Source organism: Lathyrus oleraceus, chromosome 7, assembly GCF_024323335.1.
Source record: "Lathyrus oleraceus cultivar Zhongwan6 chromosome 7, CAAS_Psat_ZW6_1.0, whole genome shotgun sequence".
Classification (NCBI taxonomy): domain Eukaryota; kingdom Viridiplantae; phylum Streptophyta; class Magnoliopsida; order Fabales; family Fabaceae; genus Lathyrus; species Lathyrus oleraceus.
The window spans coordinates 179,288,094-179,353,154 of record NC_066585.1 but is presented as its reverse complement, the minus strand read 5'-3'; the positions used below and the strand labels follow the sequence as shown (position 1 = coordinate 179,353,154).

At 38.7% G+C, this 65,061-nt stretch overlaps 3 protein-coding genes across 3 annotated transcripts; all 3 read left to right on the top strand.

Moving 5' to 3' along the window:
- The first annotated feature begins 48,120 nt into the window (after positions 1–48,120).
- On the top strand, positions 48,121–49,343 carry LOC127102753 (secreted RxLR effector protein 161-like). The gene is made up of 2 exons (XM_051040091.1): positions 48,121–48,681; positions 49,302–49,343. Exons 1-2 carry the CDS (start codon positions 48,121–48,123, stop codon positions 49,341–49,343), a joined length of 603 nt encoding a protein of 200 aa, XP_050896048.1.
- Positions 49,344–55,456: 6,113 nt separating this feature from the next.
- LOC127106777 (uncharacterized) lies at positions 55,457–58,571 on the top strand. The gene is made up of 6 exons (XM_051044084.1): positions 55,457–55,570; positions 56,805–56,897; positions 56,976–57,119; positions 57,442–57,549; positions 57,881–57,932; positions 58,279–58,571. Exons 1-6 carry the CDS (start codon positions 55,562–55,564, stop codon positions 58,308–58,310), a joined length of 438 nt encoding a protein of 145 aa, XP_050900041.1. The 5' UTR covers positions 55,457–55,561; the 3' UTR covers positions 58,311–58,571.
- A 3,496-nt stretch (positions 58,572–62,067) lies between these two features.
- On the top strand, positions 62,068–62,619 carry LOC127102752 (uncharacterized). Its single transcript, XM_051040090.1, has one exon. The coding sequence runs from the start codon at positions 62,068–62,070 to the stop codon at positions 62,617–62,619; it is 552 nt and encodes a 183-aa protein (XP_050896047.1).
- Positions 62,620–65,061: the final 2,442 nt, after the last annotated feature.

The following is a 65,061-nucleotide window of genomic DNA, read 5'->3' as shown; positions in this document are numbered from 1 at the left end:
ATAAGCGGGGTAGTCGTACACTAGACTACAATTCAGAAATGTACCTGTCACTAGGTAGCATCTGAGTAGATGAAGGTCTAACTTGGTCGTACATTAAACCGTATCTGAGCAGAATGAGCCGTCCATTAGGCTGAATCTGCTTATAAAAGGGGTAGTCGTACACTAGACTACAATTCAGAAATGTACCTGTCACTAGGTAGCATCTGAGTAGATGAAGGTCTAACTTGGTCGTACATTAGACTGGATTTGAGCAGCATCTGATGACTTGAAGGTCTAACTTGGTCGTACATTAGACTGTATTTGGGCAGAATCTGAGGACTTGAAGGTCTAACTTGGTCGTACATTAGACTGTATTTGGGCAGAATCTGAGGACTTGAAGGTCTAACTTGGTCGTACATTAGACTGTCACTGAGCAGAATCTGAGGACTTGAGGGTCTAACTTGGTCGTACATTAGACTATCACTGAGCAGAATCTGAGGACTTGAAGGTCTAACTTGGTCGTACATTAGACTGAGAAGTGAAGGTCCAACTGGGTCGTACATTAGACCGTGTTGGAGTAGTTGAAGATCAGAATGGATCGTCCGTTCGATCGTATCTGAGTGGAAGGAGTTATATGTTGGGCTGAATCAGAATGAACCGTACGCTAGGCTATATCTGCTAGTATTTGTATAGGTTGTATTTGCAATGAATGTCTGGGATGTATTTATAGATGCCATCGTTAGGAAGATGTCAGAATGAACGTTGACACGGAGTATATCTGAAAGATGTATCTGAAGAAGAAAGTGGTCGTACGCTAGACTGCACCTCGGAATATACCGTACGCTAGGCAGTATCTGAGGGATATAGTTAAATCTTGAATGTAATAGATAAAGATGCCCGTCTGAATGGACCTTTGTTTTGACTGTGTCAGGAGGATAATTGACCTGAAAAATAAAGTTAGCTTCATGCTATGTCATGATGCATGAGATGCAAATGTTGTATGCATGCGTGTGCTGTGAAATGATGTAATAAGTGAATTATGCGTCTGGAATAAATGAGAACATTGTATACATGTGTATGTTATGAAATGATGTAATGTATATGATGCGGAATGAAAATTGTATGTAGGTATGTGATGTGAAATGATGTAATGAATGCACTATGTGTCTGAAACGTTCTTCCAGGGGACTCTACTGGGGAAATAAATCTCAGTCTTCTGGTCGGAGATATTTGTATTGATGACCCTTCCTTAGTTAGGGGTATTTGACTTTTATCTGATGGCAGAGATATTCAACAGAGCCTGGCTGGGGGTAGAAGAGATGACCCGTCTAGTGATGCCAATTTCTTCTGGGGAATAACTGGCTTAGCCGGGGAATAGAATTGGCAACAGATTCATTGGAAAGCCTGGTTAGATCTTCTCCTCGATCCTGAAGTCGTGTAGTAATTGCTATTACTATTCTAGGCATGCATTTTTGGTAAACATTGATCATATTCAAATGCATAAATCAATGGACGTTTACGCAAACAAAACAGAAAAGGTAAAACAAAAGCATCTTTTTGGAAATGAAATTGTATTGATTTTGAAAGAGGGCCTGTAAACAGGCAAATCGTGTACAAGGAGACAGAAATCCTAGTAAGAGGAAATTGCCGAGAAAACAAAGAAAAAGCTATGCAGGAAAAGTCCTATTGATTCTAATTCCACTACTGTCATTATGTCTTCAAGCATCTCATCTCCTGCTGTCGGATAGAAGTGGCTTGTTCAATCCTTGGAACTTGGTTGAAGCTGACTGAGAACGGGACATAGTCTTACGCTTTAATCCCTAATTTTGCCTGGACCGCCTTTTCAGGTTTTCAGTCCACCAGGATACCCTTTTTTGCCCAAGCCGCCTCTTCAGGTTTTCGACTTGCCGGGTGTACGTTTTTATATGTTTATCCCTAATTTTTGCCCGAACCCTTTTGGTTCGCCGGGATGCCCTTACTTTTGCCTAGGTACGTCGACCTAGCGGGTCTCTCTTATGCGTAGTATTTTTTTACTATGTCAGGGTTCACAGGATGCGGGAAATCTTCGCCGTCCATTGTAGCAAGTATCGTGGCTCCACCGGAGAATACCTTCTTAACCATAAATGGCCCTTCGCATGTGGGAGTCCATTTACCTCTGGGATCACCTTGCGGTAGAATGATACGCTTGATCACCAAGTCTCCAATTTGATATACCTGTCTCTTGGCCTTTTTGTTAAATGCCTGGATCATGCGCTTTTGATATATTTGCCTATGACAAACAGCCGCGAGTCTCTTCAATCAAATTTATCTGATCGAGTCGAGTCTGAATCCGTTCCTCTTCATCTAAGCCCGCCTCTTTCATGATTCTTAGAGAGGGAATCTGAACTTCCACTGGTAAGATGGCTTCCATTCCATAGACTAAAGAGACCGGAGTTGCCCCTGTCGAAGTGCGCACTGAAGTGCGATAACCGTGGAGAGCGAATGGTAACATCTCATGCCAGTCTTTGTACGTTACTGTCATCTTTTGTATGATCTTCTTGATACTCTTATTAGCAGCCTCCACGGCACCGTTCATCTTTGGCCGGTACGGAGAAGAGTTATGGTGTTTTATTTTGAACCGCGTGCAGAGTTCAGTAATCATCTTGTTGTTCAAATTAGTACCATTGTCAGTGATAACTCTTTCAGGAGACAGCAGGTTTCTCAAATAGATATTTGATAGAATCCATCTTAGAAGTCAATAAAGTGGTATGATTCAACATATACTGTCTTAGTCGGCGAGCAGACCAAGCCAAAGCGCAGCAAGCTTTCTCGAGCTGTGAGTATCTTGTTTCACAGTCGGTACCTTTTGCTAAGGCAGTATATGGCATGCTCTTTTTGACCAGACTCGTCATGTTGCCCCAACACACACCTCATTGAATTTTCTAACACGGTCAAATACATGATTAGAGGTCTTCCTTCAACTGGTAGTATCAGAATTGGAGGTTCTCGGAGATACTTCTTGATTTTGTCAAAAGCTTCTTGGCATTCATCATTCCATACCATCTCTTGATTTTTTCTCAGTAATTTGAAGATGGGTTTGCAGATAGCAGTCAAGTGTGGAATGAATCGGGCAATGTAATTCGAGTGCCCCAAGAAACCTTTGACTTCTTTCTTGTTTATTTCAGTACCCAGATTTACAATTTCAATTGATTCCTCATGCGGCTGTATAGTCTTTTCTTCTCGCAGTAACAGTCTGGCAAGTTCTCCAGGTACTTCACAATCTTCCTCACTTCCATCCTCGGCTTGGTAGATCGGATTTTCAAAGTCATAATGAACAGTAGTAGAACTATTGTCAACAGGATCCAGAGTGGGTATGGATCTGCAATTCATTACGTGAGTGTGTGTAAGAAAACATAGCTCGTTTGAAAGATGACAGAAAAGATAAAGAGCGCAATATTTGAATGCAAAAAGTCCATTGATTTATTGAATATGAATATGCTTATGAAAATGACAAACCCTTAAAATTAGCTATTATGCCCCGGGTATAGACACAATGCTTTTGAAATACTAAAATAGCAATAACAATTACTCCCGACTAAAGGAAATCGGGATAGTGTCTTCAGCCTTCCAATTATTGAGTCCGTCACCAATTGTTGGGTAGACCCAGCTATCCAGGTCGCAATCGCTGTCAGCATCCTCTATAGCATTAAGAGTTTTGTCATGATTAGGCAGAGGAGCAGTGATGACCTTAGGAGTCTCAGGCGGATCCAATTCAAATTCTCCGGCGTCGATCATATCCTGAATTTTATTCTTCAATGACCAACAATCGTTCGTATTATGCCCGGGGCTATCGGAGTGATACGCACACCTGGCGTCGGGATTATAACTAGGAGAAGTAGTGTTGGGTTTTGCAGGAGGATCTCTGAGGGTGATCAAATTTGCTTTTAGCATACCCTGCAGTGCTTGTGCTAAAGTCATATTGATCTTCGTAAACTGCCTTCTTCCCGGGTTGATGTGCCTCACAGATTTCTTGTCTTTTTTCTTCTCGAGCAAGAGAGCCTTCAGTTCTTCCTGCCCCTTGGATAAGTTCGAGATCATCTCCTGGAGTTGAGCATTCTGAGTATGGAGATCCTTGACAGTTTGTTCGAGGTCCATTTTTCTGTTTGCATGAAAACCGTGAGAACATTGATCCCTTTAGAACACCTGTTGTGCAATGTTATGCTATGCAATGTATGAAATGTTTTCAAGGACTTTTGGAATTTAACTTTGCATAAACTACCAAAAAAGGAAACTTTTTTTTTTTTTTAATTTTTTTTTTTTTTTTTTTTTTTACAAAATAGAGCAAAGTTAAATCCCTAAGTCCTCGAAATGGTTAGTTCAATGCCATGATGTTATGATGATGTTATGATGTTATGATGTTAAGTAAATAACAAGCACAAGCAAGTCACACAACCATCATTCCTAAGTTTTAAGGCTTGCATGAGTTCCATAGGTAAGTACCCTCCCCACTGAAGTTTGGTTGGTTCAACCTGTCCTAGAATAGTAACCGGGTTCTAGAAGGATCTCAAATCATCGACCTTTCTTTAAGTCCACATCAGTGCAACACCAAGTGGTTGACCAAAGCTTCCCTAAAGTCCAATCTCAAAGAGTGTAGTATCGAGTCTCAACCAACCCCAGTCGGAACCGAAGTCAGTTATCTCACTACTTTCTAATGGCTAGGATGAGTCAATTAGGGTTCTAAAGGTCTGGTTAATGCTTTGATGACACCACGCGAATGCCAAATTTTTCCTCAAGTAAACATGAGGAACATCAGGACATCCAAAGTGTCACATTAACCGTAGCCATCATTTTAACCATTCCAGTATACGCCGGATAGTCGCGATGATCTATTGCTACTTACCTAAGGTACACTAGATCCGGGTGTAGGATCTTTCACTCAAGCATAAAATACCCTCAAAAGAAGGAACAGTTTAAAACATAAATGATTTTTAAGGTGACCTCTCTTTGTAGTCCCCAGCAGAGTCGCCAGTTCTGTCATACGGTGAACTGACTTTAATGTGTTTTTTAATCGCAATATCGCGGTTAGCAAGAGTCGCCACCGACTTTTCTTTTATCCAATAAGGAAAGGTGGAAAAGAACAGAAAAGACCTTAATTTAGATTCTTAGGTTCGGGAGGTACATTATACAAAGGGAAGATGTTAGCACCCTTTGTATCCATGGTTATCCATGGGCTCTTAATTGCTCAATCATTTATGTTTTTCTTGTTTGAAAAAGTATTTGAAAAATGTGTAGCAAATGTTTTGAAAAGGAGAATTTAACTTTGTAATGATTCTTGAATGAATGTCTACAAAGTGGTTATCTCGTTTAGTTTTGAAAATAGTTTAGAAAAATATAACTCGACAATGATTCTAGTGCGAATGTATGCCAAGTGGTGATCTTCTAATGGAGGTTTTGAAAGGTGTAAGGTGTGAAAAGTAGTTTTAGGTTATGAATGAGCAATTAAGGGTTATACCTGTCCGAGGTCTTTCTGGGCATTTCCTATCCTTATGAGGGTAAAACTGTCCTTACTATTGAGAAGTAAGTAGTTTTATCCTTTGGATGTAGAAGGGTCATCGAAGGGTCATTGATTGGTCATCGAAGGCAACAGTTGTGAGGATACCTTAGCATTCGAATGGACTATCATCATTTAACCGTAGGCTACACCGAAGGGTCATCGAGGGACAAAGGCGACGTTCGAGGGACTATGATGATTTAACCGAAGGGTCTTGCTAAGTGTATCCCCATATTCGCGGGACATGACCGAGGGTAACAAAGAGAGGTCTAAGATCACTTATTTAAAGGCAATGTGTTATAATTAATTAGGTAGCCATAATCAAGTAGGTAATTAGGTCCGCATTAAAGTTAATACATTAAAATTAATTAAGCCATTAGGGTGGATCTTCGCCATAAAATACATTAAAATCAATTGAGTAATTCAGAGTGAATCTCCATAAGGGTATCCCACACATAAGGCGGAATACCTGGCCAGCCGTTTCTTCGAGAATATGTAAGCCTTTACACACTTCAACACACGGGTTAGCGCATTGAGATAAAGTATAATTGAAAGTTGCACCATAACATAAACACAACAGTCATGAACTCAGGCCAAATGATGCAGAATTATAATAAATCATGATTAGGCAAACATAAGATAGAATAGAAAAGAAACAAAGCAGCCACTGTCCCGTTCGCCTCTGCTTCGCCTAGCGAAGGCTCAGCGAAGGCTCGCTACAGGCTCGCTTAGCGATGTGCTAGCGAGCGGCCACGGGTGTGGAGTTTGACAGCAGCATGACCTCCGGAAACCTGAACTTTTATGGCGTTTGATTATAGGCATAGCATGGACAGACATTCATGATATTCAAGCATATTTAAATTCGCATGTGAAATCAAATTACATATTCGAAACTTCGATCATGACGCTTTACGTATATAGAGATTACCGATTAAAAGCATAAAACAATAGTGATGCGCAAACCTGCTTGCAACTAAGCTGCTATGTTGAAGAGACTGATCGCTTTTGGTATCGAATGGAGTTGGGCGGTGGTAGCTTTGGAGCGGATGAGCTGCCTTCAGGGTTTCCTCCTTCTGAATTCTCTGGATTAGCAGGGTTTCTATACGTCCTTCTCTGTCCGTCTTGGTTCCTTTTCGTCCCCCCCTTTTGTGACTGAAGGCTTGGCTATTTATAGTGCTCTTGTTATGACCTAATGGGCTCAGAATGAAGCCCAGAAATTCTGATATTCGCAAGCTTCGCTAGGCGAAGGAGTTGCTCGCCTAGCGAGCAAGCTATTTTGGGCTTTTACTGGACCTGGTGCTTCGCTGGGGCGAGTGGCATAACGAAGTGTTCGCTAGGCGAAGGAATTGCTCGCCTAGCGAGCAGGCCAATTTGGGCCTTTTCTGGATTGGGCCACTCGTGAGCTGGGCCTTTGTTCTTTTAAGATCAGTGCCTTGCAGAATAAGTCGGAGTGCCTTGAAAAATGCCTTGAAATATTAATGGGCAAATTTTGGGGTATGACACATACTATAAATAATCCTTATATTTTCATTTCAAATCTCACCTCTTTCAAATCAATTTGCAAAATCTCTATACATTCATTTTCATCTATTTCTCATATTAAGATACTTTTGAAAAAGAATTTTCATATCATTTTCTTCAAAAGTACTCTTGAGTACTTAGAGATTATTTTGTTTTGAAATTTCATATTGAAAGAGAAGAAGATTCTAATCAATTGATTAAAGTCTTATATAATACAATTATTCATTTATTCATTCAATTACTTTGTAAAATCCTAAGTACCAAGGATTGTTTGGTTTTAGGTGTATTACTTATGATCCAGGATTGTTGGATATAAGTGTCAAGAAAAGGAAGGATTGTTTTCTTTTCTTGTGTGTTAAGTTTTCAAGAGGATTGTTCTTGATTACTTAGTTAGAGGCTTGTTTTAGGAGATCTAACATTATAGTAAATTCTCTTTCGTGTTGAAAGGGGAGTGGAGTACTCTCGATCTGTGAGGGGAACCACTATACATCGTGGTGTTCTTTACTTTCCGCACTTTACCGCTTTCAACATCATACCAATCCAGAAAAGAAAAGAACCTTATCCATCAAATCTGAATAAATTTCTAAAAATCCTAATTCACCCCCCCCCCCCCCCTCTCTTAGGCTCATTCCTAACTTACATTTGGCATCAGAGCGGGTTCTGGTAACTTGCTCCACAGATCCAGACAATGGCTTCCGCAAGCGTAAACCCGGTGTTTAAGGATGGAGGTAGTAGCAACAAACCACCTCTATTCTTTGGCGAATACTTCGATTTCTGGAAAATCTGCATGAAAGCACATTTAGAAGTACAAGGAGATGGTATCTGGGAAACTGTTGAAAATGGTCCGCATAATCCGACAAGTGTGATCAATGGTGTTGGCACCCCAAAGATCAAAAGTTCGTATGATGAAGACGATAAGAAGAAAATACTTAATGAGAAGAAGGCCATAAATATTCTTCAAAGTGCATTAAGTATGGACGAGTTCTTCCGCATATCTCAATGCAAATCTGCGAAAGAAATATGGGATACCTTGGTGGAGACTCACGAAGGAACCATTGAAGTCAAAAGATCCAGATTAAATACATTGAGTCAAGAATACGAAATATTCAGAATGCATCCCGGAGAATCTGTTGTTGCCTTACTTAAAATATTTGTTCACTTAACGAATCACTTAATCGCTCTTGGAAAGACCTTCACAAATGATGATCTCAACCTTAAAGTTCTACGATCCTTGATGAGAGAATGGCAACCTAAAGTTACGGCCATATCGGAGAAGAAAATTCTTTCTACAATGACGTCTGCATCATTATTCTGAAAACTCCAAGAACATGAACTTGCAATTGCACAACTTGAAAAGCATGAAAATCAGGAAAAGAAATCCAAAGGAATTGCTTTAAAAGTTGAATCAAAGGAAGAAAAAGATGAGGTCGCATTGGAGGAAGATGAAAACTTCATGCTCCTTGTTAAAAGGCTTGTTAAGTTCTTCGGTAAAAATGACAAACCTTTTCATACTAAAAGAAATAAACATTTCAGGAAAAGGGAGGCTTCCACTTCCACACAAGAAGTTACATGTTATGAATGTGGAAAGCAAGGTCATATAAAACCAGACTGTCCGAGACTTTCAAAGAAAGGAGGCTTTAAAGGAAAGAAGGAGTTCAAGAATAAGAAGGCATATGTTGCATGGGAAGATAATGAGATAAGTTCTTCATCCGAATCGGAAAGCGACGAATGTGCAAACTTAGCATTAATGGCTTCACACCGCTCTAACGATGAAGAAGATGAGGTTAGTAACAACTTTTCTCTTTTCGATGGTGATGCACAAGGTGTTATAAATGAAATTCTTGAAGAATGAAAAATTATGTATAAAACTATATCATCTCAAAAGAAAACAATTTTATCTTTAGAAGGAAAAATCGTGACAATTGAAAAAGATGTCAACGATGAAAAACAAAAGATGATTAGTGAAAAACAAAATTTTGTATGTAAAAACTGTGAGTCACTTTCTTTCCAAATTTTCCAATTAAAAAGAGTTCTTGAAAGATATGAAGAAGGACAAATTGGATTGGAAGGAGTCCTTAGCCAACAAAGATATTCAAATGATAAAAGTGGTCTTGGTTACTCAAAATTTTCAAAACCAAGTACAAGTAAAACCATCTTTGTTAAGGCTAAAGATCAACCAACCAAAGAGAAAGTAAACAGTCCCAAAGTTGTTCATCACTATCCTAAAAAGAAAAAATTTACTAAAAAGAAATCTTATGCTCCTAGATATAGAAGCAACTTTGAACCTACCTGTTTTTATTGCGGAATAATTGGCCATACACCAAATGCGTGCTATGTTAGAAATTTCAGCGTAACAAGTGGGCATTATGTATGGGTAAAGAAAGGCACTAATTATGAAGGACCCAAAGCAATTTGGGTACCTAACAAAACTTAAATCTATTTTGTAGGTATGCTTGAAAACCACTTCAAATCTCTGGTATCTTGACAGTGGGTGTTCCAAGCATATGACGGGAGATATAAACAAATTTTCAAATCTAGCATTGAAGGTCAAGGGTTATGTCACATATGGTGATAACAAAAAAGGAAGAAATCTTGGCATAGGCAAAGTCGGAGCACCACCTTTCACATCCATCGAAGATGTTCTTTATGTCGAAGGACTAAAGCATAATCTTCTAAGCATTAGCCAACTTTGCGACAAGGGCTTCAAAATCAAGTTCACCAAAGATGAATGCTTGATTGAAGATGAAGTCTCTCATGAGGTAAAACTCAAAGGTACAAGAATTAATAATATTTTTATGATTTCCCTTGATGATCTATCCTTGAAGGTAAAATGTCTTATGGTAAACAATAATGAGTCATGGTTATGACATAAAAGATTTGCACATATTCATATGGAACATTTGAATAAGCTTATAAAGCATGATATTGTTATTGGTTTACCCAAGATAAAATTCGTCAAAGATAGACTTTGTGATGCATGTCAGAAGGGGAAACAAACCAAATCAACTTTCACATCAAAGAATGTGGTGTCCACTACAAGGCCACTACAATTATTGCATATGGACTTATTTGGTCCATCAAGAACAAGAAGCTTCAGAGGTAATGTATATGCTCTAGTTATTGTTGATGATTTCTCTAGATACACTTGGACCTTCTTCTTAGTGTCGCATCCTGCGAAAAATCAACCGGCGGGACTCAAATAAAAACACAACACAGAGCCGCCACTGCGCGTTATTTATCCCAAAGTAGGGAAAGGAAACGCTCAGAGAAACCTGGAAAGGAAATGGTCTTGCGACCAAAGAGAAAGGGTAAGGGAGTCGGTTACGCAAGGGGAAGGTATTAGTGTAACACCCCAAATAAAGAAAAAGAATTATTTAATTAAGTTGATAATATATTTATTAATTTAATTAAATAAAATTGAATTATTGGATTATTATTATTATTAATAATAATTATTGGAAAAATATATAAGTTGGAATAAGGAAAGGGTTTCATTTTTGGAAAAGGTTTCACGTGAGAAACAGAGAAGCTGCAGAGAAGAGGAAGAAGGGCAAAGAGCCGAAAAGCACGGTTGAGGAACGGAGAAGCTAAAGCTTAGAGATTTGCCGGATTATATCAGGTAAGGGGGGTTTATCGTCGGTTAATGGGTATTATCGATTAACATGTAATGGGTAGTGATAAGCCGTCGATTGACCCTAATTGGGATTTAGAATATTGAGAAATTATGTTGAATAAGTTGTATTAAAGCTGAAATTGAATTGTGTTTGAGTGTATTGTGAATTTCTGAGCGTATAGCTTTTTACGGAAGTTGAATCGGAGGTCCGGAAGTCCTCCAACGGCGGAAAATGCGGAAACTCTGCATTCTGCCTTGTGTTAGCGCAGGAACTGCTGTTTCGTCTGCGTTAACCGGTTAACCCAGGGTGTTAACCGGTTAACACTGTTTTGAATTGAGAAAATGTTGAGTTTTGCCTGCGTTAACCGGTTAACCTATAGCGTTAACCGGTTAACACTGTTGCGTTTTGCCAGAAATGGTACTTTTGTCCTGCGTTAACCGGTTAACCTATAGCGTTAACCGGTTAACACTGTTGCAGTGTGGAAAAATAGTTGATTTTTATGTTGTAAATGCAATTGGTAGTTGGCCTATTGCAGTTAATTGTGATGAATAAAATTGTTGAGTTTATGTTGTGAAATGCCGATGCAAATATGTTGAAAAGTTGATTATAAGTTGTTTTGTTGAAAATTACTGAGTTGTAGGCTGATGAGCCAAAGTTGATTATAAGTTGTTTTGTTGAAAGAAAAGCTGTTATGTTGCTGTTGTTCTTATGTTGTTGAGTTCAAGTCGTACATGCCATAGACATTCATATGCATTAAGTCGGGGCTTTTGCTCACACCACGTTGGCCTGGATTGGCAAAAAAAATTATGGGGCTTTTGCTCACACCACGTTGGCCTGGATTGGCAAAATTTTAAGTTGAAAGTTGAAGGCTTATGCCTTGATGCCCACTAAACTGGCAATGATTTTAAGTTGGGAGTTTTACTCCAAATGGTACCACATGCATAAAGAGTCGAGTCTCATTGAGTTGCACTTTATGTTGTTATTGAGTTGTATTTACGTTGTATTTGCGTATGATAATTGAGTTGAATGTGCCGTTACCGCATGCATGATATGATTTGGGTGATTAACGTGTAGAATTACTTAACATAACATGATGATTTATAATATTTGTTATATCGGTTGAGAAACTCACCCTTACAATATTTTTCAGGTAACGAGCAGTGAGTTGAGTAGGAGCTAGTGCTTGAAGTCTAGTGTGGTTAGAGGGTCATGCTCTGATAGATGTAACATCGGGACGGGATGTTTGAATTGTCGAATAAATGTTAATTTTGATGAATTACAGATGTTGAAATATTTTATCCGCTGCGTATTGTTAAAGAAGTTTTTATGTCGAATAAAATTGAGTATGACTGCTTTTATGTTGAATTATGTGAAGAAGTTGTTATGTGACACCCTTGAGTGACAATATTTACTCTGATATGTATGATTTAATTGTTGTTGTTTTAATTAAATATTTGGGGTATTTAGAAGGGTGTTACATTAGTGGTATCAGAGCAGGTCGGTCCGTCCGGCCAGTTGTCGTGTCGTTTTGTCTAACAATTGTGTATTGTTACCAATCTAACTTTAAGTTGTGTTGCATTGATAAGTTGAAATGGCTGGAAGGAATGACGCTGCAATGGCTGCCGCAATGCAAGCAATGGCACAAGCGGTGCAGAACTTGCCAAATGCTGGTGGGGATGCTGGATCACGTAGCTTGGCGACTTTTCAGAGAGAGAATCCGCCGGTGTTTAAGGGAAAGCATGATCCAGATGCAGCCTTGGGATGGTTGAAAGAGATTGAGAGAATCTTCCGTGTTATGGATTGCACTCCAGCTCAGAAGGTTCGGTATGGTACTCATATGCTAGCAGTCGAAGCTGATGACTGGTGGCTAGAGACTCACGAGAGATTGACCGCGGCAGGTGAAGACATTACTTGGGATGTATTCCGTAGGGAATTTCTGAGGAAGTATTATCCGGAAGATGTCCGTGGTAAGAAGGAAATTGAATTCCTTGAGCTGAAGCAAGGAAACATGTCTGTCACTGATTATGCTGCGAAATTTGTGGAGTTGTCCAAATTTTATCCTCATTACACTGGTGCTGGTGCTGAATTTTCAAAGTGCATCAAGTTTGAAAATGGATTGCGCTCTGAAATTAAGAAGGCTGTTGGGTATCAGAAGATACGCATTTTCACTGAATTGGTTGATAGCTGCAGGATATTTGAAGAGGACAATAATGCTCATTACAAGATTGTCAGTGATCGCAGAGGCAAGCAACATCAAAACCGTGGCAAGCCATATGATGTTCCGACTGGAAAAGGGAGACAAAGAGCTGCTCCGGCTCAGAGAGCTAGTGGGGGAGGTGCTCCTACTGGTATAGTTTGCTTCAAGTGTGGTCAGGCTGGTCATAAGAGTAATGTATGCACTGCTGAAGTAAAGAGGTGTTTTCGCTGTGGTAAGATTGGCCATGCAATAGCAGATTGCAAGCACAAGGAAGTGATTTGTTTTAATTGCGGAGAAGAAGGGCATATTGGAAGTCAGTGTCAGAAGCCGAAGAAAGGGAATCAGTCAGGAGGCAAGGTCTTTGCTTTATCGGGTTCTGAGACTTCTGCAGATGATCGTTTGATCCGAGGTACGTGTTATATTAATGGCTTTCCCCTTGTAGCTATTATTGACACAGGTGCGACTCATTCCTTTATATCTTTGGATTGTGCTGTGAAACTTAAGCTAGAGATATCTGAGATGCTTGGAAGTATGGTGATTGATACTCCTGCGAAGGGTTCAGTGACTACTACTTCGGTGTGTTTAAATTGTCCTTTGAGTATTTTTGGTAGAGACTTTGGGATAGACCTTGTGTGTCTTCCGTTAGTGCAGATTGATGTTATCTTGGGAATGAACTGGTTGGTGTTTAACCGAGTTTCTATCAATTGTTTTGATAAGACTGTGGTCTTTCCTGAGATTGGGGAAGGAAAGAGTTTGTTTCTATCGGCAAGGCAAGTGAATGAGGCAGTAGCAGATGGGGCAGAATTGTTTATGCTGTTAGCGACTTTGGAGGCTAAAGATAAACTGGTGATTTGCGATCTAGCCGTGGTGTGCGATTTTCCTGATGTGTTTCCGGAAGAAGTGAATGAATTACCACCAGAACGCGAAGTGGAGTTCTCGATTGATTTGGTACCTGGTACTAGGCCGATATCGATGGCTCCGTACCGTATGTCTGCTGTTGAGTTAACTGAATTGAAGAGTCAGTTGGAAGATCTATTGGATAAGAAATTTATTCGTCCGAGTGTGTCCCCGTGGGGTGCACCAGTGTTGTTGGTTAAGAAGAAGGAAGGTACTATGAGGTTGTGTGTGGACTACAGGCAACTGAATAAAGTGACGATCAAGAATCGGTATCCTTTGCCGAGGATTGATGATTTGATGGATCAATTGGTTGGTGCGAGTGTGTTCAGCAAGATAGATTTGAGATCTGGGTATCATCAGATACGTGTGAAGGCTGAGGATATTCAGAAGACTGCTTTCAGGACAAGGTATGGACATTATGAGTATTCTGTAATGCCTTTTGGTGTGACTAATGCGCCTGGAGTATTTATGGAGTATATGAATAGGATTTTCCATCCGTACCTAGACAAGTTTGTTGTGGTGTTTATTGATGATATTTTGGTGTATTCGAAATCTGAAGAAGAGCATGCTGAGCATTTGAAAGTGGTTTTAGAAGTTCTACGAGAAAAGAAGTTATTTGCCAAACTGTCTAAATGTGAATTTTGGTTAGAAGAGGTGAGTTTTCTTGGTCATGTGATTTCAAGAGGTGGTGTGGCTGTTGATCCTTCTAAGATAGAAGCGGTATCTAAGTGGGAAGCTCCGAAGTCTGTTGCTGAGATTCGAAGTTTCCTTGGTTTGGCTGGTTATTATAGGAAGTTCATTGAGGGATTTTCTAAGTTGGCGTTACCATTGACGATGTTGACTAGAAAGGGGCAAGTGTTTGTTTGGGACTCAAAATGTGAAGAAGGTTTCCAAGAGTTAAAGAGAAGGTTAACTACTGCTCCTATTCTGATATTACCGAGTTCGTCGGAACCGTTTGAGGTTTTCTGTGATGCTTCATTGTTGGGTTTGGGTGGCGTGTTGATGCAGAATAAGCAGGTGATAGCTTATGCTTCAAGACAGCTGAGGGTTCATGAGAGGAACTATCCGACGCACGATTTAGAGTTGGCGGCTGTAGTGTTTGTTCTGAAGTTATGGAGACATTACTTGTACGGGTCAAGATTTGAGGTTTTCAGTGACCATAAAAGTTTAAAGTATTTGTTTGATCAGAAAGAGCTGAATATGAGGCAGAGAAGATGGTTAGAGTTTCTGAAGGATTATGACTTTGGTTTGAATTACCATCCGGGTAAAGCAAACGTAGTGGCTGATGCATTGAGTCGGAAATCATTACATATGTCTATGTTAATGGTTAAGGAATTGGATTTAATTGAGCAGTTTAGAGACTTGAGCTTGGTGTGTGAGAGTACTCACAACAGTGTTAAATTGGGAATGTTGAAGTTAACAAGTGGTATTCTGGAGGAGATCAGAGGGGGTCAGAAATCTGACATGCTTTTGGTTGATAAGTTGACTCTAGTGAATCAAGGTCGAGGTGGCGAATTCAGAATTGATGAGAATGGTATTTTGAAGTTTGGTAGTCGGGTGTGTATTCCGGATGTTACCGAGCTTAAGAAGAGTATTCTTGAAGAAGGACATCGTAGTGGGTTGAGTATTCACCCTGGAGCCACGAAGATGTATCATGATTTGAAGAAGTTATTTTGGTGGCCGGGAATGAAAAGAGAAATTGCGAGTTTTGTCTATTCTTGTTTGACTTGTCAGAAGTCAAAGATTGAGCATCAGAAGCCGTCTGGGCTAATGCAACCGTTGGCTATTCCAGAGTGGAAGTGGGATAGTATCAGTATGGATTTTGTTTCTGGTTTACCGAGGACAAGTAAGAATTTTGAAGCTATTTGGGTGATTGTTGACAGATTAACAAAGTCGGCTCATTTTATTCCGATCAGAATGGATTATCCGTTAGAGAAATTGGCTGAGTTGTATATTGAGAAGATTGTAAGTCTGCATGGTATTCCGTCGAGTATTGTTTCGGACAGAGATCCTAGATTTACATCGAAGTTCTGGGAAGGTTTGCAGAGGGCTTTGGGAACTAAGCTGAGATTGAGCTCTGCATATCACCCGCAGACTGATGGTCAGACTGAGAGGACGATTCAATCATTAGAAGATCTTTTGAGAGCTTGTGTTTTGGAAAAAGGAGGTGGTTGGGCTTGTTATTTACCTTTGATTGAGTTTACCTACAACAATAGTTTTCATTCGAGCATTGGTATGGCGCCGTTTGAAGCTTTGTATGGTAGGAGATGTCGGACACCGTTATGTTGGTATGAGTCCGGTGAGAGTGCTGTGGTTGGACCGGAAATCGTTCAACAAACTACGGAAAAGATTAAGATGATTCAGGAGAAGATGAGAATTGCTCAGAGTCGTCAGAAGAGTTATCATGATAAGAGGAGGAAATCACTTGAGTTTCAAGAGGGAGATCACGTGTTTCTTCGTGTTACTCCGATAACTGGTGTTGGTCGAGCCTTGAAGTCGAAGAAGTTGACACCGCGATTTATTGGTCCTTATCAGATTTTGGAGAGGATAGGAGAAGTAGCCTATCGTATCGCTTTACCGCCGTCACTTGCGAATTTGCATGAAGTTTTTCATGTGTCTCAGTTGAGGAGGTACGTTCATGATCCGTCGCATGTTGTCCAAGTAGATGATGTACAGGTGAGAGATAACCTGACTGTTGAAACATCACCTATGAGGATTGAGGATCGAGAGTTGAAGCAGTTGCGGGATAAAGAGATTGCCTTGGTGAAGGTAGCTTGGGGAGGACCAGCAGGTGGCAATGTGACTTGGGAACTGGAGAGTCAGATGAAGGAGTCTTATCCAGAGTTATTTGTTTGAGGTATGTTTTCGAGGACGAAAACTCTTTTAGTGGGGGAGAGTTGTAACACCCCAAATAAAGAAAAAGAATTATTTAATTAAGTTGATAATATATTTATTAATTTAATTAAATAAAATTGAATTATTGGATTATTATTATTATTAATAATAATTATTGGAAAAATATATAAGTTGGAATAAGGAAAGGGTTTCATTTTTGGAAAAGGTTTCACGTGAGAAACAGAGAAGCTGCAGAGAAGAGGAAGAAGGGCAAAGAGCCGAAAAGCACGGTTGAGGAACGGAGAAGCTAAAGCTTAGAGATTTGCCGGATTATATCAGGTAAGGGGGGTTTATCGTCGGTTAATGGGTATTATCGATTAACATGTAATGGGTAGTGATAAGCCGTCGATTGACCCTAATTGGGATTTAGAATATTGAGAAATTATGTTGAATAAGTTGTATTAAAGCTGAAATTGAATTGTGTTTGAGTGTATTGTGAATTTCTGAGCGTATAGCTTTTTACGGAAGTTGAATCGGAGGTCCGGAAGTCCTCCAACGGCGGAAAATGCGGAAACTCTGCATTCTGCCTTGTGTTAGCGCAGGAACTGCTGTTTCGTCTGCGTTAACCGGTTAACCCAGGGTGTTAACCGGTTAACACTGTTTTGAATTGAGAAAATGTTGAGTTTTGCCTGCGTTAACCGGTTAACCTATAGCGTTAACCGGTTAACACTGTTGCGTTTTGCCAGAAATGGTACTTTTGTCCTGCGTTAACCGGTTAACCTATAGCGTTAACCGGTTAACACTGTTGCAGTGTGGAAAAATAGTTGATTTTTATGTTGTAAATGCAATTGGTAGTTGGCCTATTGCAGTTAATTGTGATGAATAAAATTGTTGAGTTTATGTTGTGAAATGCCGATGCAAATATGTTGAAAAGTTGATTATAAGTTGTTTTGTTGAAAATTACTGAGTTGTAGGCTGATGAGCCAAAGTTGATTATAAGTTGTTTTGTTGAAAGAAAAGCTGTTATGTTGCTGTTGTTCTTATGTTGTTGAGTTCAAGTCGTACATGCCATAGACATTCATATGCATTAAGTCGGGGCTTTTGCTCACACCACGTTGGCCTGGATTGGCAAAAAAAATTATGGGGCTTTTGCTCACACCACGTTGGCCTGGATTGGCAAAATTTTAAGTTGAAAGTTGAAGGCTTATGCCTTGATGCCCACTAAACTGGCAATGATTTTAAGTTGGGAGTTTTACTCCAAATGGTACCACATGCATAAAGAGTCGAGTCTCATTGAGTTGCACTTTATGTTGTTATTGAGTTGTATTTACGTTGTATTTGCGTATGATAATTGAGTTGAATGTGCCGTTACCGCATGCATGATATGATTTGGGTGATTAACGTGTAGAATTACTTAACATAACATGATGATTTATAATATTTGTTATATCGGTTGAGAAACTCACCCTTACAATATTTTTCAGGTAACGAGCAGTGAGTTGAGTAGGAGCTAGTGCTTGAAGTCTAGTGTGGTTAGAGGGTCATGCTCTGATAGATGTAACATCGGGACGGGATGTTTGAATTGTCGAATAAATGTTAATTTTGATGAATTACAGATGTTGAAATATTTTATCCGCTGCGTATTGTTAAAGAAGTTTTTATGTCGAATAAAATTGAGTATGACTGCTTTTATGTTGAATTATGTGAAGAAGTTGTTATGTGACACCCTTGAGTGACAATATTTACTCTGATATGTATGATTTAATTGTTGTTGTTTTAATTAAATATTTGGGGTATTTAGAAGGGTGTTACAATTAGCACCCCTCACGTCCGTCGTACTCGACGGGATCCACGTTCTAAAATAAGAAAAGGTTGCTAAAACATCACACACACACACAGGGAACGCAGGTGGGGTTAACAGAAGGGAGCTCGATAGGACGTCGCATCCTATGCCTACATATCTTGTCTGGAACAAGAATCAGAGCCACTGTAGTTCGGCTTACGCATGCCAAACAACACAAAACGCACAAACAGATGGCAAACATGGAGCCCGACAACCACTTGATGGAATTACGTCAGCATCCAAACCAAAACACGCACAAAACGGCAAACGTGGAGCCCGACAGCCAATCACTGGGCTTACGTCGACATCCGAACCAAACACGCAATCAGATAACAAGTAAACGCACGCAAAAAAGAAAAAGGTTGCCCGGAGTGGTCTCGCACGACCACCTGCCTACATACCTCGTCTGGAACGAGGATCAGGGCGATGTAGTTCCCCTGAAAGGGACTGAATTACTAGCCAGAAACCGGGGGAAGACACACTACCAGGGAGCTGGACTCGAGCCTAGTGTTGTCATGCATCGTTACCCTAAGTTCAGTTTTCTATCCTACTCGCATAAGCAAACTACTCCTATCCAGGAAAGAAGTAAGCATACAAGCACACAAAATAATTCACGCATACATCAAATGAGAACAAGCATCTCAAACAGATATCCACATAGCACGCACTATAACCAAACAAGTGGCTCACACAATAGGTTTGACTGCCTCAGCAAGTCATCTGTACGGGCTGTGTTTGCTCTTAACCTTGCCATTACGAGGCTAAGGTGAAGCAGATGAAAGGTGAAGTGAGGATCAGACCTCACAGCTCTTATCCCTGACCAGGGAGAGCTTCTGACAAATGAGCATGGGTCCAGAATGGGGGAACCCTTCTATACTCAGAGACTCTGACACAATGTGCACTGCACAAGATCTTGGGCTTATGATCTCAATGCTACAACCATGTAATGGGAGCAAGGAGAAGACTCAACTGAATAGTGGGGGATAGATTGCATATCCCTACCTTCCACCAATTGCCTTGATTAAGGACTTTACCTGCTTAGGCACAATATTAAACAATCACAAACATTGCCTCTTAAGGAGGACTTCAGACAGTTTGCCCGGTCAAATAACAGACCGGGTCTCCAGACTACATGAAGTTAGGAAGTTATACCTCAATGCAAGTTGCTTAAGCAAAGCAAAGCAAAAGTTCACAAGGAACTGAGCAACTAAAAGTACCTGGAAACAGTCAAACACAGTTAGTACTCAGACAGACAACAATAAACAGCAAGTATTACTCAGTCAGACTATACAAGCTAATGCACAACAAAGGCAAGCTCAAAGCTCAAGCTCAAGCTTCATAACCTACAAAACCAAGTTATGTTAGTGTACAAACATCAAACAACATCAATTGAATTGACTTGGATCATTCTCCACACACATTGCACCTTTTCATCCTGAAAATTCAATCAAATGTTAGCAACTAGACCACTAGGCCAAGCCTAGGGTCCAAAAGCAAGAAAAATTCCTAAACAACAATGTATCTCTAACCAAAGTCAAATTAATGCAAATAGAAAACCAACACAATTAGTCCCATGTCCATATCATTCATTATATTCATTCCATGCACAAAACAATCCAACTTATGCCAAATGGAACACAAAACATCCAAACAGAACTATTGCATCCAATTCCATACCAAAACAAATCCAAAAATCCTCAAATAATTTACACCTAAACAGGACCTAATCCAGGTATGGCACACCAAATTTCAGCTTAATTGGGCAAAGGGAACCATGTCAATGAAAATCAACAAAAACAGACACAATTACATGCTCCAAATCACAACATCAACATATGCATTCACTTCAAAAATTCATAACTCAATGAAAACAGTAAAGAAATGAGTGAGACCAAAACAGGGATGTCACATCATGTGTCTACAACTATCATACCAAATTTCATAAGCATTCAACACCATATGAGCATTTCACAAGGATATTTCAAACACATGTCACACAAGCTTGCACATTTGACCAACAGAGATGAAAAATAGCAATCAAATTGAAAATGCCACATAAAATTCCACAAAAATTCACATAGCATCTTAACATGTTAATGAACATCCATGCAAAATTCCACATCATTTCACCAAGTATAGGTCACTCAAATAAATCCAGCAAGTTGACATAATGAGGTGTGACACAAGTTGTCACACCTAAGTTCCAAAATTCACATCTCAAAGACCAGGTATCAAAAATTCATGAAATTTACATGTAAATAAGCATCAACCAGTCAACAATCATCACAAAAATTTTCAGACATTTATTTGTAACTATGAGCATTTCACATTGGAATTGGTAGAATGTATCAAATTTGAGCACATGTGAAACAAACCTAAGTCAAACAAAATTATTACCATGCACAACTTTGACCAATAGGTCAAATAAATCCTAGAGTCAACAAGGAAGTCAAAGAAACAATCCTCATATTTTTCTGAATTTTCTATGATTTTTGGTGAATTTTCTAAGGTGTTAATGAATTTTTATGAATTAATTAAATTAAAATGATTTTCACCAGTGGCATTCCTGTAATTATAAGGCGCGGGGGAGGGAAACAGGTTATTTGAATTTTCAAATGGATTCATGGATCAAACGCTCTAAAATTCCAGAAATCATCATCTTCATCACTCAGCCACTCAAGAACACGTGATTATCAAATCACCACCAAAACGAGCAAACGAATACTCGTTGGAACCGTATGAACATGTGGAATCCAAATATGAACTCGATTTAACCTAACAGTTGCTATATCACGCGAATCGATCATGTTAGGGTTTTGGATCGAAACTTCAAACTAAGATTTCTTAGCCTACAGTTCATCATTTCTAAAACCAAAAGCATCACTACATTCTACGTGAAACGTACTACACAAAGCACATGCCAATCGAGCAAATCGTGACATTCGAAATTTTGACATACCTGATGTGCAGTGCTGTTCTTGATGAGCTTTTCGTGATTCCACCTCAAACAGTTGAAGAAGGACAATAAGGAAGATGAATAGAAGAGATATATTCAACTGCAGTAGCTCCTAGCACGCGAAATCTTCAAATGCCATGAACGATGCAACTTTGAACAGTCGTGTTTTGGTGCGATTTGGATGATGAAATGCTCAAACAGATGTAGAAGATGATGAGGCAAGATTAATGCAACAAGAATTTCGCAAATTGAGCCAAAATTGAAGAAGTTTGATGAGTTTTTGGTTTTGTGTTCTTGAAGAAATTTTGAGAGAATGAAGAGTTTTCAGATCTGATTTTGGGAAGTGTGAGTTTCTGTTATGATTAGTGGATGATTATGTTTATATACTCCTGCTTAATCCAAGCTTAATCACACTCATTAGCCAAATTGAATTGATTAGTAAAATGGCTAATTTTCAAGTAAGGGCAAAATGGTACTTTCCAAAGCCAGCTCATTGCCACCTCATGGACAGCTCACACACTCTCCAAATGACATGTGTGAGCTGTTGCAACTTGTTTCACTCTCATTGGATGTGTATTTTAGAAATTCACTATGTGATGGTTATGCATCCAATTTTGCCATTTCATTTTACAAGTCAAATTCCAAACCACAAGGCCTAGGCATGTAATGATGATTCCAACAAGTTTCAAATACCATTTATGAGGTGTTGCAAAAATCCCCACTCAAAAATTCCAATTATTTCACAAGTTGGACAATTTTGCCCCTGGTTCATTTAACTGTCCAGTTGAAATTTGACTTTTTGCATTGACCACTTTTGAGAAAATCCAATTATGCACCATGAAAGTACATGTCAAATGGAGTTTGTGCATATAAAGAACTTGCAATTTGGACAAACCATGTGGAAATTATGGCCTCCTGATTATGGGTCATTTTTGAATTTCACTGAGCCATAATTTTCCAACCATACATGGGATTTTCAAGTTCTTGGACTTTTTGGAAAGGTGAGAACAAGATATACAACTTTCATGTTTAACAAATTTTCATTTGAAGCTTCCTTGGACACGTGGTCTTGAGGTCAAAAACTTTCCATTTTTGGAAACTTCAATTACAAGTCACTTTCTATTTTTGGCAGTTCTTGTCCTGACTTGATTTTCTTCATTCTTAAGCTTTGAGATGTCATATAACACTTGTTCCAACATGAATGAAGTGTATCCAACTCATTTCCACCTCCAAATTCATCAGATCATGTACAGTTGACCACAATTGACTTTTCATCTGATAGATGAATTTGGCAATGCATAGATCAATCTGAGCTCCAATCTTCAACTAAAATGGCTCAAGAGTGAAACCCTAGCTTCCATAAGCACAATATAATCATAGAATGAACCCCATAACCATCATAAACCCCATCTCCTGATTATGCCCTGATTGGCCCAATGCGACTGATTAGGGTTGACCAGTGGTCAAAACCCTAATCTCAAGGAATCTGCCTCCACACTTGATTCTTCTGATGATAACCAACCATGATGATGATGATGTACCATTGCAATCAAGATGAAGACCAACATCCATTGAGAATCATGAAACCCTAATTCACAGTCCAATCCTTAGATGGCCCATGATCAGTCAATAAACCCTAGGCTGCACTTTGACTTCCTCATCCTCTGACCAAGACTTGGGAAGATAGCTTGCACAATGTAACCACATGATATGCAATATGCAATGCCTAATGACCTAAAAATGATATGCAATATGATTAGCTAGTCCCAAAAGAGGAGGGCAAATTTTGAGGTGTTACAGCTGCCCCTATTCAATCCACTGTGAACCTGTCGATATGAACAGCCTCGGCTTTCGGATGATCAGGATGAAGAGTGATTGAATACCAAGAACAGACGAACAATTTGCACTCTGATGGGATAATAATTAACAGCGCCTGTCAGCATCGGCGAAGAAACAATCTCGAAAAACGTCGACCTGGATACCAAAATAAATGGTAACGCAGGGATAACCATGGTCTGAACACCACACATCCACTCGGGATTATTATTCTTCTTTTTCTGCTTTCCTTGAACCCCAAGGTTTTCTCTATTTTTTATTTTCTTGAACCCCGGAATTTTCTGCGCTAACGATCCTCGGATCTCTGCATTTGAACCCCGCTCTCCTTTTTCATTTTCTTGGCCTGAACACCACTTTGGTCTGGACACCTCTTCGGTCTGGATACCACTTCGGTCTGGATACCGGGAAACTAGCCGGATTGCCGCAAGCTGCATCGATCTAATCATCATGAGCTTCTTCGATCTGGAAATCGGAACTGGCCGGAGTGCCACAAGTTCTTCGTCCTGACTGTTGAGAACCTCTTCGATCTGGAAATGGGAAACTGGCCGGATTGCCGCAAGTTCTTCGTCCTGATTGTGGAGAACCTCTTCGATCTGGAAATCGGAAACTTCTTCGATCTGGAAATCGGAAACTTCTTCGATCTGGAAATCGGAAACTTCTTCGATCTGGAAATCGGAAACTTCTTCGATCTGGAAATCGGAAACTGGCCGAATTGCCGCAAGTTCTTCGTCCTGACTGTGGAGAACCTCTTCGATCTGGAAATCGGAAACTTCTTCGATCTGGAAATCGGAAACTTCTTCGATCTGGAAATCGGAAACTGGCCGGATTGCCGCAAGTTCTTCGTCCTAACTGTTGAGAACCTCTTCGATCTGGAAATCGGAAACTTCTTCGATCTGGAAATCGGAAACTTCTTCGATCTGGAAATCGGAAACTTCTTCGATCTGGAAATCGGAAACTTCTTCGATCTGGAAATCGGAAACTGGCCGGATTGCCGCAAGTTCTTCGTCCTGATTGTGGAGAACTTCTTCGATCTGGAAATCGGAAACTGGCCGGAATGCCACAACGACCCATGCTGAGGATGACAAGCCCTGAGCCGACTGCTCTCTATTCAACCCTGGCAGACAAACACTTCGCGTTTAGCTGGGGATTATCTTCTTTCTTGTTTTTCTTTTTGGACCCCGAAACTTTCTTGATTAACATTCCCATCTCTGCTTAACAGAAACTTACCCTCCAGTATCGTACTACTGGGGAATATCCTTGATTAAAACCATGATGCTAGACTCCTCGGAGTAACACCTTCACTGTCTGATAAAACCAAACCTCAAGCGGTAACCACGGCTTGAATCGCGCTGATCGCGTAACGTCTTCTGATATTATTTCCATCTCTGTCCGACGGAAACATTTCCTCCAATATCGCACTACTGGGGAACATTGCTGATCTGACGTCATGATGCTAAACTCCACAGAGTAACATCTTCGCTTTCTGGCACCACCACCTCTCAAACGGTAACCACGGCTTGAGACTAGCTCTATGCTTGCAACAATGATGCATGATCTTTTTCTGCGTAATGCTCCATAATTATGGAAATGCTACGCGATTTATTTTTCTATGCAATATGCTATGCTTACTCTACATGATGAATGCATAAAAAGTATCCCCCTCAAGGGATTCTTCTGGGAAGCACGAGACACTCTGCTGAGGAACTCGCCATTGCTCCGATCTCCACCCTGCTGGGGAATAACACTGCTGCTGTGAAAAGGTAACCCTTGCTGGGGAAACACCTCATTTGCACCCAATCCGCTCGAGAAACTGCTGGGGATAAGCACCACCAACGCTCTGTGGGGATACAACAATCTTTGACTTGCTGAGGATATAAATCCCAACTCTGCCTCGAGAAAACCTCACAGATACCTGACGACTTCACTGGGGAAATGCTCACAGATACTCTGCTGGGAAAACAGCCACCTCCAGGCCTGGCAACTGGGGAAGCACCGATTTGACACCTGCTGAGGATAACCATCCTGACCCTGCTAGGGAAGCGAATGCCACTCCGCTGGGGACAACCCATGCAATCCATAAATAGCATTAACTCAGCTGGGGATGCAAAATCCGTCCGCTACGGGAACTTGTCCAATCCACTGGTGGGACGAACACTGCTGGAGATATATTTCATTGAAACCCGCTCCACTCGGGGAACTGCTGGAGATATATTTCTTTGAACCCGCCCCACTCGGGGAGTAGTAACCTTCTGACCTGGCTGCTGAGGAAACATCGTTTTAAACCTGTCGGGGACAACCATCACGACTCGGCTGGAGAAGTCACAGACCTTGGATCTGCAGGGGAGTTGGCCCTCTGATTCTGCTCGGGGACCTAGCTGGGAAATGAGAACAGTTGGTACAGAACACCCGTCAACTCATCGAACCACAGTATCCACCTCCCCCTCTCGTATCGACTTTCCACTTTTGAGAATTCCCAGACTCGTCTGGACCTTTTCTGCTCCATCATCTTGTATTCCAAATCGCTCCGTGCTCGACAGAAACGTACTCCTGGGATTTATACAGAAATTTCAATTTTCCGACTTTGAAGAGTCTTCTTGGTTAATTCCAAAGGTCGTCGGACGTCTCGTCATCTCTCCGTCCTTTCTTCATGCACTCGTTCCTGATCGGACTCTGCGGGGAATTACATACTTTCAAACCTTCCGACTTTGAAGAGTCTTCTTGATTATTATCAAGGATCGTCGGACGTCTCGACGTTTTCGCCATTTTCGTTCCTGAGCGAACTCTCTGGGGATTTGTTTCATCAACAGCTTCCACATCACAACCTGCAAGTGAGTGACGAATACCTAACAGCTCCTGCAAAACAGATCGTCAGATAAAACCGTGCCCCAGGCGTGTCAAGATTTCAACACTTGGGTCACTCAACCTTCCAAATAAGATTTCAAGCTTTCCAATCTTATAAACATGCATTGGAAGGGACCTGTATGTCTTAAAATGCAAAATTCGTTATCAAAAATATCTGATGTTTTTGCAATCAAAGAGGTAATGAAAACAAAAACAAAATTATTTGACTGAATACGCATTTTATTGATTTGAAGAAGTGTGGCTCAAATTGAGCAATACAAAGGAAGCAATTCCTGAAAAGAGGTAATTGCGCAAAAGGAAAAATCTATCCTAATGGCAATGTGAAACCCGTGATCTCATCGAGTTCCAACTCGGTTACACCCCATATGTCCTCAGACTCTCCATGCTTTCTGCCTTCTGAACAAGACGTTTCTGACTGATCCCTATCGGGTATTATCCATGATGCTTTAACCAAAGCGTAAACGATCATGCTGGACGCAGTTGTTCGTTTCAATCCCTCTTTTGCCTGGACCGCCCTTTCGGGTTTTCAGTCCACCGGGATACCCTTTTTTGCCCAAGTCGCCTTTCCAGGTTTTCGACTTGCCGGGTGTACATTTTTTATTTTTATCCCTAATTTTTGCCCGAACCTTTTCTGTTTTTGGTTCGCCGGGATGCCCATTTTTGCCTGGACTATTTTGTTCTTTTCGTCCAGCGGGTCTCTTTACACGAAGTATTTTTTAACTGCGTCCGCATTCACAGGAGATGGAAAATCCTCGCCATCCATGGTCGTTAACAACAAGGCTCCACCAGAGAAAACCTTCTTGACCACGAATGGACCTTCATAATTCGATGTCCGTTTGCCCCTTCGATCGTTTTGAGGAGGAAGGATCCTTTTCAGCACCATATCACCCACGTGATACACCCGAGGTCGTACTTTCTCGTCAAAAGCACGCTTCATCCTCTGCTGGTATAACTGCCCATGACAGATGGCAACTAGCCTCTTTTCCTCTACCAGGCTCAACTCTTCATACCGGGTCCTTACCCATTCCGCCTCTTGCAATTTCACGTCCCTCAGGACTCTCAAAGAGGGAAACTGAACCTCAACAGGTAATACAGCCTCCATTCCATATACCAATGAGAAAGGAGTTGCCCCAGTAGACGCACTCCTCGAGGTTCAGTACCTGGGCTGCAAGCTTCGTACTCCGCCACCACTGTGGGTACACTCAAACGTTAGCCGGGCAATAAAAGCTTATTCACCTTAACCTCCCCATCAGACATCAGAATCCGTTCGGATTCAGGGTCAGGCCCCTCCTCCGGGATTGGTCACTCTCAATCTTTCGATTGGAGCACCTCGAGATGTCCTCATCAGGGAATTCAAACTTCATCGGTTGATAATCCTCAATGGGTTGCGGAGCGATGTAATCAGACAATACACCCCTTGATCGCTTTCTGAGAGTATCCCAAATCAGTCAACATTCTTTTGCTCTTTCGCAACCCGTCCGGTCGATGCTGGCTTCTCAAACACATACTCGATCGGACCTATCTCGGAAATCCACAAAGTGGTATGAACTAGCATAAACTGTCTCAGTCGGCGAGCAGCCTATGCCAAAGTACATCAAATTTCCCGAGCAGTGAATGTATTGTTTCACAGTCGGTAAACTTTTTGCTAAGGTAAATTGCATGCTCTTTTCGACAAGACTCGTCATGCTGACCCACTTCACCTCGTAGACCCCTCGAAAGCCGTTAAGTACAGATTAACAATTGTTCCTTCCACAGGAGACATCAGAATCAGAGGTTCCTGCAACTTATCCTTTTATTTTTTCAATGCCCCTTGGCAATCATTATTTCGCCTGACCGTTTGATCTCTTTTTTTTTTCAACAACTTGAATATAGGTCCGCACGTGGTTGTTAGATAAGATATGAACCATGACAGGTAGTTCAACCTACCTAAGAAACCACGAACCCCTCCTTTATGTTCTCGGTTCAGGCATTCTTATTGTTCTTTTACTTTACTTTTTTTTTTTTTTTTAGCAGGATCAACCTCGATTCCTCTCTTACAATGAACCCCAACATCTTACCGGACCGCACTCTGATAGTGCACTTACTCGAATTCAACCTCAGTTTGAATTGTCTCGATTGGTCAAACGACTTGCCCCCAGTCTGCCAGATGCCCCACTTCCATATGGGACTTTGCTATCATGTCATCAACATAGCAATTGATTCCACGATGAATCATATCATGAAACAAAGTCACCATGGCTCTCTGATAAGTAGCACCGGCGTTTCGCTTCTCTATAGGACAGTCTCATTTCCATGGTAGCTTGTACACAACGACATTGGTATCCGCCCTGGCATATCCTGACATGACCAGGTGAAGGTATCCACATGCTCTTTTCAACCGGACTACCATTCTGCTCTCGACTTGCCTCTGAAGCGGCCTCAACTTCACTTCCTTCCTGACCTCGGCGGTGCACGGAATAACAATCTCGCATCGCTCCTCGTGCGGCTGAATCACCTTCTCCTCTTGTTTTGACAACCTGGCTAATTCCAGCAGATCACAATCTTCTTCGTCTTCTTCTTCGGCATGATTGCTCGGTTTGTCGAAGTCATATGAGGTGTAACCAAATTGTTATCAATGAGATCCGGAGAATTATTTTTGAATTCGGAACGAGACAAATCAAAAAGAAAAAATGAAAATAAACATTGCCATTTTTATTTGTTTTTAAACTGCAAAAATAAATGAAAAACAGGGAACACCGCTTTTTGACTGAAAAACATCCATTTATTAATGATGCAGAAAATGCAAATTTATGAACATGAGGTGGCCCTTACAATGAACCATTACGTGTCTGGCAACACGTATGGCTTTCATGCAGATAAGAACTGAAAACAGAAAATCATTACTCTTCCGGATGAGTGACAGTGCTGATTTGTTAGGCCTTCCAGCTTTCTGGTACGCACGGCTTTATCCAACCATCAAACTTGCAGTTACCATCAGTCTCTTCACCCATCCCACAGGCGTGACCCGAATCTTCAGCAATTGCACTCCCATCACCTGACCATGCGCCGGCATGGGATTAGCATTAACATTGGGAGACGGTGCAAAATTAATGGCTTTGGAATCCACCAGGTCCTGGACAACATTCTTGAATGCTCTACAACCCTCAATGTTATGCCCCGGTGTTCCAGAATGGAATTCACACTGGGCGTTCTCATCATAGTTAGGAGGCTTCTGATCTGATCTCATCGGAACCATCGCCCTCGGCTGAACCAACCCAAAATCCATCAACTCTTTAAACAGAACAGCATATGTCACGGGCGGCTTGTCAAAATGGCGATCGACTCCCTTTCCTTTCACTTGGCTCCCAGCTCTCTGTGCTCCCGGGCGAGGTGACGGATGTCTCGGTGGTACAGATGAACCACCAACAGGAATGGTTGCAGTGGCAGCATAAGGGTGATAACGATCCTTACCGCATTCTCTTTTAGTCTGCGCACCACCTGATTCAACCTTCTCCTTGGGCTGACCATTGTTAAGGGATTTCTTCGCTACGACTGACGGAGCCTTTCCCTGAACTTTCTCCTTGATCATCCAGCCCTCAATCCTTTCTAATCTCTCGGCCATGGCTTTCTGCCCCAAGGCAAGCCCTTGCACAATACTGAACAAATCCTTCACCATCTCTTTCAGTTCGAGGATGTCGGCGTTGGGATGATCCATCAGTTTGGATTTGTTGCCCCTAGCAGGATATCTGAGCAAACGAGCTATGTGCACCGGTCGACACCTACAAAATAGCAAATGGGTTAGTATGCATGAATGCAACGTCTGTCCATATGAGGAAGATTCTGTCCTTTGATTCTGGTTTCATCGAGACAGCTAATATTTTGACATCCACATTCTGAAATTCAAGATGTCTCTCAACCAGATTCTCAATCAATAATACTCCCCATATGGCTAGACGTGAGTTTGATGCAGATGAATGCAAAATGAGAATGATGCAGATGTATGCAATGCGCTGTGCCATCCTCCAAGTCATCTGATCATCTGTTGCTCTGAACCACAACCCTGATTTCTGAACCGATCACAACCATCTAAGGAAACTGTAACCACAAATCTGACCCACGGGTTCCGAAATAAACGGAAGAAAGATACATCATCATCATCACCATCACCAATCTCTGAGCAGATACCCATCATCATCTGAATCGGCCCGGGGAATCCTGAAATAAACGGATCCCCACTGATAAATATCTCGGCCCGGGGAATCCTGAAATAAACGGATCCCCACTGATAAATCACGGACAGCACTCCGGCGTCTCGGCAATAAATGGCCATAAATCCGACTTATAAATAGGACCCACGGAACAAAAGTCACCATCTGAGTCCATCTGATCATGCATCTGAAAGAATCACCCTCCCCTCACAGGTAAGTTCTAAACAGGTCATCCTAAGGCGGATAATAGTCTCGACAATCGGGTAGAGATACTCAATGGGTTTGCCCTTTCGGGTGTGCCATTGTAGCTCCCTTAAGACCGTCTAAACCAAAGATCCGGGAAATGATCGGTCACCAGAGTCAATAACTCAGATGGAGTAACTCAAATAAAGCGGAATATCCACAGAGATGAGCACTACCAAATGAGCCTCGTCCGGCTTGTGGTACATCACGCCGCCAGGCACATGTTGACTTTGTAAGAACAAAAATAGTTCTACAATAGATTCCATGATTTTGATGATAACAAAGGATGAAACCAAAAGTGGTACCCTAACGAAAAGTTTCTAAGTGTGCAGGGTTCTAAAGAAAGAAGAAATAAATCTGATGATGTCATCAGATGCAAAACAAGATCAGATGCAAAATCTCAAGTATCAGAAGCATCTAAAGAGGAATCTCATTCAAGAAGCTCTAAACTCTGGACAAAACTGCAAGTATCAGAAGCATCTGAACATGAAGTAAAGTCTAGAAGCTCTGACTCTGAACAAATGTCTTCTGCAAACTCTGAAGTTATCAGCGCCATCTGAACATTCAAGAAATAACATCAGAAGCCAATTTCTCCAGATACACAAAGACTCTAATCAGAATTGTTAATCATGATGAAGTAACGTTTAAGCCAAGTTAAAGTTCTGCAAATGGATTTCCTCAATTAGAAAGAGACGTTAATCTCCACTTCCAAGAGAAAAGATACTAATTGTGGTAAGTAGTCACTTCTAAGTGAAAAAGTCTACTGCAGAAGCTATTAATGGAATGGCGTAATTACATCTCAATATCCAATAGATTCAACGCTACTTCAACTCTACTTCAACTCCTATAAATAGAGAAGAAATCTCATTCAGTAAATAACGAAGAAATCACTAGCCAAAACTATACTGAAATTATATCACGCTCAAGAAAAACATCTTTGTTCTTCAAAGATTTTCACTAAGCTTTTGCTTATCAAGTGAAAAATTTGTTCTTAAGTTTGTAATATTTGCTTTCTTAGAAGCATTCTAGATTACACATCTTGTATCTATTTTTATTTGTTTTCCTCAAGTGACTCTTTGTAGTCTGTAGACTTGAGAGGACTAAGAGATTTTCTTTTCTCTTAGGGGTTGTTTGTAATCTTTCAAGATTAGTGGATTAAGTCCTTGTTGAAGGCGAAATCACCTTGGCCGGGTGGACTGGAGTAGCTTTGTGTTATAAGCGAACCAGTATAAAATCATTGTGTGATTTCATTTTGCAAAAGCGCTTATTTTTCAAACAATTCAAACCCCCCTTTCTTGTTTTTCTCACCTTCAATTGGTATCAGAGCTCCGGCTCTGTTATTGATTTTCAAATCAAACACTTAACCGTGTAGAGAGATCCAGTGCGAGAAAAACAAATGGCCCACTCAAATGAGAAAGATTCTTACAATGCCAAGCCTCCTGTTTTTGATGGAGAAAAGTTTGATTACTGGAAAGATAGAATCGAAAGTTTCTTTCTTGGTTATGATGCTGACCTCTGGGACATTGTCACAGATGGATACAAACCTCCAACCTTAAATGGAGCTGAAGTTCCCAGAAGCAAAATGTCAGAAGATCAGAAACGTGAGTTCAAAAATCATCACAAGGCCAGAACAATACTTCTAAATGCCATATCATACAACGAATATGAGAAGATCACCAACAGAGAGACAGCCAAAGATATACTTGACTCTCTAAGGATGACCCATGAAGGAAACTCCCAAGTCAAGGAGACGAAGGCTCTGGCGTTGATCCAGAAATATGAAGCCTTCAAGATGGAAGATGACGAAGCTATAGAAGCTATGTTTTCCAGATTCCAAACTCTTATTGCAGGTCTTAAAGTGCTAGACAAGGGATACACAACTGCAGATCATGTTAAGAAGATTGTCAGAAGTCTGCCAAAGAAAGGGAGACCTATGGTTACTGCTCTGAAGTTATCAAAGGATCTGAACAGTATCAGCCTTGAAGAACTTGTTAGTTCTCTCAGAAGCCATGAGATAGAACTAGAGGAGGATGAGCCTCAGAAAAGGAACAAGTCAGTGGCGCTGAAGTCCAGACCTGAAAGACGGAAGTCAGACAGAACCAAAGCTCTCCAGGCAGAAACTGCAGATACTGACGACTCTGAACCTGAAGACTCTGATGATGAAGAAGAACTGTCCTTACTAACCAGAAGAGTTAAGCAACTCTGGAAAAGAAGGAACAACAACAACTTCAGAAGATCAAGACCCAGAGGGGATAGATCAGAGTCAACTTCAAAAGGTAAACCTAATAAAGATATTACCTGTTTTGAATGTAAAGAAACAGGTCATTATAGAAATGAATGCCCCAAGCTGAAGAAAGATAACTCTAAGAAGGAAAGCTTCAAGAAAAATGCCTTCAGAACAAAGAAAGGATTAATGGCCACCTGGGACGATAGTGATTCAGGATCATCAGAATCTGACTCTGATGAACAAGCCAACGTAGCATTTATGGCTACCACATCCAGCAGCTCAGATGAAGAATCTGAAGAGGTATTTTCTGAACTTTCTAGATCTGACTTAGAATCATGTTTATCAGAAACTCTTACCTCTCTTCAGAAATTAAAACAAAAAGTTAAAAGCATTAAAGGTCTTCTTAAAGCAAAATCTGAAGAATGTAGTGAACTTGAGACAACAATTCTAGCACATGAAGATACAATCAAATCTTTAACGTTAGAAAGAGATGGAGCTAAAACAAAAAGCTTAAAATTAGAAGAAGTGTTGTCTCAAGCACCACAAACTTCAAATGAAATTATTTATAAGTATGAAGAAGCCTTTCAACAATTTCTGAAGAATGGGATAAATAGGAGTATTATGGCATCCATGATTTATGGAGTAGGTCAGAATAATAAAAGGGGAATTGGGTATGATTCTGATTCTGATAAAACTTCTACCAGTAACCAAATTAAATCACCTTTTTCATACCACTATACACACACACAAGAACACAAATTTAAAAATGCTAGAAGACCCAAAGTTGTAAGAAACTCTGGGAAAACTAATCTGAAAGGACCCAAGAGATTCTGGGTACCGAAAGATAAGATTATCTATGTTGCAGATATCCTATGCAGCAAAGTTCAGACACCAGTCATGGTACCTGGACTCTGGATGCTCGCGACATATGACGGGAAGAAAGTCTATGTTCCAAAGCCTGGAACTTAAAGACGCTGGCTTTGTAGGCTTCGGAGGAGATCAGAAAGGAAGGATCAGAGGCTCCGGAACTATTGGTAATGGTACTCTTCCCTCTATATCTGATGTTCTTTATGTAGAAGGTTTAATGCATAACTTGTTATCCATAAGTCAATTAAGTGATAACGGTTATGATGTAATCTTTAATCAAAAAACGTGTAAAGCCATTAATCAGAACGATGGCTCTGTCCTTTTCACAGGCAAGAGGAAAAACAACATTTATAAAATAAATCTTTCTGATTTAAAAGATCAAAATGTTAAATGTTTAATGTCAGTTCACGAAGAGCAATGGGTATGGCATAGACGCTTAGGCCACATTAGCATGAGGAAACTTTCTCAGCTAACTAAACTTGAGTTAGTCAGAGGCTTACCTAAACTGAAGTTTTCTTCAGATGCTCTGTGTGAAGCTTGTCAGAAAGGAAAGTTTTCAAAAACATCTTTTAAAAAGAAAAATGTTGTTTCTACCTCCAAGCCTCTGGAGCTTCTTCACATTGACTTATTTGGTCCTGTGAAAACAGCATCAGTCAATGGAAAGAAGTATGGACTAGTAATCGTTGATGATTACAGCCGCTGGACATGGGTAAAATTCCTAAAGCACAAGAGTGAGTCTCACTCTGTATTCACCAGTTTCTGTTCTAAAGTGCAAAAAGAATTTGACTCTAAAATTATTAGAGTCAGAAGTGATCATGGTGGAGAATTTGAAAATAAAGATTTTGAAGAATTATTTGATTCTAATGGAATATCCCATGATTTCTCCTGCCCTAGAACTCCACAACAAAATGGAGTTGTAGAGAGGAAGAATAGGACACTCCAAGAAATGGCCAGAACCATGATCAATGAAACAAATGTAGCAAAGCACTTTTGGGCAGAAGCTGTAAATACAGCGTGTTACATTCAGAATAGAATCTCTATTAGACCTATTCTGGATAAGACTCCCTATGAACTGTGTAAGGGAAGAAAACCCAACATTTCTTATTTTCATCCTTTTGGATGCATTTGTTTTATATTAAATACTAAAGAACATCTGAACAAGTTTGATTCCAAAGCACAGAAAGGTATTATGTTAGGATACTCAGAACGCTCTAAAGGCTACAGAGTATACAACACAGAAACCAAAATTGTGGAGGAATCAATTCATGTTAGATTTGATGATAAGCTTGACCCTGAAAAGTCAAAGCTAGTTGAAAAGTTTGCAGATTTAGAGATCACTCTGGTAGAATCTGAGAAAACTCCAGAAGCACCTGTCACTCCAGACTCTGAAGAAATTAAATCTCCAGAAATTCCAAGGAAAGTCAAGAGTCGTAGCAACGTATCTGAAGACTTGATTTTGGGAAACAAAGATGAACCTGTTAGAACCAGATCTACCTTCAGAACTTCTGAAGATATTCCTCTGGGACTAGTGTCTCTGATTGAGCCTACGTCCTGTGATGAAGCTCTTCAAGATAATGATTGGGTGGCAGCTATGCAAGAAGAGTTAGATCAATTCTCCAAGAATGATGTCTGGGATCTTGTTCCTAAACCCAGAGGCACTCATGTCATTGGAACCAGATGGGTTTTCAGAAACAAACTGAACGAGAAAGGAGAAGTTGTCAGAAACAAAGCACGACTGGTAGCTCAAGGTTATAGTCAACAAGAAGGTATTGATTATAATGAAACTTTTGCTCCAGTCGCAAGGTTAGAGTCTATTCGTCTTCTTGTATCATTCGCTATTAATCACTCTATAAAATTATACCAAATGGATGTCAAGAGTGCATTTCTAAATGGTTATATTTCAGAAGAAGTGTATGTTAATCAACCTCCTGGTTTTGAAAACTCAAATTTTCCAGAACATGTTTTCAAACTTAAGAAATCCTTATATGGACTTAAACAAGCTCCCAGAGCTTGGTATGAACGCTTAAGTAATTTTCTTCTGGAACAAAATTTTATCAGAGGGAAAGTTGATTCTACACTCTTCTGTAAAAATCATAAAAATGATCTCATGATATGCCAAATTTATGTTGATGACATTATTTTTGGTTCTGCTAATATCTCTGTTTGTCAAGAATTTTCTAAGTTAATGCAGGCAGAATTTGAAATGAGTCTAATGCAAGAACTAAAGTTCTTTCTGGGAATTCAAATCAATCAAACTCCAGAAGTCACGTACATTCATCAAAGCAAGTACATTAAAGACGTTCTGAAGAAGTTTGATATGTCTGAATGCAATTCTGCAAAGACTCCCATGCATCCAACTTGCATTCTGGAGAAGGAAGAGGTAAGCAACAAGGTTTGTCAGAAGCTCTATCGAGGTATGATAGGCTCTCTTCTCTATCTGACTGCTACTCGTCCTGATATTCTCTTTAGCGTTTGTCTTTGTGCCAGATTCCAATCAGATCCTAGAGAATCTCATTTAACAGCTGTTAAGAGAATTCTTAAGTATCTGAAAGGAACTCCTAACCTGGGCCTGATGTATGAGAAAACATCAGAGTATAGGCTTTCTGGTTATTGTGATGCAGATTATGCAGGAGATAGAATAGAACGTAAAAGCACATCTGGAAATTGCCAGCTTCTGGGAAACAACTTAATCTCCTGGGCTAGCAAAAGACAGTCAACAATTGCTCTATCAACTGCAGAAGCAGAATATATCTCAGCGTCACTATGCACAACTCAGATGCTCTGGATGAAACATCAGCTAGAAGATCTACAGATATTTGAGAGTAACATTCCTATCCTTTGTGATAATACTGCTGCTATTTGTTTAAGTAAGAATCCCATTCTACATTCCAGAGCCAAACACATAGAAATAAAACATCATTTTATTAGAGACTATGTTCAGAAAGGGATAGTAACGCTGAAGTTCATTGATACAGAACATCAATGGGCAGATATCTTTACTAAGCCTCTAGCTGAAGATAGATTTCGTTTCATCTTAGAAAATCTGAACATTAAAAATTGTCCTGAGTAAAATTTGGCTCTGAACATGTAAAATGAGAATCTGATAAAAACAAATACACTTCTGCCTCTGACTCTGATACTTCTACCAAGTTAAGAAGATATCTGAGTTAGAAATCTTCAGAAATCCCTTGGTATTCCTGAAGATCAGAAACATCAACACGTGGGGAACATGCGTCTAACCCTAGAACTTCTAGACAGCTGTCAAAAGAAATCAAAGGTCAGAACGCTTGAAATCTCCTTGAGCAGTGTGCTTACTGTTGGGATTAGACATTCATTAATGAGCTGTAATCATTTTTCCCCCAAACGTGCTATTTTGGTTTTTGTGCTAACGCTGGTATGTGTGTCGTTTTGCATGTGTTTTTACCCTTAGTATATAAACACTTTTCTCACATTTCACACACTTATCACTCTCACTCACTCTTAAACCCTAAACCCTCTCTCGAAGTTTTCTCTGCAACCTTCTCAGTTCTTCATCTTATTCATCAATCTTCATCATGAATCCTCAAGAACAAGCTGTTTTTAACTTCTCCCAACAAATGGAAGCTGCTTCTAACCCCCAAACCTCAAACACTCAAACACCCATGGTTGTAGATGTTACCACAACCCCAGTTTACAAAGAACCTCACATTTTGGAACGCGAACAACACATAAATCTTTCAACTCCCTTTGAAGGTTTGGATGTACTGTGTGAATCGCTGGTGGATTTTGAAAATTTGAAAAGAAATGGCGTTGATTTAACTGAAGATCTTCGCAAGCAAGGTTGGGAAACCTACTTCAACAGATTGTATGGTCCAATCTATCCTCTTCTGGTGAAAGAATTCTGGAGATGTGCAGATGCTGATGATGAGTTCATCGTTTCTTTTGTTCTGGGTGTGAAGATCATTATCACAGAAGCGTCTATTGCTTCTTTGCTGAATATGGAAAAGGCTGGAGGTAAAAGGATTTACAACATTCCTCCAAGGTCCAAGCGCATTACAGAAGTCATTAACCCTACTATCTTCAAAGCAAACGTTGAAGGAAACCCATCTAAGAACAAGGAGCTTCATCAGAACCTCCGAGTTTGGTTAAAGATCATTCTGGGAACAATCCATCATCGTCCAGCCTCCAACTCTTCAGATTATATAAATGCTGATCAGAAGTGCATCCTCTACTGTATTCAGAAGGGTATTCCAATCAACCTCCCTGTTCTTCTCTTCAGATATCTGAGGGATTCAGTCAGAGAAACAAGGAATAATATGAAGCCCAGATCCTACATTCCTCTGGGAAGATTACTCTCTGACATCTTCATTGAGCATGGGCTGGTAGATGCTCTGGAGAAGACCAGATGCATGGATGATCTGGCAATTGACGTTGGAAAGCCTCTGAATGCCAGAAATCTGAGGAGTATGGGAATCATCAAGGACATCAGAGTCAAGCCCACTATGAATGTGACCTGGGAAGCTCTGAAGGATCAGAGGAAGATGCCTCATGGCCTTGAAAGGTTCTTCAAGAATGAACCCAGAGATGCCATTGCCATCTACCTTCAGGATCGTCTGGATGAAGGCATTGACGTTTCTGATTTCCGCCTTGAAGACTGTCTGGATTCTGTAGAAGATCTGGTCAGATACAAAAGAGGCCTTTCTGAGAAGAAGATAGCTGAGGAAGCAAGGAAGGCAAAGAAACCCAGAACTGGAGAATCCTCTGGAACCAAAGCTCCTCTGAAAGTCTCTTCTTCTTCTGGTAAGTCCATTCCTCCTGCTACTTCTGTACCTGTAATGGCTTCTTCTACTCCTCTCCCAACACCTCCCATCTTTACAACCTCAGAAATTCCTCCTTCAACCATTAGAACCTCTCAACCTCCACCTGTTCTAAAAATTGCCCGTAACTTCACAACAACCTCTGACCCTAATCAACTATATCACCACAGCTCTTCATCATCCTCTGAGTATGAATCACCCCCTTACCTTTCTCCTTCTTCTAACCAAGAGTCTTCTGATCATGAATCCTCTGATCAAGAACACTCTGACCCAAACTCCCCAACAATAGCTGAAATTTATGCTAAAAATTTCGCCCCACAAACTCAAACACAAACTGAAGTAACCTCTCCCCTCCGAACTTCTATTCCACAACAAACAACCACCATTACCTCTGAAAATCAAACTTCCCTTCCACCACAAACAACCACCACACCCTCTGAAACTCAACCATCTGTAATTCGCCCATCTGAACCTTATATCACTCCACCATTAATTCCCGCTGTACCTAGCCCAGACTCTGACCCATTAGATGTAAACCCACTCTATGCTTCATCCCCCAGTCTTCAACCAGACCCAGATTCTGAATTTCAACCAGAAGCAGAATCTGAACCCCAGCCAGAACCAGAAACTGAACCTCAACCTCTAAATCTCAGCCCTCAAAACTCTCCACCTCATTCACCTGAACCTGAACCTAAAATTATCACACCTACCCTTGAGGAGGCCATTATACAGGTTGCAGAAGCTTCAGTCCAGAAGATCAAGTCTCTGGCTAAAAATTCTGAAGTCAGTGATGATCCTAAATCTGTTAGGACACACTGGAACAGAGTTATTAGTTGGATGACCTCTGAGTCTTATAGGCTGAAGAGTATCTCTGAACAAGTCAGAAATGGCTACATCAGAGACTCTGAGGAAAGACTCCAGGAAAGACTGGCTAGAGAAGCTGAGGCCAGAAGGTTAGAGGAAGAGAGACTGGCTAGAGAAGCTGAGGCCAAGAGATTAGAAGAAGAAAGATTAGCTAAGGAAGCTGAAGAAGAAGCTAAGAGATTGGAAGAAGAACGCCTGGCAAAAGAAGCAGAACTTCTGAGAATTCAGGAAGCTGAAGCCAAGGCTAAAGCAGATGCAGAAGCCCAAGCTGCTGCTGAAGCTGAAACTCAGCAGGCTCTGATTCAGGGGGAGTCTTCCTCTGCGATCCCTCTGATTCTTAACACTCTGAAGGAGATCAAGCAAGATCAGAAAGAGATCAAGCAAGATCAGAGTGAGCTCCGGGCAAGGATGGACAAGCAAGACGCTCTGAATGAAAACCTCCAGAACATGTTTGCCATGCTACTACAGAGACTTCCTCCTCCTCCAAACCCTTAGGCACTTAGGATTTTTTTTTTTGTTTGCCTAGTGTTTTTGCTTCTGTCTTTTCTTTTTTAGCTCTGATATTTCTGTTGAATCTGATGTTTTGACTGCTGCTTGCCTTTGTGCTTTTGTTTAATGAAGTGTTTTTCTCTCTATTTTTTTTATGTTTTATGCCTTTTTGATTATGCCAAAAAGGGGGAGAAATTATTAAATAGCTCTGATGAAAATTATGTCTAAAACCTTAAGCATTCTGCAACAATTATAGAAATAGTTCTGATATAAATAGCTCTGATTAAATAATAGCTCTGATTAAATAACTCTAACTTTAAAGTTAAGCATTTGCAGAAAGTTTTCAGAAACCTAATTACTTGGAAAGCTCTGGTAAGAACTTCTGAACTCCCTAGTACTAACTCAGGGGGAGCTTTTGTCTATCTGATCTAATATTTTTCATGTTTCATCTGATAATTTTTATTTGTTTTGTCATCATCAAAAAGGGGGAGATTGTAAGAACAAAAATAGTTCTACAATAGATTCCATGATTTTGATGATAACAAAGGATGAAACCAAAAGTGGTACCCTAACGAAAAGTTTCTAAGTGTGCAGGGTTCTAAAGAAAGAAGAAATAAATCTGATGATGTCATCAGATGCAAAACAAGATCAGATGCAAAATCTCAAGTATCAGAAGCATCTAAAGAGGAATCTCATTCAAGAAGCTCTAAACTCTGGACAAAACTGCAAGTATCAGAAGCATCTGAACATGAAGTAAAGTCTAGAAGCTCTGACTCTGAACAAATGTCTTCTGCAAACTCTGAAGTTATCAGCGCCATCTGAACATTCAAGAAATAACATCAGAAGCCAATTTCTCCAGATACACAAAGACTCTAATCAGAATTGTTAATCATGATGAAGTAACGTTTAAGCCAAGTTAAAGTTCTGCAAATGGATTTCCTCAATTAGAAAGAGACGTTAATCTCCACTTCCAAGAGAAAAGATACTAATTGTGGTAAGTAGTCACTTCTAAGTGAAAAAGTCTACTGCAGAAGCTATTAATGGAATGGCGTAATTACATCTCAATATCCAATAGATTCAACGCTACTTCAACTCTACTTCAACTCCTATAAATAGAGAAGAAATCTCATTCAGTAAATAACGAAGAAATCACTAGCCAAAACTATACTGAAATTATATCACGCTCAAGAAAAACATCTTTGTTCTTCAAAGATTTTCACTAAGCTTTTGCTTATCAAGTGAAAAATTTGTTCTTAAGTTTGTAATATTTGCTTTCTTAGAAGCATTCTAGATTACACATCTTGTATCTATTTTTATTTGTTTTCCTCAAGTGACTCTTTGTAGTCTGTAGACTTGAGAGGACTAAGAGATTTTCTTTTCTCTTAGGGGTTGTTTGTAATCTTTCAAGATTAGTGGATTAAGTCCTTGTTGAAGGCGAAATCACCTTGGCCGGGTGGACTGGAGTAGCTTTGTGTTATAAGCGAACCAGTATAAAATCATTGTGTGATTTCATTTTGCAAAAGCGCTTATTTTTCAAACAATTCAAACCCCCCTTTCTTGTTTTTCTCACCTTCAGACTTAACATGAAAGAGGCGACATGAGACCACACTAGTCCTAGGTGTATACTCGGGCCTGGGTTTTAGCCCCACTCAGAACACCCACCCCACACAGAGGAACCACCTGCACAGAGGACGGCAATAACATGATAGTATGATGCATGCAGACATTAATGCAAATATAGATACACACTGGTTAGAATAATAAATTCAATAAATAAAACACAATAAGCAACCCAAACCAATCCTAGAACGCTAGGAAGGACTCGCTCGGGGACGATGGACCAGCATAGGTCTACATCGGGAACTCCCCAGCAGAGTCGCCAGCTGTCGCATCCTGCGAAAAATCAACCGGCGGGACTCAAATAAAAACACAACACAGAGCCGCCACTGCGCGTTATTTATCCCAAAGTAGGGAAAGGAAACGCTCAGAGAAACCTGGAAAGGAAATGGTCTTGCGACCAAAGAGAAAGGGTAAGGGAGTCGGTTACGCAAGGGGAAGGTATTAGCACCCCTCACGTCCGTCGTACTCGACGGGATCCACGTTCTAAAATAAGAAAAGGTTGCTAAAACATCACACACACACACACACAGGGAACGCATGTGGGGTTAACAGAAGGGAGCTCGATAGGACGTCGCATCCTATGCCTACATATCTTGTCTGGAACAAGAATCAGAGCCACTGTAGTTCGGCTTACGCACGCCAAACAACACAAAACGCACAAACAGATGGCAAACATGGAGCCCGACAACCACTTGATGGAATTACGTCAGCATCCAAACCAAAACACGCACAAAACGGCAAACGTGGAGCCCGACAGCCAATCACTGGGCTTACGTCGGCATCCGAACCAAACACGCAATCAGATAACAAGTAAACGCACGCAAAAAAGAAAAAGGTTGCCCGGAGTGGTCTCGCACGACCACCTGCCTACATACCTCGTCTGGAACGAGGATCAGGGCGATGTAGTTCCCCTGAAAGGGACTGAATTACTAGCCAGAAACCGGGGGAAGACGCACTACCAGGGAGCTGGACTCGAGCCTAGTGTTGTCATGCATCGTTACCCTAAGTTCAGTTTTCTATCCTACTCGCATAAGCAAACTACTCCTATCCAGGAAAGAAGTAAGCATACAAGCACACAAAATAATTCACGCATACATCAAATGAGAACAAGCATCTCAAACAGATATCCACATAGCACGCACTATAACCAAACAAGTGGCTCACACAATAGGTTTGACTGCCTCAGCAAGTCATCTGTACGGGCTGTGTTTGCTCTTAACCTTGCCATTACGAGGCTAAGGTGAAGCAGATGAAAGGTGAAGTGAGGATCAGACCTCACAGCTCTTATCCCTGACCAGGGAGAGCTTCTGGCAAATGAGCATGGGTCCAGAATGGGGGAACCCTTCTATACTCAGAGACTCTGACACAATGTGCACTGCACAAGATCTTGGGCTTGTGATCTCAATGCTACAACCATGTAATGGGAGCAAGGAGAAGACTCAACTGAATAGTGGGGGATAGATTGCATATCCCTACCTTCCACCAATTGCCTTGATTAAGGACTTTACCTGCTTAGGCACAATATTAAACAATCACAAACATTGCCTCTTAAGGAGGACTTCAGACAGTTTGCCCGGTCAAATAACAGACCGGGTCTCCAGACTACATGAAGTTAGGAAGTTATACCTCAATGCAAGTTGCTTAAGCAAAGCAAAGCAAAAGTTCACAAGGAACTGAGCAACTAAAAGTACCTGGAAACAGTCAAACACAGTTAGTACTCAGACAGACAACAATAAACAGCAAGTATTACTCAGTCAGACTATACAAGCTAATGCACAACAAAGGCAAGCTCAAAGCTCAAGCTCAAGCTTCATAACCTACAAAACCAAGTTATGTTAGTGTACAAACATCAAACAACATCAATTGAATTGACTTGGATCATTCTCCACACACATTGCACCTTTTCATCCTGAAAATTCAATCAAATGTTAGCAACTAGACCACTAGGCCAAGCCTAGGGTCCAAAAGCAAGAAAAATTCCTAAACAGCAATGTATCTCTAACCAAAGTCAAATTAATGCAAATAGAAAACCAACACAATTAGTCCCATGTCCATATCATTCATTATATTCATTCCATGCACAAAACAATCCAACTTATGCCAAATGGAACACAAAACATCCAAACAGAACTATTGCATCCAATTCCATACCAAAACAAATCCAAAAATCCTCAAATAATTTACACCTAAACAGGACCTAATCCAGGTATGGCACACCAAATTTCAGCTTAATTGGGCAAAGGGAACCATGTCAATGAAAATCAACAAAAACAGACACAATTACATGCTCCAAATCACAACATCAACATATGCATTCACTTCAAAAATTCATAACTCAATGAAAACAGTAAAGAAATGAGTGAGACCAAAACAGGGATGTCACATCATGTGTCTACAACTATCATACCAAATTTCATAAGCATTCAACAACATATGAGCATTTCACAAGGATATTTCAAACACATGTCACACAAGCTTGCACATTTGACCAACAGAGATGAAAAATAGCAATCAAATTGAAAATGCCACATAAAATTCCACAAAAATTCACATAGCATCTTAACATGTTAATGAACATCCATGCAAAATTCCACATCATTTCACCAAGTATAGGTCACTCAAATAAATCCAGCAAGTTGACATAATGAGGTGTGACACAAGTTGTCACACCTAAGTTCCAAAATTCACATCTCAAAGACCAGGTATCAAAAATTCATGAAATTTACATGTAAATAAGCATCAACCAGTCAACAATCATCACAAAAATTTTCAGACATTTATTTGTAACTATGAGCATTTCACATTGGAATTGGTAGAATGTATCAAATTTGAGCACATGTGAAACAAACCTAAGTCAAACAAAATTATTACCATGCACAACTTTGACCAATAGGTCAAATAAATCCTAGAGTCAACAAGGAAGTCAAAGAAACAATCCTCATATTTTTCTGAATTTTCTATGATTTTTGGTGAATTTTCTAAGGTGTTAATGAATTTTTATGAATTAATTAAATTAAAATGATTTTCACCAGTGGCATTCCTGTAATTATAAGGCGCGGGGGAGGGAAACAGGTTATTTGAATTTTCAAATGGATTCATGGATCAAACGCTCTAAAATTCCAGAAATCATCATCTTCATCACTCAGCCACTCAAGAACACGTGATTATCAAATCACCACCAAAACGAGCAAACGAATACTCGTTGGAACCGTATGAACATGTGGAATCCAAATATGAACTCGATTTAACCTAACAGTTGCTATATCACGCGAATCGATCATGTTAGGGTTTTGGATCGAAACTTCAAACTAAGATTTCTTAGCCTACAGTTCATCATTTCTAAAACCAAAAGCATCACTACATTCTACGTGAAACGTACTACACAAAGCACATGCCAATCGAGCAAATCGTGACATTCGAAATTTTGACATACCTGATGTGCAGTGCTGTTCTTGATGAGCTTTTCGTGATTCCACCTCAAACAGTTGAAGAAGGACAATAAGGAAGATGAATAGAAGAGATATATTCAACTGCAGTAGCTCCTAGCACGCGAAATCTTCAAATGCCATGAACGATGCAACTTTGAACAGTCGTGTTTTGGTGCGATTTGGATGATGAAATGCTCAAACAGATGTAGAAGATGATGAGGCAAGATTAATGCAACAAGAATTTCGCAAATTGAGCCAAAATTGAAGAAGTTTGATGAGTTTTTGGTTTTGTGTTCTTGAAGAAATTTTGAGAGAATGAAGAGTTTTCAGATCTGATTTTGGGAAGTGTGAGTTTCTGTTATGATTAGTGGATGATTATGTTTATATACTCCTGCTTAATCCAAGCTTAATCACACTCATTAGCCAAATTGAATTGATTAGTAAAATGGCTAATTTTCAAGTAAGGGCAAAATGGTACTTTCCAAAGCCAGCTCATTGCCACCTCATGGACAGCTCACACACTCTCCAAATGACATGTGTGAGCTGTTGCAACTTGTTTCACTCTCATTGGATGTGTATTTTAGAAATTCACTATGTGATGGTTATGCATCCAATTTTGCCATTTCATTTTACAAGTCAAATTCCAAACCACAAGGCCTAGGCATGTAATGATGATTCCAACAAGTTTCAAATACCATTTATGAGGTGTTGCAAAAATCCCCACTCAAAAATTCCAATTATTTCACAAGTTGGACAATTTTGCCCCTGGTTCATTTAACTGTCCAGTTGAAATTTGACTTTTTGCATTGACCACTTTTGAGAAAATCCAATTATGCACCATGAAAGTACATGTCAAATGGAGTTTGTGCATATAAAGAACTTGCAATTTGGACAAACCATGTGGAAATTATGGCCTCCTGATTATGGGTCATTTTTGAATTTCACTGAGCCATAATTTTCCAACCATACATGGGATTTTCAAGTTCTTGGACTTTTTGGAAAGGTGAGAACAAGATCTACAACTTTCATGTTGAACAAATTTTCATTTGAAGCTTCCTTGGACACGTGGTCTTGAGGTCAAAAACTTTCCATTTTTGGAAACTTCAATTACAAGTCACTTTCTATTTTTGGCAGTTCTTGTCCTGACTTGATTTTCTTCATTCTTAAGCTTTGAGATGTCATATAACACTTGTTCCAACATGAATGAAGTGTATCCAACTCATTTCCACCTCCAAATTCATCAGATCATGTACAGTTGACCACAATTGACTTTTCATCTGATAGATGAATCTGGCAATGCATAGATCAATCTGAGCTCCAATCTTCAACTGAAATGGCTCAAGAGTGAAACCCTAGCTTCCATAAGCACAATATAATCATAGAATGAACCCCATAACCATCATAAACCCCATCTCCTGATTATGCCCTGATTGGCCCAATGCGACTGATTAGGGTTGACCAGTGGTCAAAACCCTAATCTCAAGGAATCTGCCTCCACACTTGATTCTTCTGATGATAACCAACCATGATGATGATGATGTACCATTGCAATCAAGATGAAGACCAACATCCATTGAGAATCATGAAACCCTAATTCACAGTCCAATCCTCAGATGGCCCATGATCAGTCAATAAACCCTAGGCTGCACTTTGACTTCCTCATCCTCTGACCAAGACTTGGGAAGATAGCTTGCACAATGTAACCACATGATATGCAATATGCAATGCCTAATGACCTAAAAATGATATGCAATATGATTAGCTAGTCCCAAAAGAGGAGGGCAAATTTTGAGGTGTTACACTTAGTGCAGAAAAATGACGCATTCAAGGCGTACAAGAAATATGCGAAGCAAATCCAAAATGAGAAATTGCTAACTATTGCCTCCATAAGAAGCGACCATGGTGGAGAATTCCAAAATGCCTCCTTCAAAGAGTTTTGCAAAGAAAATGGAATCTTTCATAATTTCTCAGCACCAAGGACCCCTCAACAAAATGGAGTGGTGGAGAGAAAGAATAGGTCACTTGTGGAACTTGCACGAACAATGCTAAGCGACTCAAATCTTCCAAAGTACTTTTGGGCAAATGCGGTAAGCACGACATGCTATGTAAGTAATAGAATTATCATTAGACCTATATTGAAAAAGACTCCTTATGAACCCTTCAAAGGAAGGAAATCCAACATATCTTACTTTCACATATTTGGATGCAAATGCTTTGTCCTCAACAATGACAAAGACAACCTAGGTAAGTTTGACGAGAAGTCTGACGAAGGTATATTTCTTGGATATTCTCTTACTAGTAAAGCCTTTAGAATATATAATAAAAGAACTTTAAAAATTGAAGAATCAATGCATGTTACTTCAAGTGGAAACAAGGGTGATCAACCAAAACATCAAGATGAGCAAGAAGCAAATGATAATGATCTACCTAAGGAATGGAGAACTCATTGGGATCATCCAATTGATAAAGTCATTGGTGACATCAGCCAAGGCGTTGCAACTAGATTAAATCTCAAAGATGCGTGCTTAAATATGGCTTTCGTTTCACAAATTGAACCCTCCAAGGTTGATGAAGCCTTAAGTGACGACCAATGGATAATTGTTATGCAAGAAGAGTTAAACCAATTCGAAAGGAATCAAGTTTGGGAACTTGTCCCTAGGCCAAGTGATAAACACATCATAGGTACCAAATGGGTGTTTAAGAACAAACTTGATGAGAATGGTATAATTGTTCGAAACAAAGCAAGATTGGTCGCCCAAGGATACAATCAAGAGGAAGGCATTGATTTTGAAGAAACATTCGCTCCAGTTGCAAGGTTAGAAGCTATTTGTTTATTACTTGCTTATGCTTGTTCATTAAACTTTCAATTATTTCAAATGGATGTCAAGAGCACATTCTTGAATGGCTACATCAATGAAGAAGTCTATGTCAAACAACCCCCGGGCTTTGAAGAATTCAAAAATCCTTCACATGTTTTCAAATTGAGGAAAGCTCTTTATGGCCTAAAGCAAGCACCTAGAGCATGGTATGATCGTCTCAGCAACTTTCTTTGTGAAAAGGGATTTGAAAAAGGTAAAATCGACAAAACCCTGTTTATTAAGAAGATTAAAGGCAACACCTTATTGGTTCAAGTCTATGTTGACGACATCATATTCGGCTCAACAAACAAAGACATGTGTGAAGAATTTTCATCAATGATGCAAGGAGAATTCGAGATGTCCATGATGGGTAAAATGAATTATTTTCTTGGACTTCAAATTAAGCAACTGGAGGATGGCATCTTCATCAATCAATCAAAATACTGCAAAGAGTTGTTAAGAAGATTCGACATGGATAGTTGCAAGGCAATGTCTACTCCGATGGGATCCGGAACTTATATTGATCAAGATGAATCAGGTGTTTCGGTTGATATAACAAAGTATCGAGGTATGATTGATTCCTTACTTTATTTGACGGCAAGCCGTCCTGATATTATGTTTAGTGTATGTCTTTGTGCTCGTTTTCAAGCCAGTCCAAAAGAATCATATCTCACCGCTATTAAGAGAATCATGAAATATCTAAAGGGAACAACAAATGTCGGCCTATGGTATCCTAAAGGTAGTATTTGCAAATTGGTTGGTTATTCTGACGCTGACTATGCAGGATGTAAAACTGATCGAAAAAGTACTAGTGGTACATGTCACATCCTTGGAAATGCATTAGTTTCATGGGCTTGCAAGAAACAAGCATGTGTTGCTCTAAGCACTGCCAAAGCAGAATACATAGCTGCAGGTAGCTGTTGCGCTCAAATACTTTGGCTTAAGCAACAACTCCGTGACTACGGACTCAATCTTGGATGCATTCCTCTTCTTTGTGACAACACTGGTGCGATAAACATTACAAAGAATCCGGTCATGCACTCAAGAACCAAACATATTGATATTCAACATCACTTTCTTCGTGATCATGTGCTTCAAGGAGATGTCGAAGTCACATTTATGGATACTCATAATCAACTTGCCGACATCTTCATAAAGCCTTTGGCACGAGAACCTTTTTACAAAATTCGGAGGGAACTTGGGATTCTAGATGAGTGTGATATATAACTCATCAAATAACATCAAAATTTAAAATGTGCACTCTTTCTTTTAAATATTTAGTAATTAATTATTTACAGCTATTAAAATGTTTTTACTATGATAAGTATGTTTGTTTATGTGTTAATTTAAGTATTTTTCAAGAAAAAAAATTGTGTCAATCGATTAATGGTAGGGTGTCAATCGATTGGTCCCTCTTAATTTCTCAATTTTTTTTACAGAAAGTTTTTACAATCGATTACATGGGTTGAGTCAATCGATTGGTTCTCTATTTTTTTTAATTTTCTTCATAAATTTGCTTTCAACCAATCGATTGTATCTCCCACATCAATCGATTGGTCTTTGTTATTTTTTTTAACTTTTTCACATAACCAATCGATTGGTCTTGCATGTTAATCGATTGATCCTTTTAAATTTTTGCTTTATTTGTTCAGCATGCGCGTGATTCTCTTCCAAATGTACTTATGGCCATGTGATTTCTGATTTTTCTGATACACTATTCCTATTGCATTTACTATTATTTTGTCCTTTCCCTTTTTTTTCTCCTATTCCTTCTCCTTTTCCTATTCTCTAGTAAATGCTATTTACCAATATATTCCTTCTCTTTATGTCACTTTATTTTCTTTCATTGCTTTTAATTGTTGTTTGGTCCAACTACTTGATTTTCATTACTACATTCCATCACCATAAAGCCATTTCTCTCCTCAAACAACAATTCAGCATTCACGACTACACTTCTCTTCAAAAGGGTTTTTGCTTCATCTTTTGTTTCTCACTCCAAGCAATTTTCACGGCATCTCAACTATCATCCAAAGGCAAAGGCAAAGGCAAAGCTTCTTCCTCAAGAGGCTCTCTATATTTATCAAGGCTTTTCACTACAAAACATCAACAAGAAAGGTATGAAACCTTCTTCTTCCAAAAAAAAATTATGAAGCCTAAGTATAGCACTTTTGTTACTTTTCCTGAAGAAGTATTTACCTTTCCTAATGTCTTTGAGGAGTTAGGTTTGTGTAACCTAATTGGTTGCCATTTAAATTTTTACCTTGAACTAGTTAAGGTTTTCTACTCCAATATGGTAAAGAAGAAAGGGAAATTAACATCTGTAGTGAAAGGAGTCCCAATCTTTTTAACTGCAGCTGATATTTGTGCTATCTTTGAAATCCCTCCTGGTGGTCATAAATTTGTTGGGACAACTACTCCATGGGAAAACTATAGCAAACATGCTTTCTACTATAGTCTAAGTCGGTTGTCTGAACATCAATTTTATAACAAGAGAAAGAAGAGTTTTTGAGGAGATAACCCGGAACGAGTCTACTGGTCCCCAGCAAAATTTTCTATTGATGACAGGATGTTAGACTATTTTCTGGTATATGTTGTTGTTCCAAGATTTTCAAATCACTGCACTATCACCGATCCATAAATGATGCTTCTTTATTCCATCAAAACTCACTTTCATGTCGATTGGGGTCATTCAATCCTATCTCATATGATGTCTCATGATGAGCATGTCGAAGGTCTACCATATGCTCACCTATTGACCAAGATTTTCCGACACTTCAACGTTAATCTGGAAAATGAGTTGTGTTTTTCAATGGAAAAACCTTCCTTTATGATTAGTATCAAAAAGATCAATCGGAAGATGGGAGTCATCTTTAATCCTAGGACTCTTGAGATAAAGTATCTGGATAATGAAGATGAAGAACCTCAACAAGAAGCCAACAATGATAATGAGTTTAACCCTCCTACAGAAGTTCAACCAGATCAACCCTCAAATCAAATGATTATGGACTATCTACAAGGTTTACGCACATATGTTATGACCGAGATTGGTCATTTATCATCGAGAATGGATCGGTGGGAGTTATCTCAAGCTGGCTTTCAAGGTAGTAGCTATCAAGGTGGCGGTTTTCAGGATGGTGGCTATCCCGGTGGTGGATCTAATGATGGAAACAACAATCAGTAGTTGGCTATCTTATGGTGTTTATGACTTTGTTATGTTTTTCATTCTGTTGCTTTCTCATCCCTAGTTTATAATCTGCATGTCTTATCTAGTTACTTATGGTGTACTAATTAAACATCGTTTGTGTGTGGTCTTATGCTTAAATTTTCTCTTAACAATTATTGTGTCTCTTTTCCCTTCTTTTTGATTCTGACAAAGGGGGAGAAGATGTTTGTATATGTGTTCTGCTTGAATTGTTTAATGCAGGGGGAGTTTTGTATGTGATAATTTCTAAGACGATAGGGGGAGTATGAGTTCAAACTACTAATTGGTTGTCATCATCAAAAAGGGGGAGAATGTGAAGATAAGTTTCCTACAAGATTTTGATGAAGACAACATATCAAGCTCTCCATAACAAAAGAATGGAAAAGAAGATCACTTCAACATTGCTCAAGTTTTTCATGGATCTAATATAGGTATATGAAACTCTTGACAATATACTCCTAGTGCTCAAAAGTTTTATCTTGCATTAAAATAATCATTCTAAATCTTTTCTATCATGTTTATTCATTTTAAAATATTGTTTAAAAAATTGCATGTTCAAAAGTTTTTTAACTTAGAATTTTTTTTTCAGTATTTTGGACATGTCAATCGATTGATGCCTTGATACAATCGATTGATCAAACTCTCTGTTTTAGAATTTTTCGTTTTTCAAACTGAACCAATCGATTGATGTTGTATGTCAATCGATTGATCTTAGTATATTTTTTCATTTTTTAAGTTGTGTCAATCGATTGGTTATGTGTGACAATCGATTGATGCTGGAAAAAATTTGAAAAATCTGAAAAATTATTTCACCATTCTTTGCACCATTTCATCATAACTTTTCATGGTAAAAGCTTGCATCTTTTCATGATCAATTATTTGATTTCATTTCTAAACATTGTCATGTTATGATTGAAGGGATGCATTCATACTATAAATAATCCTTATATTTTCATTTCAAATCTCACCTCTTTCAAATCAATTTGCAAAATCTCTATACATTCATTTTCATCTATTTCTCATATTAAGATACTTTTGAAAAAGAATTTTCATATCATTTTCTTCAAAAGTACTCTTGAGCACTTAGAGATTATTTTGTTTTGAAATTTCATATTGAAAGAGAAGAAGATTCTAATCAATTGATTAAAGTCTTATATAATACAATTATTCATTTATTCATTCAATTACTTTGTAAAATCCTAAGTACCAAGGATTGTTTGGTTTTAGGTGTATTACTTATGATCCAGGATTGTTGGATATAAGTGTCAAGAAAAGGAAGGATTGTTTTCTTTTCTTGTGTGTTAAGTTTTCAAGAGGATTGTTCTTGATTACTTAGTTAGAGGCTTGTTTTAGGAGATCTAACATTATAGTAAATTCTCTTTCGTGTTGAAAGGGGAGTGGAGTACTCTCGATCTGTGAGGGGAACCACTATACATCGTGGTGTTCTTTACTTTCCGCACTTCACCGCTTTCAACATCATACCAATCCAGAAAAGAAAAGAACCTTATCCATCAAATCCGAATAAATATCTAAAAATCCTAATTCACCCCCCCCCCCCCCCCTTAGGCTCATTCCTAACTTACATTCCTAATGGTAAAGGTAAGAATAAGTTTCAGCAGAAGACTAATGGTGAGAAAAGTTAAAGTGGGGGAGGTGCTCATGCTCCTCTCACTGTAAGAACACGATTTGGTTATGCATCTAACCTTATGTTTTGATGATAAATGAAGCTAACGAAAATATATCCGAATGCATCACATGCTCGAACATAAAACAGAGTCGCCATCAAACTATATTTATTTCCGAAGGAAAAGGAAAACATCGATAAAACCCGGGGAAAGAGAAATATGGGTAAGGAAGTCGGTTATGCAAGGGGAAAGTGTTAGCAATCCTAACATCCATTGTACTCAATGAGAACCATTTTGATTGTTCTTTCTCGAATGGGTGTTATATCTAAAGATTACTCGCAAAAGGGAAAAAAGAAAAGAATAGATAAAGTGCTCGGTGAGGATTGGGACCATCATGCCTACGTATCCTTATAGTGCAATAAGGAATTCAGAGCTTTGTATTTCATATAACTAATGATGGGAGGTGAAAAGAAGTTGTGATAAAAGGCATGGTTTGAACCAAAGGATATATTGTTTGAACTCCAAAAGGGTAGGTACGTCTGAACCAACGGAAAAACTGGCATCAAGCCAAAACAAAAGGGGTACCCGGGCATAAAGCCAAAATAGGGGTATACGGGCGTCAAGCCAAAAATAAAGGGATATTGATTTAGAAGATGGACACTGGTTGTTGCCTAGAGTATGTATGAAGCTCAAAGAAATAATGTATTTGACTCAAAGAGAGTATATCACATGGAGTGAATGAAGGTAGAATATGAATGCATCATAGAGATGAATGGATGATGTCCTAAGGAAGAAGAAGGAATGATCAAGGTTATGCTGACCAAGGATTTGCATCCTCATGCCTACGTATTCTCACGGTGCAATGAGAAAGTCAGAGCATTTATAGTTCACGGAACCACGAAAACAAAGGGAAGATAAGGAAGTGTTTGCCTAAGCAACTAGGACTAACAAGACAAACATAACTTCAAGGGTATGATTGTAGTGATGAATAGTGTAACTTGTACCAAAAGAACATGGTGGCTTGGGGGTACCGTGGAGGAAAATTGACTTTGAAACCAAGAGTAAAGAGGTACAGACTAAGAGGTGGAGGGACAAAGGCATGCCACAAGATGGACACATGTCATACCAAAGAGAACGAATTAGATGTTTGGCATCAAGGAAAACATCTCTTGGTTCACAAGATGGACAAATGTTCTAAAATGATAGGTATGAGACCCATAAGAAAGTGTTGTTTGGTACAAAGAATAATATATCACTATAGGGAACAAACAAGTTGTGTCTGAGCCAAGGTATTTGATTGATCCATGCCAACGAGCTTCATTATCATACGTCCAACAACAAATCCCCATCCAAGAACAATGTCAACCCACCCAAACCCAACGACCAACTTCACACCATCACCTTACCATATACACATAACCACCAAACACTCAACCTCGCAACCAATTCATGTCACACACACAAACTCAAAACCAGGAATTAAACCCTAACCACCAACAACCATACACAGCCACCACAATAGCCTATAGCCGGGATGATTCATACGATTCAACGTCATGCCATCGTAGTGCCCCACTAATAAACATCCAAACATCTCATCGCCGCAACACCCAACTATTGTTTGACTTTAGTACACCACATGAGCCATTGCTTTGTTTCCAAAATGATTCAATGTCCCTATTCAGGAAACCATATCGTCCACAATCCACCAAACTACAACGACTCAACTACGACAACATGGACACCGAACTCTATTACAGAAGCACCGTTGGCGACAACCCTCTAACTATTGCGGAGAAATGATGACAAATCTATCAAATATCGCTGGACCTTCCACCGAACCTTCACACCAGCCACCATTGCATCATGTCGCCACTCAAAGACCCCAAACACCTCAGAGAAATCGTGGGAGACCTCGTAAACAGGCTAATGCACCTAGATATGGAACATGGGAGCGTTTCAATCGTGCGGGTCATTGATTTTCTTGTCAATTGTTATGTATTTTTAACTTTATATTATAATATTAATCATTATTTTTCATTCAAGTATTTAATTTAATTTTTTATAAATATAAAATATAAAATTAAAAAAAATATTGCATAGTGCATGCCCCACATGCATTGACGCATATACATGATGTAGTGTATGCATGCGCCAACACAATTGGCTTCAAGACATGCATGCGCCCAACCAAATGATGTCTATGTTCATTTAGAAATTTGCAAGACATGCATACGCCCTACCAAATAACGTCTGTGTTCATTGAAAATTAGATTCACCAGTTAGACCGACGCATACGTAATGAAAAGTGATTATTTCCGTAATTATTTTAAAAAATAGGTTATTTTAGAATTTAAATTTAAAAAAAAAAGTGATTATTTTTTTTAAATTCTCTTATTACATTAAAATTAAATGTATCAAATTAATAAGATTAAATGAGAATTAAATTATTTTTAATCTGATGTGAATTAAATTATTGCAATATTAATATTTTGGTATTAAAAAATGACTTATTTGTTTTTCTTTATTTTTGTTTTAAAATTTAGTTATTTTATTTGTAACATTTCTTTAAACTAAAGTATAATAATAATTTTTTATTTTTAAACAATTTTATAAAGTATTATTGGTAAAAATTGTTAGATACTTTATTCATAATTTAATTTAAAATAATTAATTTTAACAGTATTTATTAAATTATATTATTAATATTTAAAATATTAAACAAATTAAATAAAATAAATAAATATCAAAAAAGAAGTGTATTATGAAAAAAGAGTGTGAAATAAGAAAAGAATTTACGTTAGTCTGAGAATAAAAATCAAGTTTCAAAAAATAACAATATTAGAGTGACACAAGATTTACATTATCGGCCATTATTACTAGTATCACTACCACCGTACACACTAGAGTTACCCTAGTTAGTTTTTATTTTATCATAGTTACTTTTTACAGCCTAGTTAGTTTTTATTTTACCATAGTTACTTTTTACAGAGTTTGTTAGAAATCTTACCATAGTTACTTTTTACAGAGTTTGTTATACAAGCATTAGAGCAAGAATTGGAGTTGAAAAGCAGAGAGAGAAATCATGAGTGAGGTGAGCGATCCATCTTCTTCTTCATCTTCTTTCTTCTTCCGCTATTTTCTTCTTCTCTGAAACTACAATGCAATGCATGTTGATACGTCTTTAGCATTTTTGTTACAATATAGCAATGATCACTTGTTTCAACACACTACCGTAGATTTTGATTTTGATTTTTTGTTGATGTTGATTTAGAGTTTGAGTTTGAGTTTTTGCTTCTAATGTTAGTGATTAATGGAAGGATCTAACAAATTTTCTGTTTCTGGTATCAGCTAAAGTAATCTATTGCATTTTTATTTCTCTCTTCAATGCAATGTATGATGAAATTTTTTAGCATTTTTGTTTGAAAGCACACTGAGTAAAACGTTATGACTTTTTTCGGTTAAAAAATTTAGTTTCGTACTCCTCGCCTCTCCTTTGGCGGTGGTTGTATTCGCCGCTCCGGTTCTGTGTTTGTGATTGATTAGCATTTTTGTTACGATAAAGCAATGATCGATCAATTGTTTAAACAAACTAGAGTAACTTTTGATTTTGATTTTGATTTTGATTTTGATTTTGAGTTTGAGTTTTTACTTCTAATGTTAGTGACTAATGGAAGGATCTAACAAATTTACTGTTTCTTCTATAGCAGAAGTAATCTATTGCATTTTAATTTCTCTCTTCAATGCAATGCATGATGTAATGTTTTTAGCATTTTCATTTCAACACACAGAGTAAACTTATTCACCGATGGCGATTCTGTGTGTGTAATTGATTGGCTTTCAAGCTTCTTTTTAGTTTATTTTGATTTATTAAAAAAGTTATACTTACTTTGCTAGGTTAAACTTTAACTTTTCCTAATATTAGAATTTAGATTCTCTTTTGGCATTAAGAATTTACTATTTACACAAAGACTTTTCCTCAAAATAAATTAAAAAATGTGACAGTTAATTTGTTTATTTGATTATAGATAGATATAAATGTAACTGTGAGTAATTAATCTTCTTATATATGCTCATATTTCCAACTATGAACGATTATTTTTAAGTTAGTTCAATACTGTGATGTTTGTTTCTTACACATGCACAATACATATTTGCTCACTCTCACACAACTTCTCATTTAATTTACAATTAACAGTACAATATACAGTTGCTTACTGACCACGATCCACATGAATTGCTTTGCTTGCTTTTCTTCATTTTTGGAAATCTTCTACATAGTTTTCACAATCATTTGTTAACTCTAAAGTTCTATATCTTATTTGCAGCGTTTTTATACCCTTCAGTTTGATGGCGCATGCAGTGGAAATCCTGGACCAGCTGGTGCAGGAGCTGTACTGTTTGATGAATATGGGACTGTGGTATTAAACTCATGCAACAATTCAATTAGATTATATTCTTTAAGATGTAGCTTACTCATGTTTTGTTTCCTCCCGCAGCTGTATCGTTTTCGCCAAGGGCTGGGATATACAACAAACAATGTTGCTGAGTATCGTGCATTAATCTTAGGACTGCAACAAGCAATACTGAAAGGATGTAAGAACATCAATGTGCAAGGAGACTCCCAGCTTGTTATCGATCAGGTTTTTTTTTCTTTCTATTGTTTAGTGTGGTATACAGGAAGACAGAAAGCTTTATTTCATTACTTAAACTTAAATGTGCATGTGAATGTTGATAACATGAAAACACAGTGCAATTGTTCACAAAATATTGCATGGTGATTTGAGAATTCTAACTAATGACAAGATTTCTTCAATAACAACCATAGGAACTATTCCCTTCCCAAAAACAGAAAGGCTCCTTTGGATTCATTTAGTTTCATATTCCTCCTAATTGGTTTGATATTGTTTAAGATTTACCTCATTGCTACTATTCACTTAGTATAAATTTTTCTTTTCTGAACAGTTTCAAGGTTCCTGTAGAATTAACAACCCGCGTCTAAGGAGCTTGTGTGATGAAGCTTTGGAGCTGAGCAATAACTTTCGCATATTTGACATCAAACACATTTCTAGGGTATTTATTTAGCAATTTGGTCAGTAATGTTGCCGCTGTCTCAATTGGGTATTGCTTTAGAAAGATTTTTTAACTTGCATGCATGTCTATGAATGCTATAGAGGAATGCATTTCCAAATGCTTGAATAATTAAATTATTGTGAATAGAAGCTTGGCATCTAGTTATTTTTTTAGGGATCACTTGCACCAATGACATTAGGTTCTTAAATTATATGAATTTTTACTTTCAGTTCTGATTAACTTTCTCTGGGATTTTTATATTACAATTCCTTATGGTTTTGCCTATGTTAACAAATAACATGTTTTTAACTATATTTTTTATTGTTTAAAGGTCTATAACACTCTAGCTGATTCCCAAGCAAACCTGGCCATTAATCTCCAAGGTTAGTCTTGAAGACTTTTCTGAATTCCCTATAGGTTTCAATTAATATGTGTCATTCTCTGATTTCCTAATAATTGAGAATTCCATTCAATTGCAGCCAAATCTGCTTTGAAATCAAAAGCATCTTTGGTTTGTTCTGATTCATGGTTTTTTATTTCAATTGATATATCAATTGATATGTTTCATTTGATAAATTGTTCAGAGGTATCTATTCTACATAGTATAATAGATAGCTTTGAAAAACAATATTTTGAACAATCTGTTTATAGCTTGGCACAAGATTATATTTTTCATATTTGTATTTGGCAGGGAACATAAAATTTAATGGATTTTAAACTTTTTTGCAGAGGGTCAAGTTGAAGAAGATCGTCTCTATTAATGATCTTGAAAGCATATGTCACAGTAAAAAAACTATTTGGCATCTATGTTACATTTCTGTCTAGCAATTTAGCATGTCAAATGTTTGTAATATTGTCAATTTGAACATGCCTATAGATGTTCACCATTAGGAGCACCTTAAGGACTTAAATCTTAAGTTCATAACTCTGAATTTCTGTTTTTTAAGTTTTTAAAATCACTTTTATATGTGATACTGATGAACCATTACCATAAGTGTTTGATATTATGACCCAAAGGTTAAGGTGCTTGTAGAATATACACAACAACAACAACAAAAATAGGAAAATTGATTTAGCAAATTCTCTAACAAGGGAGTGTTTGCACGACGGTGGCCCTTTAGTATGGACAAGTGACCGGGGTATCATACAATTGTTCTTATTATTTTAGAAGAGTTAAATAAGTTAATGTTAATTTATGTTTTCACCTACAAAAATTAAAATATTCTACTTCAACCATTTTAAAATAATTATACTTTCTTAACATTTAACCATCTTCTCCTATCTTTTAATATGTTTTATATTTTTTTAATAATCCTTTAATATATTTTTGTTTGCAAAAAGCCCTTTAATATGTTTTAAGAAAATAGACAAGAATATATTCTAAGGAATAACAATTATACTAAACCGACAATTATTTTTAAACATTACCTACTTAATCTTCAGGAGCCACAAATACTGCCCCTTTGGAACATAAATAGTGCACAAATTAGGCTAGCACATAATAACATCCAAGCATTTAAAATTCATTCACTTGAACAAGTATAGTATACTCTTTTAGAATTTGAAATTACAAGAATGATGAATAATGAAAAAATATGTGTAGAAAGAAAGAGAGAAATTGAAAGAAAAATTAATTGAGAGTGAGAATAATTTTTACTATTTCATTAACTATAACAATGATATTTTTATGATATTAATACAGCGGCTAAATAATACTACCTCCGTTCCTATTTGTAAGAGACAAATTGTAACTTTTTTTTGGTCCTTTTTATAAGAGACACATTATAAAATTAAATTTTATTAATTGAGAAATCTCATTTATACCCTTAGTAAACAAAATGCAATATTTATTATTCATTGGGCATTAATGTTTTGAAAAGAACGTGCTATGTATATTCCCCATACACATAATGGGTATCTAAAGCCAAACCTATTCAGTTTCCATTGATATTAATGATTTGGACTTAATTCTAGTAGATGAAAACTAAATTTCTAGTATGATTGAAATGAAACACCAACTCTCTTTATATAAAAAAGACAAATATACTACCAAAATTGGTGGGAAGATTATTTTGGTTTTTAAAATTTGGTGGGAAGATATATAAAAAAAAAAAGGAAATTTAATTTGCATCTAATTTTTCACGATGAGAATGTGGAAAGCCAATTTTTTTGTTGTAATTATTTTTGGATAGAATAAATGCTGACCAATTTTTATTATATCAACATTTGGCTTAATTATAACATTAATACTACTAAATGTTTAACTTAGGGGTATTTTTGGAAGTACAAGTTTATTTTTCAGAAAAATTAATTAAAAAAAATATTCCTTGGTTTGTGTGATTTCTTATGTTTGTCTCTTACAAATAGGAACGGAGGTAGTATAAAACAATAAACAGTGGTAATCGGTTACACCAACTCCATAAGCACTTTTCTTCAGGTTATTTGACTTATTTTAACACCTATAATCGGTTACACACCCGTGTTAACCGGTTACAGCACTTGAATTACTTAAAAACTCTTAACACACCATTTTAATTCAAGTGTTCAGAGTCTTCCATGTCCATTCTCATCTTCAACCTTTTAAACACATAATTTGTGACTTCCTTAGTCAACAAATCAACCACTTAGTCTTCCCTTCTATAATATCTCAATGTTAATCTTCTTTCACTAACTAGTTACCTCAAGTAGGGAAACTTCATCTCAATGTGCTTGCTCCTCCCATGTGCAACTTAGTTCTTAACAAGATTAATCGTGGAAACGTTATCAACCAGGAGTGTAACATCATCACCCACATTGCTTTCCATATCCTTCAATAGATTCATTAGCCACACGACTTGGCACGCACATAACGAATTGAAAATATACATTGCCTCACAAAATGAGAGTGCAAATATCGGTTCCTTCTTCAAATACCACGAGATTGGTGTTCCGCCGAACATAAAGATGTATTCAGCGGTAGACTTTTATTCCTCTTTATCTCCACACCAATTGGAATGGTAAAACCAAGAAAATTGCATTTTCTTCCCGTGTCCTCCGCGGGAAAGAAAATTCTACAGCCAATCGATCCTTTGGCATATCTTAGGATCCTCTTGACTGCTGTCAAGTGAGACACCTTTGATCTTTTCATGAATTTACTCACAATATCGACACTACGGTTGCATATTACATAAGTAACACAGGGATCCAATCAACCTTCTATACTGAGTGGGTCGCGCCGCGCCACTTAAGGAGGCGGTCGATCGTCGGTGGCCTATTTCGACCTGATTCTGACTTTTCGGGCGATTTAAGATTGTTCGTCTTTTCGAATATTTTCAGTGTTTTTCGAGATTTTGAGCATTCCTTAGAGTTTTTGGAGTTCGGGAGTCATTTGGTGGTATTTTGGAGCATCTTGGGACATTAGGGTCCTTTTGGTGAATTTATGGTCACTTTTGAGTAAATTGAGGGAAATGTTTATCCTTACCTTGTTGATGGTCTGACACAATTATAATAACGAGTTTTTAAAAGTTTTTTTTAGAGAATATGATTATTTGAGAGTTTTGAGAAAATAATAAGTTTCTGAGAAACTATGAGTCTGTTAGCTGGGGATTTCGCTTAGAATTGTTGTCTAAACACTTTTGTCATTCACAAATTAGAAACAAACGTAACTATGAGTCAAACCATAGTAATAACAATTCTTAAGACACATGTCCTATGATTAATCTAGTCGATCCTGCGAGTTACCAAAAATATACAAATTTGGAAGACTAGCGGTTGTTTATCAGAAATCACCGGTAAATAAATTGGCACGCCCAGTGGGACGGTGTCAAAAGGATTGTTGATTACAACAGTTGTTTTGTTCGCAAAATTGCCGTTATTCTTTTGGTTAAAAAATTAGTGTTGTATGATCCTTAGAAGTGGCAGGATAGCCAATAATTCACAACCTGTAACCAACGGAAAAAACGCGAAAAAGATGGTTAATACAACCAGCCAGGGGGAACAGTCCTCCCCCCAAGGAGCAGGCACAATTAGAGCAAATTCGATTAATGTGTCCACTGAAATCCCTAATGCACAGGCCATACCATGACTGGATCCATGGCCTTGCATAATTCGACAGTAATGCCTATCATATCAGGCGCGACAGATATGCCAGCAGTTTCAACCCCTAGGCCACCAGGATTCGAAAACTTTAGGCCTGTGAGAGATTACCCTTATGGAATGCCATCAACTGTCATGGCAGGGCTTCAAAACAATTCTTCCATATATACTCAACCACATAATACAGTTATTTCGCCAATCCAAAATTCTTGATCCGACACGAACCACACAAATCGAAATAACCAATCACAAGGGATCTCCACCCTACTACCTACCCTTACAACGAATAATCAGGCAGCCTTTAGACAACAAATGGATGCCAGTAACCACGATATGGTAGGAGTTCTGGCCAGAGAAATGAATACCATTTTCTCTCCGTTAATACAGAATGTGAATAGGACTAATACTGACAACGCCCAAACATACCAATAGTTGTCAGCACAGATGGGACGCATAGCAGATTTTCTAGGCACCCCACAACCTGGTGTTCGACGCAGGCCAAACCAGGTTATAATCCAGGGCGAAGAACCAACGATAGATCAGGTTCGACCACAAAGGCAAGCCCCTAACGAAAGAGTCATGGGGGCAAGATTGGAACAACAGCCAATTCGACGGGAAGTCCCTGAAGAACCACCTAGGAGAGTGATAATGGTTAATAGAGACCAGGACGCAGTCGAATTAATTCATAGGGTTAGACGGGACAACATGATGGAAAATGACCTAACCAGTATGATAGAGAGAATCATGGCCCAGAATGGTCTAAACACAAGACTTCGACGGCCAAACTATTCTTCTCCTCTGTCAGAGTATGTCTTGCAAACAGAATTACCAAGGGGTTGTAAAATCCCTAAGTTCACCAAATTCTCAGGGGATACTAGTGAGTCCACTATAAAGCATATAGCCAGATACATGACCGAGGCAGGGGATTTGGTGAACAGTGAAAACTTGAGGATGAAATATTTCCCTAGTTCTTTAACAAAGAACGCCTTCACGTAGTTTACGACTTTACCACCAAATTCCATAGATGCTTGGCCCTGTCGTACCCCAATTTTGTCCGGGCATATTTCAATTTTCACAGAATTGATTTCATTTTATTTTTGCATCATATGCATAGCATTACATACATTGTATCATGAATAAACACCTAAAATGTCAGTCAGAATGAATTTATTTGAGAATACAGACAAATCGGTTGAATTGTCAAAATTTGAGGAAACAGTGTATTTTTCAAGTAACGTGTTTTGTGTTGATAATTTTGGTATGATTGATTTAATTTTCTAAACAAATTTGCACTCGATTTCTATTTTTAATGGATCAATATCTTCAGTTAGTTAGTTAATTAAAGTAGTTAAAATTTATTTAAATCAAATGTTAATTAGTTTTTTTTATTAAATAATTCTATTTCCTTAAATGAATAATGAGTATGTTAAAATAAATATATATATATTTTTGCATTGGATCCTCTTTTTCTTAAATAAAAAAAAATAAATAAAAAATAATAGAAACTCTAATGTCTCTCTTCCACCTGTCCCTCACTATCTCTCTCCACTCCCAACGGTCACACACACCTCATTCTCTCTCCAATCTAAAAAAAAACACACAAAGACCCACGTTGCAAATCTCTCAAATATCTCCCTCACTCAGCTCACTCACGACAAAAAATATCCATTCATTTTCCTCACTCAAAAAGAAATCCACTCACAGATTTTCTCTGAACTCCCACACAGCTCACACGCGCCTCACTCCCTCTACTGAAAATTCCTTACCTTCGTTCACTCTCAAAACACACGCTCATCTCCCTAAATCTCTCACGAATTTCCTCACAAATCAATCTCTCTTCCCTCACCTCACAATTTTCTTCTCACACTCAGCAGAGAACAAAATCTCTCTCTTCACTCTGCACAAACGTTAACCTTCCGTCGCTCACCTCCACGCGACCTCCATCCAACCACCGTCAGCCTTACCCTCCGCCGCTAGCATCCACCTTAAACCCAAAACCATCGTCCTCTCCATCTCCGCAACCACCATCACCTAAACCCTCTTCTCCTTCGTCATCAACCGCTTCAAACCCTATCCACCACTCTAACAATCAAACCCTCACCGTGAATCGCCATCACTAACCGTGAAGCTCGCCGCCGCTCAAACCTTCGCTTCTTCACCACCAACAAACCCTCGCGAATCCACCACCTCCAACTCACCATCGAAACCCATTCACCTCACAACCCCAAAATCGTCCACGGTTCTCCACCAGGAACAACTCCACGAACAACCGCCCCACAACGCCGCCTCCGTTTTCGTCTTACTCACCGACCGCCACCATTGCATCCGCCGCACACTCGGAACCGGATTTGTTGAAACTTTAAACTCAACGGCGGGACGATCGTGAATCTGAGCCACAAAACCCAAACGCCTTCAACAAATAAACTCAAATTTGTTCCGTCATTTTCGAATTCCAGGAGTTTATTTTCTTTTTGGTTGTCATCTGTTGGTAATTTGTTCGCAGGTTGTGAGCATTATTCAAGGTTTGGCAACATTTATCTTGACATGGCTGAGTCCCGTTTCAATTGCGCGAACAAGAACTAAACATAACAACATCGCTCGCGCGAACAAGAACTAAACATAACAACATCGCCCGCTTCGGTAACAATTTCAACGCTTGTTTTGTTTAAGTTTCGCTGCATATTTGTTTGTTCCATTTTCTGGTTGTGTGTATAGTTAATTGACTTCAATGACCATTGCATTCTGGTGATGTAAAAGTTTTGTAAATACGGTAAAGATGATGTTATTGTTGATTCTGTTCATGAGTTCTTTAGTGTTCAGATTAGTTTAGAATGATCTGTTTCGGCCCTTAGTTTAAGATTATGGTTTGAAGTTAAGGACGCGGTTTTTAGGCAATTTGGAGTTGGTCATTTGTTTGACATTTATTACGCTCATGTGGTGTTGGGGGTTATGGAAACTGTACTGGATTTTGAGATCTTGGATCAAATTATGAGTCATTTTGTTTCATGTTGTTATAAGGTGATTAAGTTGGTGTTTCAGTTCATTTCGTCGGTGTCGGTCTTTTATACTACATAATAGGACTCAGTGTTGGATTTATGTTGATTGTAAAATTAGTGTGCTTTATAATTGAGGCAGATTTCAGGTTTTACCATGGCCTTTCAAATGTAGCTTTTTTCTTCTTAAAGAACTTGTTGGAGGATAACAGGGCCTAAGGTAGTTGCGCCCAAACCCAATGAATTGTATAATAAAGTTATGGACATAATAGTGATATGGTAATATCATTGTTGGGTTCTATTTTCTCATTACAATACGAATCAAATTTTTTTTATATAACGGGTTCGGCAATTTCATGCTGATATTCCGTATAATCCCAATATATTAATGGAATATTTCCACCGAGTTTCGAATTTGCGAATAATATCCATCATTGTTATTACG

Coding starts and splice junctions, on each gene's coding strand:
- LOC127106777 (XM_051044084.1), top strand. Junction 56,898..56,975: donor TTGATGAATATGGGACTGTG/GTATTAAACTCA, acceptor TTCCTCCCGCAG/CTGTATCGTTTTCGCCAAGG. Junction 57,120..57,441: donor CCCAGCTTGTTATCGATCAG/GTTTTTTTTTCT, acceptor TTTTCTGAACAG/TTTCAAGGTTCCTGTAGAAT.
- LOC127102753 (XM_051040091.1), top strand. CDS start 48,121: ATGGATAGTTGCAAGGCAATGTCTACTCCGATGGGATCCGGAACTTAT. Junction 48,682..49,301: donor TAAACATTACAAAGAATCCG/GTCATGCACTCA, acceptor TTATTTGTTCAG/CATGCGCGTGATTCTCTTCC.
- LOC127102752 (XM_051040090.1), top strand. CDS start 62,068: ATGGGACGCATAGCAGATTTTCTAGGCACCCCACAACCTGGTGTTCGA.